General features: G+C 42.0%; 1 protein-coding gene across 4 annotated transcripts; it reads left to right on the top strand.

Moving 5' to 3' along the window:
- Positions 1-28,555: 28,555 nt before the first annotated feature.
- Positions 28,556-70,487, top strand: ADNP2 (ADNP homeobox 2). Of its 4 annotated transcripts, XR_009697405.1 has the most exons (9): positions 28,556-28,611; positions 37,012-37,132; positions 50,961-51,050; positions 54,672-57,826; positions 58,294-58,395; positions 67,996-68,115; positions 68,737-68,997; positions 69,087-69,231; positions 70,334-70,487. XR_009697405.1 is itself a non-coding variant. In XM_061170117.1 (5 exons), exons 2-5 carry the CDS (start codon positions 37,025-37,027, stop codon positions 58,373-58,375), a joined length of 3,435 nt encoding a protein of 1,144 aa, XP_061026100.1. In that variant the 5' UTR covers positions 28,556-28,611; positions 37,012-37,024; the 3' UTR covers positions 58,376-59,401. The 4 variants fall into 4 exon arrangements, 3 of the variants coding, with proteins under 3 accessions (XP_061026100.1, XP_061026099.1, XP_061026101.1); XM_061170117.1 differs by lacking the exons at positions 67,996-68,115; positions 68,737-68,997; positions 69,087-69,231; positions 70,334-70,487 and having other exon boundaries at positions 58,294-59,401; XM_061170116.1 differs by lacking the exons at positions 67,996-68,115; positions 68,737-68,997; positions 69,087-69,231; positions 70,334-70,487 and having other exon boundaries at positions 54,672-59,401.
- Positions 70,488-72,089: the final 1,602 nt, after the last annotated feature.

The following is a 72,089-nucleotide window of genomic DNA, read 5'->3' as shown; positions in this document are numbered from 1 at the left end:
TTTTTAGTTTTTTAAGGAACCTCCATACTGTTCTCCATAGTGGCTGTATCAATTTACATTCCCACCAACAGTGCAAGAGGGTTCCCTTTTCTCCACACCCTCTCCAGCATTTGTTGTTTGTAGATTTTTTGATGATGGCCATTCTGACCGGTGTGAGGTGATACCACATTGTACTTTTGATTTGCATTTCTCTAATGATTAGTGATGTTGAGCATCCTTTCATGTGTTTGTTGGCAATCTGTATATCTTCTTTGGAGAAATGTCTGTTTAGGTCTTCTGCCCATTTTTGCATTGGGTTGTTTGTTTTTTTGATATTGAGGTGCACGAGCTGCTTGTATATTTTGGAGATTAATCCTTTGTCAGTTGTTTCGTTTGCAAATATTTTCTCCCATTCTGAGGGTTGTCTTTTCATCTTAAGGTTTCTTTTGTTGTGCAAAAGCTTTTAAGTTTCATTAGGTCCCATTTGTTTATTTTTGTTTTTATTTCCCTTTCTCTAGGAAGTGGGTCAAAAAGGATCTTGCTGTGATTTATGTCATAGAGTGTTCTGCCTATGATTTCCTCTAAGAGTTTTATAGTGTCTGGCCTTATATTTAGGTCTTTAATCCATTTTGAGTTTATTTTTGTGTATGGTGTTAGGGAGTGTTCTAATTTCATTCTTTTACATGTAGCTGTCCAGTCTTTCCAGCACCGCTTATTGAAGAGGCTGTCTTTTCTCCATTGTATATTCTTACCTCCTTTATCAAAGATAAGGTGACCATATGTGTGTGGATTTATCTCTGTGCTTTCTATCCTATTCCATTGATCTGTATTTCTGTTTTTTGTGCCAGTACCATACTGTCTTGATTACTGTAGCTTTGTAGTATAGTCTGAAGTCAGGGAGCCTGATTCCTCCGGCCCCGTTTTTCTTTCTCAAGACTGCTTTGGCTATTTGGGGTCTTTTGTGTTTTCATACAAATTGTGAAATATTTTGTTCTAGTTCTGTGAAAAATGCCATTGGTAGTTTGATAGGGATTGCATTGAATCTGTATATTGCTTTGGGTAGTATAGTCATTTTCACAATGTTGATTCTTCCAATCCAAGAACATGGTATATCTCTCCATCTGTTTCTATCATCTTTAATTTCTTTCATCAGTGTCTTATAGTTTTCTGCATACTGGTCTTTTGTCTCCTTAGGTAGGTTTATTCCTAGGTATTTTATTCTTTTTGTTGCAGTGGTAAATGGGAGTGTTTCCTTAATTTCTCTTTCAGATTTTTCATTGTTAGTGTATAGGATTGCAAGGGATTTCTGTGCATTAATTTTGTATCCTGCTACTTTACTAAATTCGTTGATTAGCTCTAGTAGTTTTCTGGTAGCATCTTTAGGATTCTCTGTGTATACTATTATGTCATCTGCAAACAGTGACAGTTTTACTTCTTCTTTTCTGATTTGGATTCCTTTTATTTCTTTTTCTTCTCTGATTGCTGTGGCTAAAACTTCCAAAACTATGTTGAATAATAGAGGTAAGAGTGGGCAACCTTGTCTTCTTCCTGATCTTAGTGGAAATGGTTTCAGTTTTTCACCACTGAGAACGATGTTGGCTGTGGGTTTGTCATATATGGCCTTAATTATGTTGAGGTAAGTTCCCTCTATGCCTACTTTATGGAGGGTTTTTTATTATAAATGAGTGTTGAATTTTGTCAAAAGCTTTTCCTGCATCTATTGAGATGATCATATGGTTTTTCTCCTTCAGTTTGTTAATATGGTTTATCACATTGATTGATTTGCATATATTGAAGAATCCTTGCATTCCTGGGATAAACCCCACCAATCATGGTGTATGATCCTTTTAATGTTCTGTTGGATTCTATTTGCTAGTATTTTGTTGAGGATTTTTGCATCTATGTTCATCAGTGATATTGGTCTGTAGTTTTCTTTTTTTGTGACATCTTTGTCCAGGTGATGGTGGCCTTGAAGAATGAGTTTGGGAGTGTTCCTCCCTCTGCTATATTTTGGAAGAGTTTGAGAAGGATAGGTGTTAGCTCTTCTCTAAATGTTTGATAGGATTCACCTGTGAAGCCATCTGGTCCTGGGCTTTTGTTTGTTGGAATATTTTTAATCACAGTTTCAATTTCAGTGCCTGTGATTGGTTTGTTTATATTTTCTATTTCTTCCTGCTTCAGTTTGGGAAGGCTGTGCTTTTCTAAGAATTTGTCCGTTTCTTCCAGGTTGTCTATTTTATTGGCATATTGTTGCTTGTAGTAATCTCTCATTATCCTTTGTATTTCTGCAGTGTCAGTTGTTACTTCTCCTTTTTCATTTCTAATTCTATTGATTTGAGTCTTTTCCCTTTTTTCTTGATGAGTCTGACTAATGGTTTATCAATATTGTTTATCTTCTCAAAGAACCATCTTTTAGTTTTATTAATCTTTGCTGTTGTTTCCTTCATTTCTTTCTCATTTATTTCTGATCTGATCTTTATGATTTCTTTCCTTCTGCTAACTTTGGTGTTTTTTTGTTCTTCTTTCTCTAATTGCTTTAGGTGTAAGTTTAGGTTGTTTATTTGAGATTTTTCTTGTTTCTTGAGGTAGGATTGTATTGCTATAAACTTTCCTCTTAGAACTGCTTTTGTTGCATCCCATAGGTTTTGGGTCATCGTGTTTTTATTGTCATTTCTTTCTAGGTATTTTTTGATTTCCTCTTTGATTTCTTCAATGATCTCTTGGTTATTTAGTAGTGTATTGTTTAGCCTCCATGTGTTTGTATTTTTCATAGTTTTTTTCCTGTAATTGATATCTAGTCTTATAGCGTTGTGGTCAGAAAAGGTACTTGATATGATTTCAATTTTCTTAAATTTACCAAGGCTTAATTTGTCACCCAAGATATGATCTATCCTGGAGAATGTTCCATGAGCACTTGAGAAGAAAGTATATTCTGTTGTTTTTGGATGGAATGTCCTATAAATATCAATGAAGTCCATCTTGTTTAATGTGTCATTTAAAGTTTGTGTTTCCCTATTTGTTTCATTTTGGATGATCTGTCCATTGGTGAAAGTGGGGTGTTAAAGTCCCCTACTATGATTGTGTTACTGTCGATTTCCCCTTTTATGGCTGTTAGCATTTGCCTTATGTATTGAGGTGCTCCTCTGTTGGGTACATAAATATTTACAATTGTTATATCTTCTTCTTGGATTGATCCCTTGATCATTATGTAGTGTCCTTCTTTGTCTCTTGTAATAGTCTTTATTTTAAAGTCCATTTTGTCTGATATGAGAATTGCTACTCCAGCTTTCTTTTGACTTCCATTTGCATAGAATATCTTTTTCCATCCCCTCACTTTCAGTCTGTATGTGTCCCTAGGTCTGAAATGGGTGTCCTGTAGACAGCATATATATGGGTCTTGTTTTTGTATCCATTCAGCCAGTCTGTGTCTTTTGGTTGGAGCATTTAATCCATTTACATTTAAGGTAATTATCGATATGTATGTTCCTATTACCATTTTTTTATTGTTCTGGGCTTGTTATTGTAGGTCTTTTCCTTCTCTTGTGTTTCTTGCCTAGAGAAGTTCCTTTAGCATTTGTTGTAAAGCTGGTTTGGTGGTGCTGAATTCTCTTAACTTTTGCTTGTCTGTAAAGATTTTAATTTCTCCGTCAAACCTGAATGAGATCCTTGCTGGGTAGAGTGATCTTGGTTGTAGGTTTTTCCCTTTCATCACTTTAAATATGTCCTGCCACACCCTTCTGGCTTGCAGAGTTTCTGCTGAAAGATCAGCTGTTAACCTTATGGGGATTCCCTTGTATGTTATTTGTTGCTTTTCCCTTGCTGCTTTTAATATTTTTCTTTGTATTTAATTTTTGATAGTTTGATTAGTATGTATCTTGGCATGTTTCTCCTTGGATTTATCCTGTATGGGTCTCTTTGCACTTCCTGGACTTGATTGACTCTTTCCTTTCCCATAGGAGGGAAATTTTCAACTATAATCTTTTCAAATATTTTCTCAGTCCCTTTCTTTTTCTCTTCTTCCTCTGGGACCCCTATAATTCGAATGTTGGTGCATTTAATGTTGTCGCAGAGGTCTCTGAGACTGTCCTCAATTCTTTTCATTCTTTTTTCTTTATTCTGCTCTGTGGTAGTTATTTCCACTATTTTGTCTTCCAGGTCACTTATCCTTTCTTCTGCCTCAGTTATTCTGCTATTGATTCCTTCTAGAGAATTTGTAATTTCATTTATTGTGTTGTTCATCATTGTTTGTTTGCTCTTTAGTTCTTCTAGGTCCCTGTTAAGTGTTTCTTGTATTTTCTCCATTCTGTTTCCAAGATTTTGGATCACCTTTACTATCATTACTCTGAATTCTTTTTCAGGGAGACTGCCTATTTCCTCTTCATTTGTTTGGTCTGGTGGGTTTTTACCTGCTCCTTCATCTGCTGTGTGTTTCTCTGTCTTCTCATTTTGCTTAACTTACTGTGTTTGGGGTCTCCTTTTCGCAGGCTGCAGATTCATAGTTCCCGTTGTTTTTGGTGTCTGCCCCCAGTGGCTAAGGTTGGTTCAGTGGGTTGTGTAGGCTTCCTGGTGGAGGGGACTGGTGCCTGTGTTCTGGTGGATGAGGCTGGAGCTTGTCTTTCTGGTGGGCAGGACTGCGTCTGTTGATGTGTTTTGGGGTGTCTGTGAACTTATTATGATTTTCGGCACCCTCTTTGCTAATGAGTGGGGTTGTGTTCCTGTCTTGCTAGTTGTTTGGCATGGGGTGTCCAGCACTGTAGCTTGCTGGTCGTCGAGTGGAGTTGGGTCTTAGTGTTGAGATGGAGATCTCTGGGAGAGCTCTTGCTGATTGATATTATGAGGGAATGGGAGGTCTCTGGTGGACCAATGTCCTGAACTCGGCTCTCCCACCTCAGAGTCTCAGGCCTGACAACCGGCCGGAGCACCAAGACCCTGTCAGCCACATGGCTCTCGGCCCTGGTTCTTGCGCTTCCCATCACTCCGCCAGCTTCTGCCTCCTTGCTTCCCTCCCTTTCAGTTTGATCTTTACTTCCCACGCCAGGTGGGGGGCGGAGGGCAGTGCAGAGAATGCCAGCAGGCAGCTGCCCCACCGCGTCCTCGTCTGCACCACACGCCGGGCTTGCCGGGTCCCTGCCAGTCACGGGGCAGTGTCCACAAAGACAGCCTGACCGCCCGACAGACCCACAGACCTGGCGAGGAGGGAGGGGGTGGAGCAGGCGCGGGCCTACATGTCACCCACCCGCAGCGGCGCCAACCTATTTCATTCTTTTTAGTGGCTGAATAGTATTCTGTTTTATATCTATATATATACCACATCTTCTATATCCATTCATCTGTTGATGGACATTTAGGTTGCTTCCATGTCTTGGCTATCGTAAATATTACTCATATCTTCTTGATGAATTGACTGTTTTATCAATATGTAATGCCCTTCTTTCTCTCTTGTAATAATTTTTGACTTAAATCTACTGTCTCACATTAGTATAACCAGCCACCCTGGCTCTTTTGGTAACTATTTGCATGGAATATCTTTTCCCATCATTTCACTTTCAGCCTATTTTTGTCTTTGCATCTAAAGTGAGTCTCCTGTAAGCAGCACATAGTTGGATCATGTTTTAAAATCCATTCTGCCAATATCTGCCTTTTAATTGATGAGTTTAATCTATTTACATTTAAAGTGATTACTTACAATGATGGATTTACTTCTGCCAATTTGCTATTTGTTTTCTATATTTATTATTATTTTTGTTCTTTAATTTCTCTGATACTGCCACCTTTTTTTTTTGACTGATTTTGGTTTTCTTTTTTTTTTCTGTATAATTTTTAGTTCTTTTCTTAATGGTTACTATGGGGATTAGAGTGAAATTCTAAATTTACATGACTCTAGACTGAATAAACACAGACTTAGCTTCAACAGCATATGTTGACTCTGCTCCGATACAGCATCATCTCCCCTTTGTGCTGCTGTCATCACTAATTGCATCTATATATGTTGTGTACCCATTAACATAGATGTAGAATAATTGTTTTATGCATGTGTCTCCTAAATCATATAGGAAACAAGAAGAGGAGTTATAACCCAACAACACAATAATACTAACTTTTATATTTATTTATATATTTACCTTTCCCAGAGATCTTTATTTCTTTGTGTGACTTTGTGTTACCATCTAGGTTCCTTTCATTTCACCCTGAATTTCCTTTAGAATTTCTTGTAGGGCAGGTCTGCTCGTGATGAATTCTCTGAGCTTTTGTTTCTCTGAGAATTTCTTAATTTCTCCTTCTTGAAGGATAATTTTGCTGGACATAAAATTCTTAGTTGACAGGTTTTTTTCCCCCAGTAATTTAAATATATTATCCCATTACCTACTGGCTTCAATGGTTTCTGAAGAGAAATTGACTGTTAGTCTTATTGAAGAGCGCTTGTACAAGTTGCTTCTCTCTTGCTGCTTTCAGGATTTTCTCTTTGTCTTTGTCTTTGTCTTTTGATAGTTTGATTGTAACATGTTTCAGTGATATCTCTTAGAGTTTATCCTGCTTGGAGTTCATTGAACTTGAGTGTGTAGATTCAAATTTGGGAAATTTCTGGCCATTATTTCTTCAAATATTTTCTGCTTCCTTTCTATCCTACTTCTTCTTCTGGGACTCCATAATGTGGATATTGATACACTTGATGTCTTGTAGGTCTTTTTTTCTTTCTGCTCCTCAGACTGGGTAATTTCAGTTGCCCTATACTCAAGTTTGCTAATCCTTTCTTCTGCCTGCTCAAATCTGCTGCTAGATCTCTCTAGTGGATTTTTTTTTTTTTGATGTGGACCATTTTTAAAGTCTTTATTGAATTTGTTACAATATTGTTTCTATTTTATGTTTTTTTTTTGGCCACAAGGCATGTGGGATCTTAGCTCCCCGACCAGGGATCAAACCCACACCCCAGTGCATTGGAAGGCAAAGTCTTAACCACTGGACCACCAGGGAAGTCCCTCTAGTGAATTTTTAATTTCAGCTATTGTACTTTTCAGCTCCAGAATTTCCATTTGGTTTCTTTTTTATAATTTCTATCTCTTTATTGATATTTCCTCCTGTTTATGCATTGTTCCCCTGATTGCCCTTAGTTCCTTGTGCATGGTTTCTTTCTGCTTCCTGAGCACATTTAAGACAGCTAAAGTCTTCATCTAGTAAATCCAGTGTCTTGGTTTCTTCAGAGATGTTTATGGCCAGTTGCTTTTTTCCCCCAGTGAATACACCACACTTTTCTGTTGCTTTGTATGCCATGTAAATTTTTTGTTGAGAACTGGATATTTTGAACATTGCTATGTGGTAATTCTGAAAATCAGCTTCTTCCCCTTCCACAGGGATTGGTGATGTGCTTGTTGAGGGGTTCAGTCATCTGTATAGTGACTTTTCCAAGGATAGATAATATGTAAGGCATATAACAATTCTCAATAAATTTTAAAAGATTGAAATCACACAAAGTATCTCTTCTGACTACAGTAAAATGAAGCTAGATATCAATAACACAGGAACACTGGAAAATTCACAAATATGTGGAAATTAAACAACATACTCCTAAACAACCAATGGACCAAAGAAGAAATAGCTAAGCAAATTAGAAAATAACGTGAGATGAGTGAAAACAAAACCACAACATACCAAAACTTACGGCCTGCAGTTAAAATAGTGCTCACAGGGAAATTTATAGCTACAAATGCCTACATTATTAAAAAAAGAAAGATATCAACAGTCTAACTTTTACACCTTAGGAATGAGGAAAAAGAGAGCAAGCCAAACCCAAAGCCAGCAGAAGGAAGAAAATAATGAAGATTAGAGCAGAGGTAAATGAAATAGAGAATATAAAAATGATAAAGTCAATGAAACCAAAAGTTGGTTCTTTGAAAAAATCAACAAAACTGACAAACGTTTGCTAGATCAACAAAGGAAAAAACAGAGAAGATGCATATAACTAAAATTAGAAATGAAGGGAGGTCATTATTACCTAACTTATAGAAATAAAAAGGATTAGAAGAGAATACTATGAACAACTGTATGCCAACACATTAGATGATCTGGGGGAATTTGACAAATTCTTGGAAACAGACAAATTACCAATACTGACTCAAGAAGAAATAGAATATTTCAACAGACCTATAACAAGTAAAGATTGAATCAATAATCAAAAATCTCCCCCCAAAAGAAAGGCCCAGGGCTTCTCTGGTGGCACAGTAGTTATGAATCTGCCTGCCAATGCAGGGGACATGGGTTTGAGCCCTGGTCTGGGAAGATCCCACATGCCACGGAGCAACAAGCCCATGCGCTACAACTACTGATCCTGTGCTATAGAGCCCGTGAGCCACAACTACTGAGCCCGCGTGCCTAGAGCCCGTGCTCCACAGCAAGAGAAGCCACCGCAATGAGAAGCCCGCGCACCGCAACGAAGAGTAGCCCCCACTTGCCACAACTAGAGAAAGCCCATGTGCAGCAGTGAAGACCCAACACAGCCAAAAATAAATAAATAAATAAATAAATAAATAAATAAATAAATAAATAAATTAGTTAGTTAGTTAAAAAAAAAAACAACCCAGAACCAGATGGCTTCACTGATGAATTGTACCAAACATTTAAATAAGACTTAAACACCAATCATACTTAAACTTTTCCAAAAAACAGGAGAGGGAACACTTCTTAACACATTTTCTGAGGCTACTATTACCTTGATTCCAAAGCCAGATGAATATACCACAAGAAATGAAAACTACAGACCAATATCTCTTATGAATATAGTGTATTACTTTCCTAGGGCTTCCATAACAAAGTACCACAAACTAAGTAGCTTAATACAACACAAATCATTGTCTCAAAGTTTGGGAAACTAGAAATCCAAAGTCAGTGTCAGCAGGGCCATGCTCCCTCCAAAACCTGTAGAGGAATCCTTCCTTGCTCTTCCTAGCCTCTTGTGGTTTGTCAGAAATCTTTGGTGTTCTTTGGTTTGCACTGCATAACTTCAGTCTCTGTCTTCATCTTTACATAGCATTCTCCCTCTGTGTCTCTGTCTTCACATGGTTGTCTTCTTATAAGGACATCAGAAACATTGAATTAGAGGTTCATTCAACTCTAGTGTGACCTCATTTTAACTAATTTCATCTGCAGTGAGCTCAGTTCCAAATAAGGTCACATTCATAGGTATCTGCGATTAGGACTTCAACATACCTTTTTTTTGAGGAGAACAGAATTCAATTCATAACATAAAAATTGAGCAAATTGAGTCCAAAAGCACATTAAAGAATTATACCCCAAGACCAAGTGGGATTTATTCTAGGCGTGAGGGTGGCTCAACATAAGAAAATCAATCAATGTAACCCACCATATTAATAGAATGAAGGAAACCCCCCTCCCATATGATCACCTCAATAGATGCAGAGAAAACACTTGACAAAATTCAACACTCTTTCACTATAAAAATGCTCAGCAAACTAGAAATAGAAACTTCCTTAACATGATAGAGGACATTTATGAAAAATCCACAGCTACTAAAAACCAACATCCTACTCGATGGTAAAAGACTTTCCCCCAAAGATAAGAAACAAAACAAGGATACTCCCTTTCACTACCGCTATTCAACATTGTACTGTATGTCCTAGCCAGAGGAATTATGCAAGAAAAATAAATAAAAGGCATCCAAATTGAAAAGAAAGAAGTAAAACTATCTCGAATTGCAGATGATTCTACATATAGAAAATCCCAAAGAATAATAATAAAAAAAACAGTAGAGCTAATAAATAAATTTAACAAAGTTGCTTGTAGATTAACATACAAAGAGCAGTTGTGTTTCTCTGCATCAATAATGAACAGTCTAAAAGAAAATTAAGAAACAATTCTATTTACAGTAGCATCCCTCCAAGATACCTAGGATCTAATTTACCCAAGGAGGTAAAAGACTTGTTTATTGAAAACTACAAAACATTAATGAAAGAAAGTAAAGAAGACCTAAATAAGTGGGAAAATATGCCATATTCTTGCATTGGAAAACAATATTGTTAAGATGGCAATACTCCAGAAGCAAACTACATATTCAGTGCAACCCCTATAAAAATTCCAATGGCCTTTTTTTTTGCAGAAATGGAAAAGCCACTACTCAAATTCATTAGAATTCAAAAAAATTGCAAGGGTTCCCAAATAACCAACAACAAATAGAAAAAGAAAATCAAATGTGGAAGACTCATACTTTCGGTTTTAAACCTGATCACAAAGCTTCAGTAATCAAAACAGTATTGGTACTAGCATAAGGATAGACACATGTACTTATGGAATAGAAGAATCCAGTAATAAACCTATACATTTATGGCCAATTGACAAGGGTGCTGAGACCCTTCAGTATGAGAAAGAAGAGTCTCTTCAACAAATAGTGCTGCAACAACTGGATGTACACACAGGAAATAATAGAGTTGGATTCCTACCTCACTCCATGTACAAAAATCAACTCAAAATCAACAGCCAAAATATGAAAGCTAAAATTATACAACTTTTTGAAAAAAATATAGGGGTAAATCTCTTTGTCCTTGGATTTGGCAAGGCATTCTTAGGTTTGACACCAAAACATGAACAACATAAGAAATAATAACTGGACTTCATCAAAATTAAAAACTTTTGTATATCAAAGGACATGATCAAACAAGTAAAAATAAAAGTACAGAGTAGATATTTGCAAATCATGTGTTAATAAGTTTAGTATTCATAACATATAAAGAATTCTAACAACTCAACAACAAAGGACAACCCAGTTTAAAAATGGGTAAAGACAGGCTTCCCTGGTGGCGCAGTGGTTAAGAATCCGCCTGCCAATGCAGGGGACATGGGTTCGAGCCCTGGTCCGGGAAGATCCCACATGCCACGGAGCAACTAAGCCTGTGCGCCACAACTACTGAGCCTGCGCTCTAGAGCCCGTGAGCCACAACTACTGAGCCTGAGTGCTACAACTACTGAAGCCCGTGTGCCTAGAGCCCATGCTCCACAACAAGAGAAGCCACTGCAAGGGAAAGCCTGCGCACCACAACGAAGAGTAGCTCCCACTCGCCACAACTAGAGAAAGCCCGCGCACAGCAACGAAGACCCAACACAGCCAAAAATAAATAAATAAAATAAATAAAATTTTAAAAAATGGGTAAAGAATCTTAGTAGACGTTTCTCCAAAGAAGTATATAAATGGCCAACATGTACATGAAAAGAAGTTCAACATCACCGGTCATTAATGAAATGCAAATCAAAACCATAATGAGATACAACTTCACATCCATGAGGATGGTAACAACAACAAAAACAACAACAGCAACAATATCAGCAATGAAAAATAGCAGGCATTGGCAGCATGTGAATAAATTGGAGCTTTCCTAAATTGTTGTAAAATGGTGAAACCACTATAGAAAAAGGGTTTGGCAGTTCCTCAAAAAGTTAAACACAGAATTACCACATGATCCAGCAATTTCACTCCTGTATATATAACCAAAAGATACAAAAACATATATCCTCATAGAAACTTGCACATGAATGTTTATAACAGCATTATTCCTAATAGCCAAACATGGAAATACCTCTAATGTTCATCAGTGGATGAATGGATTAAAAAGTGTGCATGTGTACAGTGGAATATTATTCAGCCATTAAAGGGAATGAATAGATGAATTATAGATTCTATAATTTGGATGAACCCAAGAACATTATTCTAAATGTAAGTAGCCAGTTACAAAAGATCACATATTGTATGATTCCTTTTATATGAAGTGTCCAGAATAGCCAAATCCATAGACAGAAAAGACTAGTGGTTGTCAGGGGCTGGGGGTGGGGGAGGAGGAGTGATTACTTAATGGATACGAATGTGATTCTGGGGGGATGAAAATGTTTTTAAACAAGGAAGAGGTAGTGGCTGCGTGGCACTCTGAATGCACTAAATGCCCCTGAATTGTACACTTTAAAATGATTCAGCGTACGTTATATAAATTTCACCACAGTAAAAGAAAACATTAGTGATCCATGGATCATCCTCTGCCTTCATCTAATCATTTTCACTCAATAATTACAATTTCTCTTAGAGTTTTGACCCTACGTAAACATTGCCATGACATATTGCTATGTGTTGAAGCCTCCCACCCCCGCCATTCTCCCTTCTCCATCTACATAATCTTGTAAAATCAGGTAGTAAATTATTGGGACTCTTTTGCCATCTTCCAATCAGTAATGGACAATCACAACTTATCTTTGATGCTACCATTCTCTAGAAATAAGGCTGATAGCACTTAACTGACACAGATACACGTCTGCAAGCAGAGAGACAGGTCACCCAAGTGCTGGCTGGTTTCAGGCACTGTGCCCAGATACTTAGACACGACATCTCATTCCACCTTCACACAAAACCCTGAGATAAATCTGATCCCCAACTCATAAATGTGGCGGTGGCAGTGGAGTCCCGCCGCGGTCACTGCCCAGAGGGGCGTCCAAGGCAGAGGACTGGACGCCCAGGGTGAGGCTGCCCGTCCCCGGGCTGTTCGTGCATGGCCGCAAAGGGGCCTGGACGGCCCTAGGGGGCGGGAGGAATGGACCCTTTCTCAGGTGAGCAGGTCCCGAGAGCCACCAGCCCACCATCATGACTGCACTCCCTGCGTCTTAAGGACTTTCTGGGGTTGAAGGACAGACGCCTCAGGGGAGGCCAGGTTCCCCTGACTTACGCCCCTCTGTCTGCGCACAGGTCAGGTGAGCGCAAAGACCCCGAGCTTCAGCCCCGGCTCCAGGGCCTGAGAGGGGAGGTGGGACGTGGTCAGTGACGCAGCCACCTGGCCTCTCACCCTGCTTCCAGCTCAGAGAAGGCCAAGCCTGAGACACGGGGCGCCCTGCTTCGAGGAGCCGCCTGCAGCACCCCGGTCCCGGAACCTCCTTGCAGCGCACGGAGGCTTCCCTTTGACCCACTCCGAGGCTCTCCCACGCCCCGCCAGCCTGTGACGGGGGCGGCTGACCCCTGGCCACAGCAGCTCTGATACCCAGCCTCTGCTTGCTCTCATTTCCAGTCTGTCCTGTCACCGCGGACCCCTGCCTCTGACCAGCTGCGGTCCCCACAGAAACCCTTGTGGGAGGTCAGCAAGGGGCCTGGGCTCCACTCTCTTTGATGTGAGCTCCTAAGCATTTACTCCGCTTGGTGCCCAGGTCTTGTTATTGGTTCCCATCTGTGCCGCATCCTTGCTGGAATCAGACCATTCCTTTCCATCCTTTTTTGCTGTCTTTGCGTTGCTGTTTTGCATTGTGCTGACTAAAAGTAGTTTGGTCATAATAACTATAATCACAGAGTAGAACCTGGCATAGGTCCCATGAGCCTGTGGCTGGAGCTGGCCTCCCAGACCAGCGGTTTGTGATTGCCGTGGACCAGCGTCCTCTTGGGCAAACTGTGCTTGGGGTCGGCAGTGACACTGGATGAGATTGTTCTTTCATCTCCAGCTTGTGTCCTGAGAGCCTGGCTTTGGTCCAGAGACAGCGGTTCTCTGTGGTTTCCACCTGCTGGGGCCAGTGGTCAGGGGGAGCTCAAGGCACCATGTTCAAGAGCATCACATTCCTTCCGACTATCGCCAGCTCCTGTGGCTCATCCAGGTCTACACCCCCGCCCACCCCGCTTCCAGGAAAACCCCTGCTTCTTATGTGTTCTCTCATTGTAACCCCAGTTCTTGCGCCTGTCATTCTCAGTGACATCACTTCACCAAGGACAACTTGGGCCTTCCGTAGCCCCTCTGGGGAACATCTGGCTTGAAAAAAAGGTCCATTTGAGAGGTATGTAGAAAAGAAAGGGAACAAGATTTCTCAGGCTCAGATGGCACTGAGAAATCTCAGTGCTGTTTGATTAGTAGAGCCCTCCCAATTAAATTCTGAATAAAAATTATTTCGCTGGAAGTTTATTTGGCCAAAGCTAATGAACAACTTGACAAACTTCAGCACCCACCAACTACTCACCTCCCTAGGAACCCCGGTCCCGAGGTGCCTCCTGCACCCAGGTCTCCCTCCCCAACTCCTATCACTTCCCTTCCGCACCTCCATCCACTCTCCCTGCCTCTTCCCCTGTGGAGACCCCCTACCTTTCCCCAAAACTCTCCTAAAACCCCAAATTGGCAGTTACCTTTCATAAGCCAAATATGCAGGCAGCTGTAGAATGTAAACCATGGACTCAAGCTGAATTAAAAACTATAATTAAGGATTTCCCTGAACCCAGATAAAACCAGCACCTATTCATAGGATTTAAATTCTTTCAGATTCAGGGGCTTCCCTGGTGGTCCAGTGGTCCTGGTCCCAGTGCAGGGGGCCCTGGTTCATCCCTGGTCAGGGCACTAGATCCCACATGCCGCAGCTAAATAAATAAATAAGTAAATATTTTAAAAAGAAATAAATTCTTTTGGATTCATATGAGCCAGGGTTGCCTGACCTATATCAACAGAACCTCAGATTCTCAATCCTGGATGGCAAAAGCTGATTGGACTGACTTGGAGAGGGATCTACAGAATAAACCTGAGGGTCCAAAGAAGGCCAGATAAGTAGGTCAGAGTTTCCTAAAAGCCATACATGAAACGTTTGCTGTAAAAATTTATTGGACGAAATTCATCATGCAAACAAAGAAAGATGAAACTATAGGAGATTTTGAGGACACTCCGGAGTTAAAGAAGGTGCTGATGTAACAGCAGCTCTTTTGTCTCATCTGGTCCATGGAGTTAAACCTGAGATTGGAGGCCTAATTCAAGAACAGAAATTAGAATGGGAAATAGCCCTTCACCTGAACGACAGCACCTGGCTTTAGAACAAAAATGAGGCAGGACCCAGAATAAACCTGGGACCCTGCAGATCAAAGAGCCAGCTGGCCCATTCCCCCAACCAACCATCTCCTGACAGAACATGTGTAGATACTGTACACAGAGGAACACTAGAACAAAGATCATCCCTTCTTGCAAAAGAAAGACCAAGACAAAGACAAAGTCTTGACTCAGATCACTGAGGGTTCTCCAAGGAGGGAACAGTGCCCTTAAACACTCAAGGTGAATTAACTCAGTTAACATCACTGAGGTTATGGTCAACTTCATCCGTTCCTGGTCCATACGGGTGCTACCCTTCCTACATTAAACTCTGCTACCTTTTAGTCAACACATCACAACAGGTGGGAGGTATTTCTGATGACCCCCAGATTTTCCAGATCTCTCAGCCCTTAACTGTAATGTTTGAGCCATTGGCTGAGAAGCATTCCTTCCTGCTCTGTGGTACCACTCCAGCAAATGCAATAGGGAACAACTTATTCTGCTAATGGAATTGTAAGATGAAATGCACACCACAGGGACTACTTCTTGAGTCCCAGAAGACTCCTGTATTCATAATCAAGTTGTGTCTGCCCTGGACATACCTTTGCCTCCCCCATGATATTTATGCAGACCCTAGATAAAGGTCTTGATGCAGTACCTGACAAGGGTAAACATAATTGGACCAGACCTGTAATAGTTCAACTAGATCCTACCAAACCATTCCTAAGCTTCCCCCATATTCCATGAAGCAAGAAGCAAAGGAAGAGATCAAACCTCTGTGGAGGGCCTTACATCCACAGGCTTCTCATATCCTGCGCTAGCCCTCACAACACTCCGTCCTGCAAACAAAGGAACCAAATGAGTGAGGCTACTGCTTTGTTCAAGGCCTCAGGGCCATCAGCAAAATTGTGATTTCTCATTGCCCAGTGGTGCCCAGATACCATCCTACATCCAGTTCTTCTGGAAGCCACTTGGCCACTGTGGTGAACCTCTGCCCCTTTCAGGGTGACCCCCGGATCCTGAATCAAGACTTAAAGGATTTAAAGTTCTCTCATGATTTAGTTCTGGCACAACGTGTACATGATTTCCTACTTTTCTCAGAGAACAAAGCCTGTGAAAAGGACTCCATTCACTTTCTCTCAGCTTTGGAAGAAAAGGGACTTAAAGTTTTGAAAGATAAGTCATCAAATTTTACCAAAACACAGTCCATTATTTAGGGTATGACCTATCTAAAGAGGAAGACTCACTCCTGGTAGACTAAAGACGAGCCACACTTATACCAGACCCCTCACCAGACGACGCTGGGGAGGATTTCTAGGCTTAACTGGATATTGCAGACAATGGGGGCCAAAGTTTTCTAAGACTGTATCATGTCTTTACGAAGTAAGTCCTCAGTGAGGGTCCTTTTCCTCTTGGAGCCAAACATCATCAGGCATTCAGAACCTGAAGAAAGCTCTTCACCAGCCTCCTTCCCTACACATCCTGGCTACAAACTCCCCATTGTCTGTTTGCGGAGAAGCAGTCTGGACAAGCCCTTGGAATTTTAACTCAGCATCCTGGGAACCAGCAAACCCATCACTCACTAGAGACTTGGGCAGAATTGCTGCACTGTAGAGGTCACCAGCTCACTCTGAATGTCTGGTCTGAATGGGCTGCTTCTAAGGAATCCCTGAATTTTGAGGTCCCTTTTGAAATAGTCTTCCAACTAGATGGAATTCTGGACTGCTTTTTTTTTTATAAATTTTTTTTTTTTAAACTTTGGGTTTATTTATTTATTTATTTATTTATTTATGGCTGTGTTGGGTCTTCGTTTCTGTGCGAGGGCTTTCTCTAGTTGCGGCGAGCGGGGGCCACTCTTCATCGCGGTGCGCGGGCCTCTCATTATCGCGGCCTCTCTTGTTGCGGAGCACAGGCTCCAGACGCGCAGGCTCAGTAATTGTGACTCACGGGCCTAGTTGCTCCGTGGCATGTGGGATCCTCCCAGACCAGGGCTCGAACCCGTGTCCCCTGCATTGGCAGGCAGATTCTCAACCACTGCGCCACCAGGGAAGCCCTGGACTGCTTCTTTAGTTGTGAATCATGAACCAAGTTGTGAAATGTGACTCTGGAGTTTAACTGCTGGGTTTTGTTGTTAACAGTAGATGGTAAGGGGCCTTCCAGTGAGATTTAGGAGCAGTTTTCTCAGATGTCTCTTCCAATAGACAAGACCCCTGAGCTGAAGATCATGAACAGACTGTTTAGGATGATGTTGCGGGGAGGTGGCCTCAGCCGCTGATGATAGGACTGGGTATTAGTGGATGAGTCCTTTGCAATGTTTTGCCATGATCTGTGTGCAGGAAGGCAGAGTCTAGTGTTGGAGGTGAAACCCCTAAATGCATCGGCCTTCCCTGTTATCAGATCATAGGGTAACTGATGTATCCCTGGAGGAGTAAACCGTGTGCCCGTAGGGCTATTGGAGTGCTCTTGGTCCAAGGAGCTCAGGGTTTCTGAAAACCGCTAGTTTTAATTTAAGAATGCCATGGGTTCTTTCAACCTTTCCAGAATATTTGGGGGGCAAAAGTAGTGTAGTTGCTGAGTGAGGAGTAACACCTTACAGAGTTCTCTCATAATGGTTCCTGTGGACAAAGAATGCTGCCCAGCATCAAGCCATCAGCCGCTGCAGCTGCCCCCATCGGAGGGCCCTGAGGGGAGTTCAGGAGGGAGAGAAACAGGATGCTGGCCCTAGATAGTTAAGATGCATATCAGTGGAATAATTTCAATGAGCCCAGACTTTTGCATCTTCCCAGACATAGGAAAACACTAAAATCATTAACTTGAGATACGTTTTTTTGTGATTAGCAGTAATCTTTTGATGTTCCATTGCATGTTTTTGTTTGTTTGTTTGTTTCAGCAAAACCTGACTGTGTCTCCTGGTTCCTCCATTTCCTCTTTGGAATAGCTCCTCAGAGCTACTGAGAGGCTGTCTCCTGGGCTGTAGTCCTCAGTAAGGTCTCTGAATAAAACACAGCTCACAGCTTTTAGGTGGTGCTTTTTTTTTTTCCTGTCAACATTCCTATAAAATGTGTGCCTTGGGCTTCCCTGGTGGTGCAGTGGTTGAGAATCCGCCTGCCAATGCAGGGGACACGGGTTCGAGGCCTGGTCTGGGAAGATCCCACATGCCACGGAGCAACTGGGCCCGTGAGCCACAACGACTGAGCCTGCGCGTCTGGAGCCTGTGCTCCGCAATAAGAGAGGCCGCGACAGTGAGAGGCCCGTGCACCGCGATGAAGAGTGGCCCCCCGCTCGCCGCAACTAGAGAAAGCCCTCGCACAGAAACGAAGACCCAACACAACCAAAAATAAATAAATAAATAAATAAATTTATTTAAAAAAAAAAAAATGTGTGCCTTGATGACTTGATATGAAAGTTGGGATACCCCATGTTGGAAACACAAAATCAAACAATTTTTAGCAACTGTAAGGACTGAAGCTTTCTGGGAAGGAAATGCTTCAACCCATTCTGGAAATATGCATACAATAACTAAAACATTCGAAACCCATGGAAGCCATATAAAATCCATCTGAAGGTATTCAGAGGGCCCTTGAGGCTTTGGTTCTTGGCTGTGTCCCATTGGGATGGTTAATTGTATGTGTGAACCTGACTGGCTACAGGGTGACCAGAGTAAACATTATTTCTGGGTGTGTCTGTGAGCATATTAGCATTTGAATGGTAGACTCAGGAAAGTTGGTTTCCCTCTCCAGTGTGGGTGGGCACCATCCAATCCGTGCGGGCCTGAATAGAACGGAAGGAGAAGGAAGGAGGAACTTGCCCCTTTTTCTGCCTGCTGAACGGGGACATCCCTGTTCTCCTGCTCCTGGGATTTACACCAGCAGGGCTCAGACAGAATTACACCACTGGCTTCCCTGGGTCTGTAGCTTGCAGACAGCAGATTGTGGAACTTCTCAGCCTCCATAATTTTGTGAGCCAATTCCTCATAATAAACCTTCTTGTGACTTTTCTTATGTCCCCTTCTCCCAGATAAAGAACCAATTATGACAATCTATTGATCAGATTCTAGGTAATTATAAATTTGAATTTAACAACCTTCATAGAGCAATGGGCCGAACACTTGCCACGTGAAAGAGACCAAAGCATATAACCAGCTGAGGTAAGGCCTTGCGTCCCAGGCAAATTCTCTTTTACTGGATCTCCATGTGCCCCTACTGGGTACTAGTTTTGGGGGACCAGGACATTTGGTGCTGCTTGCCTCAGACCAACTCCTCATGAACTTGAGGAAGAGTATTCTCAGACTTGTCTATACACAGAGGCCCTAAATCTAGAAGTCACCAAGGCTGGAAATTCTGAGACATGAGCTCTGAAATGAGGCCACCTTGATTACTCAGGCACTTTTCCTGGAGGAATCAGACTCACTGAGATGCCAACAACCAGAGCAGTGTTCCCAAAGGTGGGACCGTACAAAGAGAAAGGCTCTAAGAGAGTTACCATTAACTCCGGGGAAGCTATGACCACCCCCCTCCCCCGCCTCCCCACCCCCGGGAACTGCAGACTGGCCGGGCAGAGAGAGGTGACCACAGTGCTCTAGATTTCGGGTTGGCCAGTCATGTACCACTGCTAATACTTGCTGTGCTTGGATCAATGAAACAGGCCAAGCAGAACACACGATATGTCACCTTAAAGAAAAAGCTATTTGTCGCTTTAGGGTTAATCCTCATGGTCTACGGGACTTTTTTCTCTCGGCCTAGGTTGGGCAGTTGGTGTTCCTAGTTCAAAGCAACCTACGGGGACTCCTGATGGCTCTTGTTTTTGTTGTGGTCATGACATTCTATCCAGCCTCACAGGCTTCTGTGCAGCCGCTCCCTCATCAGGTCAGATGATTGCCCTGACGGTACAACAACTAAAAGAAAAAATAAATCTCGTGATATGATTGATGATGGAGACAGCTAGAGGGTCCCCAAGCTGTGAGGATCTGGATCCCTAACCTTCCCTGAACTGATCGGCTTCCCACAGGTGAGAGAGAGACCCAAGTGGGAGGGGGACCGAGAGACTAAATACACAAATGGACAAGGGTCAGGCCATTTATGACAGCCTCTGACTCACTACCTCTGCAGCAGTCAGCCCGGAATAATCAGGACTTGGTCAGTGACTGCCAGCTTCCCTATTATGATTATTATTTTTTGCTTCCACTTCCAACTTAGGACCAGCCAGAGAAACTCAGATGTGCTCCCTAGCCCGGTCTGCTCCACAAACATAAGGGGTCCCAATTCTAGTTAGCCACCTGCAGCTCCCCAGGGCACCTGCCTGAAGCCTTCCCTTTTCACTCCAAAGGTTTCTCACTCATCTGCCTGCCTCTGAGTCTCTACCAAACACAGGTGATGGTGGCTGACATGCTTGCTACAGCAAGACCCAGATAAATAGCCTCTGTTTGCTCTCATTTGGGGGATCTTCATTTATTTCCACTGACAAACTGGACTTATGTAGATTGTGAAACTGTCTGAAAAAGAAGGATGCTAACAACTGAAACTGGAGTGACCTTTCCCAAGCCTGTACTTATTTAGAACACCGCCCCACCCTGCTTTAGAGCCTTCATTGGCTCCCCTGCCCCTGCTCTTCTTAACTATCTTGATTGGCTTCCAGCCTCTCTCCCTTACACTGGTAACCAAACTGACCTTTTATTTTCTGGAATGTGCCTTGCTTTCTTTTCCTTCCTGGCTTTGGGACAGGCAATTTCTTCTACCTGGAATTCTCCCCTGTTTCTCTCTTGAACTGGATACATCCTCACTACCCCTCAGGTCTCTGCACGGACATCACTTTCTCTGGCCAGCTCTCCTCCATGCCTGCCTGTGTTAATTGCTCCTCCTATTGTAACCATAATGCACCATTTTTCCACTGATTATTTGGTTGTGTTCACCATTAAACTGTAAGCTAAATTATAGTGGTCATATACCACACCAAGCCTAATCCCATCAACCCTCACAGTAGTTTTGCAATTCCTTATCTAGATAATCTGAACATATCTGAAACTTTTCCTCTGAAGAAATTATTTCTAGAATTATTTTCTATCAGTATGGGATCTAATGCTTTGCTGATTACATAGTACCACCAACTGACTGTACAGTTTAACTTTTCCATGATCTTATTTGTCATAACTAACCTAGGAAGGCAGTTGTCTACAAAGTGTTTTGTATTTTAACTTTATTATTATATTAAAATCATAGAATCTCAGGGTAGAAGTGACTTCAAGAACAAGCTCCATCTAGTACATTCCGTTGTGTTGGTTCACTCTTTACTCTCTTTCACCCATGTTCATGGCTTTGTAACTGAGCGGGACCCTATGGGGTCTTCCCGGGACAGACCCCTCCCCCATATCCTCTGCTGCAGCTCCTCTCTGAAGTACCTGGATAACAGTATCTGATGCATGCTTCCTGAGTTGTTTTACAGATGCTAAAACCACCACCAAGTGGAAGAAATTAACTATCTTATGACCATGAGCATGTAGCCCCCAGACCTCCTGGAGCCTAAGGATTGATAAGGTGAACCCCTGTGACACCACCTTGGTACCCCATCATCAACCAGTCAGAGAATTGTGCAAGAGCTGATCACATACCCTGCGACCCACCCCCTCTCCCTCACCCGGCCTTTAAAAATGCTTTGCTGAAACCCTTCAGGGAGCTCGGGTTTTTTTTTTTTTTTTTTTTTTCACATAGGTATTTGTTTAACTTTATTAGAAACTATCAACATGTTTTCCAGGATGATTATTCCATTTTGCATTCTTACAAGCAATGTAGGAGAGTTCCAGTTGCTATAGATCTTTTTTTTTTTTCAAACATCTTTATTGGAGTATAATTGCTTTACAATGGTGTGTTAGTTTCTGCTTTATAACAAAGTGAATCAGTTATACATATACATATGTTCCCATATCTCTTCCCTCTTGCATCTCCCTCCTTCCCACCCTCCCTATCCCACCCCTCTAGGTGGTCACAAAGCACCGAGCTGATCTCCCTGTGCTATGCGGCTGCTTCCCACTAGCTATCTGTTTTACATTTGGTAGTGTATATATGTCCATTGAGCACTGGCTGCCCTGGACTCCTTGTATGGTGCCTGCAATAAATGCTGCACTTTCCTTCACCGCAACCCAGTGTCAGTAGATTGGCTTTGCTGTGCGTAGGCCAGCTGACCCAAGTTTGGTTCAGTAACAGCTTCAATTATTATCTGTATTATGGTGACTTTATATTTCTAACCCAGACCTGCATTCTTAGATCCAGACCTGTATTTCCAACTATTTGATTTTAGCATCTAGAGGTCTCAACAGCCATCTTCAACATTGTCAAGACCAAACTTGTGATCCCTTCATTCTCTTTCCAGTGTTTCCACTATCTGTCCTCACTGCCCTCATTCTTGACACTTCACTCACAGCCCTGTCCAAACTGTCAGGTCTGGTTCACTTCACTTTCTAAATCCCTCTTGGAGCTATCTGCTCTTCTTCATCTCCAGGGCTACCCGCCAAATCTCGGTTCCAAATGGCCATCGTCTTCCCCCTGCACATCCCCGGCACTCTCCTCTGATTCCCACACCTGCTCTCCTCCACACTAGAGCCAGCTGTGCTCTCCAAAAGCAAATCTGATCCTGTCATCCCACGCACTGAAAACACTTCATTGGCTTCTCATTGGTCTTATTATTATTATTATTATTTTTTTAATTATTATTTTTGGCTGTGTTGGGTCTTCGTTTCTGTGCGAGGGCTTTCTCCAGTTGTGGCAAGCGGGGGCCACTCTTCATCGCGGTGCGCAGGCCTCTCACTATCGCGGCCTCTCTTGTTGCGGAGCACGGGCTCCAGACGCGCAGGCTCAGTAGTTGTGGCTCACGGGCCTAGTTGCTCCATGGCATGTGGGATCTTCCCAGACCAGGGCTCGAACCCTTGTCCCCTGCATTGGCAGGCAGATTCTCAATCACTGCGCCACCAGGGAAGCCCCATTGGTCTTAAAAAGACCAAAATGGTTTACTGATCTGGCTCCTAGCTTCCCCTGATAATGTTTTTTCTTCCTGTGACCTGACCTGTAATTCAGTCATTCTGGTTTCCTTGGTCAGCCTGTGCCACGCCCGCTCCGGGCACCGGGCTTGGCAGGGCTGTTCCCACTGCCTGGAGTCATCTCCCCTCACCACCTCTCTCTGCCTTGATCCACTCAGGCCTCCTTGTCCTTCTGACCTCAGGTTGCCCCTGCATCAAGATTGCTCAGCTGGCTCAGGTCTCTGGGCTGTAGACACCTGGAGAGCCTACCTTCTTCAGGAGCGTTTACTCAGTTGGTAATTAAACTTTCACTGTGTACTTATTTCTCTAATGACGATCTCCCTCACTGTTCTCTAAGCTCTGTGAAAGCAGGGATGGAGCTGCTTTTGTTTTCTGCTCATCACTGTCTCCTTGGCGTCTAGTAGACACACAAATAAATGTAGAACCAAGGTGAGAAAGGCAAGATCACATGTCAGGGGTTCACAAAGAATATCATCTCCCCTCTCCATAGAAATTTCAGTGGTTTTGGATTAACCGTAGCGATTACTTTTATTGTAGGTGAGCACGTGGGCAGTTGTCTCTGTGTGTTGCCAGATGCAGTTGCAGAGGGTGCCTACGCGGCCTGGAAATCCAGCCCACTCTGCTAGCCGGCCTGGAAATCCAGCCCACTCTGCTAGCCGGCCTGGAAATCCAGCCCACTCTGCTAGCCGGCCTGGAAATCCAGCCCACTCTGCTAGCCGAGCTCTGCCCAGAGGAAGGGACACTCCTTTCTCTTTCTTTCTTTCTTTGTCTGGACGCTGGGTGGGGCCCTCAGGGCAGCACACGCCCAAGGGCTCCCCCTGTGGGCCAACGTGTCGGGCTCTGGGGCCAGTTTAAGATTTTTCTCTGTTCTGTGGTCACCCAGATTGCTCTTTTTATGGTGGACAATTATTTTTGCAAAAGCTGATGCTGATTATAGAAGGAACCAGATGAGAGAGTAGGAAAAGTCCAGCACATCTTTAGACCCAACTGAACCTAAAATCAAAGCACCTGTACTCGTACTGACACCAAGTAGGTTGAGAAGAAGCAGACCTTGTTTGTGCTATGACGTGCCCAGCATACGTCCTCAGGTCTAACTTCTGATTTTGAATGATTTGATGACTGAGTCCCTCTGGGTGATATTGCTCGTTCCTCTGTCATGGAGAGGGACAGTCCTTTCAACATCAAAGCCGTTGATTGTAGTTTTAAATGTCATTTGTTACATATCCACGCATGCTGAAGTGTTTAGCAACATTAGCGACATAGTAGACCGATGTCTGCAATTTCCTTTGAATGCATCCAAAAAACAAAAAAAAGATTGAACAAGAGATGAGTAGTTGATTCACATTAGCCAAAACATGGAAACAACCTAAATGTCCATCAGCAGATGAATGGATAAAGAAGATGTAGTATATATATACAGTGGAATATTACTCAGCTATTAAAAAGGGTGAAATAATGCCATTTGCAGCAACATGGATGGACCTAGAGATTATCATACTAAGTGAAGTAAGTCAGAAAGAGAAAGACAAATACCATATGATATCACTTATATGTGGAATCTGAAATATACCACAAATGAACCTATCTACGAAACAGAAACAGACTCACAGATGTAGAGAACAGACTTGGGGTTGCCAAGGGGGAGGGAGGTGAGGGAGGGAAGGACTGGGAGTTTGGGATTAGCAGATGCAAACTGTTGTATATAGGATGGATAAACAACAAGGTCCTCCTGTAGAGCACAGGAAACTATATTCAATACCCTGTGATAAACCATCATGGAAAAGTATATAAAAAAAGAACGTCTGTACGTGTAGAACTGAGTCACTTTGCTGTACGGCAGAGATTGGCACAGCATTGTAAATCAACTATACTTCAATAAAAAAATAGAAGAATTGAAAGAGATGAATAGTTAGATAGCTGGGTGATAAAGCAAATAGAGTAAAATTGTTAATGATAAGATCCAGGTGATGATGGGCTTCCCTGGTGGCGCAGTGGTTAAGAATCCGCCTGCCAATGCAGGGGACATGGGTTTGAGCCCTGGTCCAGGAAGATCCCACATGCCACGGAGCAACTAAGCCCGTGCACCACAGCTGCTGAGCCCAAACTCTGGAGCCCATTGAGCCACAACTAATGAGCCTGTGTGCCACAACTACTGAAGCCCGCGCACCTAGAGCCCGTGCTCCGCAACAAGAGAAGCCACCGCAATGAGAAGCCCACGCACTGCAACGAAGAGTAACCCCTGCTCACCGCAGCTAGAGAAGGCCCACGCACAGCAATGAAGACCCAATGCAGCCAAAAACTAAATAAATTAAATAAATAAATTAATTAAAAAAAAAAGAATACTGGATACTCTTTAAAAAAATTATAAAAAAAAAAGGATCTAGGTGATGGTGTTCACTGTGCATTTATTTCAACTTTTCAGTATGTTCAAAATTTTGCATAAGATGTTGGGAGAAAACTTAATTCATTCAACATGTATTAAAACCTTATGATATTTATTAAAATATTTATTAATATAAATTTTATTAAAGTAACCTAGGCATCAGGGATACAGTGATGATCAGAAGACATGGCCCCTGTTGGTACAGCACTCCCTGGGAGAGACAGACATGTTAGCAGTTGATGATCAGTGATAGATACACACAGACTGCTCTGGGCGTGTCAAGAAGAACCCACCACATTTTGCCATGTGTATGTGTGCGGTGGTGGTGGTCAGGGAGATCTTCCTGGAAGAGAAGCCACCAGCACTCAGCCTCGAATGGCAATGGGATAGAGATCAGGTCAGGTAGTAGGGAAGGAAGGAATTCCATGAACAAACCCTGTACAGTGTTTGCGGCAGCGAGAGATGGGCTGGACTGGTCAGCTCTGGGGAGCTTGTGTTCCACGCTGGCCAGCTGGGCTTGCTCCTTGGTGGCGGGGGGAGGTGGAATGGCTGAAGGTAAGAAGGGAAACGGCAGGGTCAGATTTGCTTTTTGCTGCGTCTCTACCTAGCTGACTGCAGAGCACCCCTGAGGCGCCAAAGCTGGAGGTCAGGTCGGTGCCTGACTGTGCAGGTGTTCCTGTCAGGAGACGCACATGTGGTAAGAGGGCTGCAGGTGGGGGAACAGATTTGAGGAGCATTAGGATGTAAAATTAGAAAACTGGAGATGGGAAAGATGAAGGGTGGTAAGCGTGCTGCTTACGGTTAGAGGGGCTGTTGAGGAGGGATGATGGGCTCAGCCTTGAACACCTGGAGCACCCAAGTGGAGCTGCCAAGTTGGCAGCCAGAAAACAAAGCTGAAACTTAGGGAAGAGGTGGATACACTTCATTACTGGAATCGAAATAATGAAGTTTGAATCTGCAGTTGAGACTAACATGGGAGAGTATGGAGAGTGATAAATGAAAGTGATGGGGTTTCCAATACCTAGAACAATGCCTGGCACATAGGACGTGGTGATGAATATGAACAAAAGTGGGAAGAATTCTGGGACAAACATTCAAGGATGGGCTGAGAAAGGGAAGCTGGTAAAGGTGTAAGGACTGATCAGAGAGGGTGGAGAAGATTAAAGGTCATGTTTGGGAAGGAAGGGCTTCAGGACAGAGAGGAGGTTACACATAAAAGATGAGGACTAAAATCTGTTCTTGGGTGTAACAGTCGGGAGGTCACTGGTAGCCAAGGGGTATCTGCAGAGCGCAGAGGGTGGGGACGAGAGCGCAGGGTGAGGAGTGGAAGCAGCTGAGGTATCGGGAGAAATGTAACACAACTGCTCCATCCTGGAGCGCCGTGGTCTAGATCAAGGGTGACTGGAAGGCTTTAACTTTTCATCACACCCATAATTACTTGAAGAAAGATATCTAGGGACATCATACCCATTTACTGCTGTGATTTATTATCAAATTAAATCATGATTCATAAATAACTATAAAGAGCAAATTCTCCTTCAATTATGCCTTGTATTCCTGTAGGAAAAAAGCAATTTGTGGCTAAGTAACATCAGCCCAGCATTCAACACAATTTAAAAAAAAATAAATTTTATGTATGTATTTATTTATTTTTGGCTGCGTTGGGTCTTCGTTGCTGCACGCGGGCTTTCTCTAGTTGTGGCGAGCGGGGGCTACTCTTCTTTGCAGTGTGCGGGCTTCTCATCGCGGTGGCTTCTTTTGTTGTGGAGCACGGGCTCTAGGTGCGTGGGCTTCAGTAGTTGCGGCACGTGGGCTCAGTAGTTGTGGCTCGCGGGCTCTAGAGCGCAGGCTCAGTAGTTGTGGTGCACGGGCTCAGCTGCCTCGCGGCATGTGGGATCTTCCCGGACCAGGGCTCAAATCCGGGTCCCCTGCATTGGCAGGCAGATTCTTAACCACTGCGTCACCAGGGAAGCCCTCAACACAATTTTTAAATTAACTCAGCCATTTATTTAGTGCCTGTTATGTTTTTAGTCACTGGGCTAAACTGAACAGAAGTTACCAGTAGAAAGAGAGAAGCTGAAATTATGGGAGAGGGATGGCTGGACAGTGAGGTGCTGGGTAGGGCAAACAAGGCCCAAGGATGAAGGCACTGGCCATGGGCGTGAGCAGACACATCCTCTGATCAGGATGGTTGCGGAGGAAAAAGGCTTGTACGTGGGGCCAGGAGGGGGTTCCAGGGAGACCAGGTCTGATGGTCTTGGTGTTCTGGAAGAAGGAGGAGACATGGTCTTCTGCTGAAAAGGAAGTTGAGGATTATCCCGGCAGCTTCAATGAAGTGAGAAAGGTCTGGAATAGTTATTGAGGAGCGATAAATTAAAGTAGCTGTTTGCACACACACCAGGCCTCTCGTTAAACTCCAAGTTCTCTGAGGGCGATGTGGCCCTTTTCTTCCCCCTTGGGCCCTTGACTCAATGGAGGAAGACCCAAAAGCATTTTGAAAGCTCCTACTCCATGATTTCATTCATTTTGAAAAATAATTATTGCTTCACAATTTTTTAAAGAGTTGGGTAGAAGTGAACTTCTAGGCCGTTTAAGCGATTTAACAAATGTATGCAATTAACTTTTTTCCTACACAACATGTAGTAGCTCTAACTTAAAAATCAGAATTCTCAAAAAAAGGTGTGACATTAATTTTCTTAGAAAATAATTACTAAGTCAGGAGACCCTATCCAGTCAGTTCACCAAGATGTGTCAATCAAGGGCATACTTGTCAAAGTTCTGATAGTCCAAGTTCTATCCTCCAATGGCAGGGCAGGCTTCTCCTCACAGCTGGTTTCCCATTGGCTCTGAGATGTGGGCGGGGCCACCCATTCCTGCTGCTGCCACTAGCTCCACCCCACCCCATGCAAATGAAATCAAAGCTCTGGTGAACCCACGTGATTGGTCACGTGGTACGACACACTCGCCCCACCCCCTCAAATGACATCATCACCCTCTCAAACTCTCACGAGAGTTTGCACAGATGCTGGTGAGAGCCTGGCAGGCCAGTCCACTGTGGCAGGAGGGGGGTCAGGGGAGGGAGCTTCAATACAGACCCCCATTCCCACTGCTGAGTCTCCAGTCCAGCTTAAGGCAGGGGCCCCTAGGGGCCTGTGGGGCAGTGTCCAGGGGTCCCATGCACACTCTTCCCCCATTGGCTGGCTGCACCGGCATGCAAATGAGGGCGCGCGTCACTTCCGGAGGCCAATCGAGCGCCATTTTCTCTTTCTGGCCGAGCTGGGAGGAGGGGACGGGGTCGCACGGGGTGGGCGCGCGCCGAGCCGGGGTCCCGCCGCGCGGGGCTGAGGCGGGCGGGCGCGGGGCCCCAGCGGGCGCGGCGAGAGCGGCGGGGGACGCGGCGGCGCTGCGGTCGCCCAGCGGTAGGTAACCCCAGCCCGCGCCGACGCCCCTGGCCCGGCCCGGCCCGCGAAGTCCCGGCGGCGGCCCCGCCCCATCCCGCCCACACCCCGCGGCCCGGGGCCGCCTCACGAATCCTCCGACGTTCTCCCGGCGCGGGGCTCGCCGCCAGAAGGACGCCCGTCGTTCCTCCGCGTCACGTGGGGGCCGGGGGTGGGGAGGGGGCGGGGATGGGGGTTCGGGGGGCGGGGCGGGGGGACGGGACCGGGGTGAGAGGGGTACGCGGGGACTGGGCGGCGGCAGGGGAGGGCCGGGCGTGCGGAGGGCGGCGGGACGGGGACCCGGGGAACCGCCCGGAGCGAGTGCGGACGCGGGCGGAGCGGACGCGCGCTCACCCGGCCTGCCCTGTGGCGGGTGTCTCTCAGGAGGAGAGAGCAGCCGTTAGCAAAGCCCAGTTCCTTCACCGCTGAGCGTTTGGTGTGAATATTGACCACATGCAGTTGTTGACATGAACGTTTTAACTTTTCATATGCCGTCGCTTACTGCGTTGACGTACAGTCTGTGTGCAGAATTTCTCCTCTCACTTGGCTTTGGAACGTCCAAACCTGTAGCCACCAGTTCACCCTGTACACAGTTGCAAAATAATAAGTAATTAAATATTTAAAGTATTTTCTTTGAATTTGAATGGGAGGCTTGCCTGAATGCTCTTAAAACTCGTTCTAATTGAATGGAATGGGTAATGGCAGCCTCTTGAGACCTGAAGGACTCTTCTGTGTGGTGATTTACAATGCAGATGGCAAGTGCCGGCAGCCACCGGCGGGTACCCGGGTCTCGCCAGATAGGTGGGGCGGGGAGTCAAGGTTGTGGGGAGCGTCTTGGGGAGAGGACCGCGTGAAAAGTGCGGCTTGTGGGAAGTGCGTGTTCATCTTTGGAAGGCAAGTAATGCGTGCGTGACTTATTTAGAGCTGAACGAACTTTGATATTCCGGTTGGAGATGCAGCTGTGCTGAGCCAGTGGTCTTTAGGCGTGGAAGTGACAGACCTGTGTGCAGGAAGGGAACTGGTGCCGGTCTGGAGGATGGACCGGAGAGGGGGCGGAGATGCTCACTCGTCCGTCTGAGCAGTGGTGAGGTCGTGAGAGCTGGATTTAGGGTTAGGAATTGAAGGTCGGTGACGGGAGGTGAAGGTGGAATTGTTACAAGATTTTTAGCTGCAGAGATCTGGGACACCTTTTTAACTTGAACCCAGGTTTGCGGTATGCTTTTGGTGAATTTGTGGTTGAAGTCCCTTTGAGGGGTCACGCCCCAGCTTTCTGCCGTGGCCGCCACTCTGGATGTCACACACCTGTTAGGGCAGTATGTTACAAGTGGGGAGACTGACTGAAAGGTGATGACTTGCTGAAGGCCACAAGTCTGAGACGGGGTCTTCCTGTGTTTGAACCCAGACCTTTGACTCTTGCTTTCATGCATTGTACAAATACTATGTGTTTTTAAAAAGTTATTTATTTATTTATTTATTTATTTATTTATTTATTTATTTATTTATTTATTTATGGCTGCGTTGGGTCTTCGTTGCTGCGCGCGGGCTTTTCTCTAGTTGCGGCGAGCCAGGGCTTCTCTTCCTTGCGGTGCGTGGGCTTCTCCCCGCAGTGGCTTCTCTTGTTGCGGAACACGGGCTCTAGGTGTGCGGGCTTCAGTAGTTGTGGCTCCCGGGCTTCAGTAGTTGTGGCTCCCGGGCTTCAGTAGTTGTGGCGCACAGGCTTAGTTGCTCCGCGGCATGTGGGATCTTACCGGACCAGGGCTCAAACCCGTGTCCCCTGCATTGGCAGGCGGATTCTTATCCACCGCGCCCCCAGGGAAATCCCTGAATATTATGTGTTTTTAAAGTTACTTAAAAACAAAGAACAACGAACCTGTATTACAGTAGTTGGGACATTTCATTTAGATTTTTTGGAGTTAGATAATGGCAAACTCACAGTCTTATGTTCTAAGTGCTTTTCTTGTATTAAACTGTTCTTCCTCGAAAGTACTTCTCAGAGTAGGTTGTGCAGTCCCTGTCTCACAGAAGGAACTGAGGCCCCAGGAGTAAGTGACTTGTCAGAGATCACCCAGCTAGTCAACTGTGGAGCTGATTTGAACTCAGGCAGTGCAGCTCCAGAATCTTTTGCTTGTGAGATGACTGTGTGGGGTTGCTTCTGAAGTGAAATCTTTTTAGAACTTAGATTTCACAGGAACTCAAAAGAAAGTTCTGTGGCTTTAAAAAGTATTATTTATTACCTGAATGATTTTCTTTTTTGTAGTGTATTTTTTCAGTAATGGAATATTCTTAAATAATCATGATACTAAAAAGCAACAGAAGAAACCCTTTAAGTGCCTCTTTGGGAAGTAATATTTTCTTGTGCACATCAGCGCAATTTTTGGTAGTTCCGTGTCTACCACACACTGTGAAATTAAAGGTAATTTACTGTGAACAGAGGTTGATTAGTGCAGCTGCATTAGCCTGCTGTTTCCTAATGGTGAAGATACAGATTTAACTGAGTACTAAGAATACATAGAGAACAGCATCAATAAAGGATCTATAGATATGGAAGCATTGAACAACTTCTTTCCTAGTTAATTAATCCACTAGGTCCTCTCTATGGAATCTTGCATCTCTTAGAATGGAGGAGTAATGGTAAAAGTCAGCTTCTGTTCCCCAAAGTGATTGGCAACAGTAGACCAAGGATTTTGAAAGAATTGTTTTAAGGTTATGAAACTTCTGTGATTTACCTATGTTTTATTTTTTATTATCTTTACTTGGTTTCCCTAAAACAGCAAACTGCTGAAAAGGGGAAACTTTTTTTTTTTTAATTAAGAGTGGATCTGTGTACTTGTTTTGGGAGGGGGCGGGCAACCATAATAGCAATGATGAGGGAATGGGGGCACTTAACAGTTGATAATAAAAAGCTCCTATTCTCCAAATTCAAGAAGACAGACTTCCTTGGCCCTCCTCCCAAGCCTTGAACAAGTAACTGCAGAGCCCTTTAGACCTTGCCCAATCCCTGGAAGCCTCTTTTCAGTGCCTTCCTCCTGAGGGTCGGCCCGTCGGTAGCAGCCTTGGGACCCGTCCTGTGAACACTGGCCGATCCCTAAGCTGCTTCTGAGACTGCACCAGTCCCGGTGCCCCTTGCTTCTCAAAACTGTGATAAGATCAGCACGTGCTCTGTGAGGCCACATTTCTTTGCAAGCCATACATTTAGCTTTTTTGTTTTGGATATATGTGGATGGTGGTCTTAACCTTGGACAATCCTATTTACCAGCTTTGGGGAAAGAAGAGCCCCAAGGGCTAGAGAGGATAGTGGGACTTTAAGGAGGAAATAACGGCAAGTCTGATAGAGTGAGTGGAAAGCATAAAGAAGGATTTTTGTTGAGGCTTGCTCTGGCCAAGGAAGCCAGTCTGGGCTTGAAAGTGACCTTGTGCTTAATATTTAGGAATATTAGGTTCTTGACAGCTCCTCTGTTAAATTATGCTTTTGAAGGCTAGAACCCAATTCAGTGAATTTTATTGTTAATAATTTTATTATTTTTAACTTTACTTCCTATGATTTTTATATCTCCCAGTTTTAAAATGCTAAATGATCCTTCAAGCTCACTTTCTACTGAGCCTGAGATATACTTTGCACATAGATAACTTGTCTGAAAAACGTGTCCATTCCAAATCAGCTTCTCAAATACTTCATGTTTCTTTCTTACCCACGGAGAGGTCCTCCCACTGTCAACCCTCCCTGCCCCGCTCATCTCTCGTTTTATTCCAGTCCGCCTTTTTGGTTTTACTTACCTTTTGCCCAGTATATTCAGACTTTTACTACCTTACCTCAGTCATTTTCTGATGCTGATCTATTCACTTGGAATGTCTTGGACTCCAACTCACCAACCCTCCATAGCCTTTCCATTTTGAACCTCAGTGATAGGCCCAGATGTGCAAAGAAAACATGATTCCTGCCCTGAAGAAGTTCAGTCCAATAGGGGAAATAGGTATAGAAGTAGATAATTACAACGTAGTGAGGTGAGTGCAGTGAAATAAGTATAAACTGGCCACTCTGGGAATTCCTCGGAGGGGCACCAAGCTTATCCTTGAGGGAGGAGGGGTTATAAGAGGGTATAGAAGTGGAATTGCGGACTTACAGAAATTGTTATTTAAAACCTTGGGAGATACTGCCAGTTGTCCTCTAAACATGTAGAAATTACAGTTTTCCTACTTATCCTCACTACCAGTGGATGTTATCAATCTTTAAGTTACTGTTTTGATAATAAAAAATTGGCATTCATTTTTTTACCTGGCATTTCTTTAACTCGAGTTTAACTGATTTTGTTTTATAGCTTGCACATTAAAACCTTTTTTGAAATAGTTTCAGATTTATAGAAAGTTGCAAGTACAGTACAAAGAACTTCTTCCCCTGAATCATTTGAAACTAAGTTGACAAAAATGATGCCACATTACCCCCAATATTTTCTGTTTCCTACAATAAGAACATTCTCGTATATCCAGAACACAACCATCAAAATCAGGAGATCAATTTATTACCATCTAATCCTCAGACTCCACTGAAGTTTTGCCAGTTGTTCCAATAACATCATTTATAGTAAAGAATCTAGTTAGCATTGCACATTGTATTTAGTTATCTTTAGTCTCTCTCAATCTGGAACAGTTCTTAGTTTTTCCTTCCATGATCTTTTTCTAAGTGTATAATTAGTTGATTTTTAGTAAATTTATCGAGTTGTGCAACCAACAACACAATCTAATATTAGAACATTTCCAGCACTCTCCCCAAAAACCTATCCATGTGCAGTTACTACCCGTTCCCACCCGCAGCTGACTGCTAATCTACCTTCTATCTCTGTAGATTTGTCTCTTTTGAACATTTCATGTAAATGGAATCAGACAGTATGAGGACTTTTGCGTCTGGCTTCTTTCACTTAGCATCATGTTTTTGAGATTCATGTTGTAGCGTGCATCAGTACCTAGTTACCTTTATTGCCAGATAGTATTTTGTGGTATGGGTATGCCATATTTTGTTCATCCATTCACCATTTGGTGGACACTTGGATTGTTTCCACATTTTGGCTATTATGAATAGTGCTGCCTCGTATCATCTGGACACTTTTGAAGATTGCAGGTTAGGTATTTTGTACAGTGTCTCTTAACTGAATGTCTGCCAGACTTCTGTGAATTACACTTTCCCCTTTGGTTATTAACAAGTATTTTGTGGGGAGATGCTTGGAAACCATGTAAAATATCCCATTCCTCACTATACTTTCAATTTATTAAATTGTTTGTGTTACCATGGACTTAAGTTTATATTCTAGTGGGTTATATTTTGGTTACTATTTCTGAATACCAAACCACCCCAAAACTTTGTAGAATGAAACATTTTATTAAAAAAACTCAGTAATTCTTTGGGTCAGGAGTTCAGGTGGGAGCAGGGAAGATGGCTTGTTTATATTCCACAATGCCTGGGGCCTCATCTGGGAAGACTCAAAGGCTTGGGGTGACTGGACAGCTGCAGGCTCTAGAGCATCTTCACTCTTGTGTCTGCTGGTTGATGTGGAAACTCTCCATGTGGGCTAGTTGAACTTCTTACAATAAGGAGTCTAGATTCCAAGAGTAATGGTACCCAGAGGGCAGGCAAAAGCATGTGGCATTTTTATGGTCTACCTTTGGAATTCACATGGCATTACTTCTGCCGTACTTTATTGGTTGAGGTTGCCACAAAGTTCTGCCCAGGTTCAAAGGGTGGGAGCATAGATGCCCCTACTTTTTGGGAGGAGTGTCAAGGACATATTTTAAGGAAAGCATGTGGGATGGGAAATACTGTTACACTATCTTTGGAAAATTCAGTGCCACAGGTTAATCTGTTATTGTCATTACTTATTTGGTACCCACATTGTCCCATATTTGGCTTGTGGGAACTTTTTCAAGCTGACTTCTTTTGAGTCCTTTTGACATGTCTCACCATTCTTTGAGCAACTTCGTTATTTTCTGGCATAAGACATTCTAGGCTCATCTTGTCTTTTATGTGTTCCAGCCCTAGAATCAGCCGTTTTTTCCAAGGAGCCCTGTTTCCTTTTAATGGAAAGTGGTATTTAGAAAGTAAGATTTTGAGGGACTTCCCAGGTGGCACAGTGGTTAAGAATCTGCCTGCCAATGCAGGGGACACGGGTTCGAGCCCTGGTCTGGGAAGATCCCACATGCTGTGGAGCAACTAAGCCCATGAGCCACAACTACTGAGCCTGCGCGTCTAGAGCCCGTGAGCCACAACAGCTGAGCCCATGCCCTGCAACAAGAGAAGCCGCCGCAATGAGAAGCCTGCGTACCGCAATGAAGACTAGCCCCCCTCTCTCTGCAACTAGAGAAAGCCTGCGCGCAGCAACAAAGACCCCACGCAGCCAAAAATAAGTAAATAAATAAATAAAATTAAAAAAAAAAAGAAAAGTAAGATTTGGGCCCAAGGAGTGCTCACTGCTACTGGAGTGTGTAACTGCTTCCAGGCGCTCGCAGTGGACAGAGCTATACAATGTACACAGACACATTAACAAATGTATTTATTTTTTAATCTATGTATGCGTTAAAAATAATGAGGTCACAGCTATATCTCTTATCATGGTCAAGTACCACAGGATTTATTTTAATTTTATGCTTTTTCAGGTATTTTAAAAACAGCTTTATGGAGATGTAATTTACATACCATACACTTCACCTTTAAAAAAAAAAATTTATTTATTTATTTATTTGGCTCTGCCGGGTCTTAGTTGCGGCACGTGGGATCTTCATTGAGGCACGCGGGATCTTTAGTTGCGGCATGCAGGATCTAGTTCCCTGACCAGGGATCGAACCCGGGCTCCCGGCATTGGGAGCGTGGAGTCTTAACCGCTGGACCACCAGGGAAGTCCCCAGTTCACCTATTTAAAGTGTGCTTACTAAGTGGCTTTTAGTAGGTTCGCAGAGCGGTGCATGCATCACCACAGTGGATTTTAGAATACTGTCATCATTCCAGAAGGAAGCCCTGTTGCCCTGAGCCATCACCTTCCAGTCCGCCTCAGCCTTAAGCAGCCAGTATTCTCCTCTCTGTCTCTATAGATTTGTCTGCTCTGGGTACTTCATGTACACTGAATCATATAATATGTGGTCCTTGGTGTCTGGCTCCTTTCACTTAGCATGATGTTCCCTCACACAGGATCTTCGTTGAGGCATGTGGGATCTTTCGTTGAGGCACGAGGGCTTCTCTCTAGTTGAGGCTCATGGGCTCAGTAGTTGTGGCACGTGGGCTCTCTAGTTGTGGTGCGGGCTCCAGAGCGCGGAGGCTCAGTAGTGGCGGTGCGTGGGCCTAGCTGCCCCGCAGCACGTGGGATCTTATGCTTCCAATGCAGGGGACCCGCGTCCCCTGCATTGGAAGGTGGATTCTTAACCACTGGACCACCAGGGAAGTCCCAGTTCTTATGTGCTTAATGGCCATTTGTATATTGTCTTTATAGAAGTATCCATATCCTTTGCCCTTTCTGTTTATTTATTTATTTATTTATGGCTGCATTGGGTCTTCATTGCTGTGCGTGGGCTTTCTCTTGTTGTGGCGATCAGGGACTACTCTTTGTTGTGGTGCGCGGGCTTCTCATTGTGGTGGCTTCTCTTGTTGCGGAGCACGGGCTCTAGGCGCACGGGCTTCAGTAGTTGTGGAGAGTGGGCTTCAGTAGTTGTGGAGAGTGGGCTTCAGTGGTTGTGGCTCTCGGGGGCGCAGGCTCAGTAGTTGTGGCCCACGGGCTTAGTTGCTCTGCGGCTTGTGGGATCTTCCCAGACCGGGGATCGAACCCGTGTCCCCTGCATTGGCAGGCAGATTGTTAACCACTGCGCCACCAGGGAAGTCCCCTTTGCCCATTTTAAAGTTGGGTTATTTATTTGCCTTTTAATTATTGTTATAAGAGTTCTTTATGTATTCTGGATATAAGTTTCTTATCTGAAATAAGATTTACAAATATTTTCTCCCATTTTGTGGATTCTCTTTTCGCTTTTTTGATGGTTTCCTTCAAAGCAGATAGGTCTTTAAATTTGATGAAATCCAGCTTATCTATTTTTTCTTTTGTTGCTAGTGCTTTTTGGTGTCATATCTAAGAATCCATTGCCATATCCAAGGTCATGGAGATTTATGCCTATGTTTTCTAATGAGAGTTTTAAAATTTCACCTTGTGCATGGAGGTGTATGATCCATTTTGAGTTAATTTTTGTGTATGGTATAAGGGAAGAGTCCAACTTCATTCTTTTGTATGTGGAAATCTAATTGTCCCAGAATAAAAATTACTCTGCTTTACCAGCCCTGTTTTAAAAAATTTTATGTGTGTGTGTGTGTGTATGTGTATATGCACTTATTACAGTTTTGTTTTCTTCCCTTTTAAGGAAAATTTCAAAAATGTTTCAAATTCCCGTGGAGAATCTTGACAACATCAGGAAGGTACGGAAAAAGGTGAAAAGCATTCTTGTGGATATTGGGCTTGACAGCTGCAAGGAGTTGCTGAAGGTAAGAAGACATAAGTAACAGATTCAGAGAAGACAGTAATATTGGAGATACTGGGGGTGGTGAGATTTGAACTGGGAGGTTTTGGAGAATGGGTAAGATGCCTCAAGATGGAAATTGCCGACTCTTGAAGTATGAGGCATGAGAATAGCATTCGTTTTTATTCATGTCTTTGACTTAAAGTGGACTACTTTAGGCTCTTCCAGTTTTTAACGTTACTTTTAGGAGGGACTGTTTATAGTCATTAGTTGCAGCATATTTTTGTTTTTTATCTTTGAGGGGAATGTCTTGAATTATATAAATTATTTTAGCAGAAGAAAACTAACTCAATTTTCCAATATTGTTAGAGTGATCGTCAAATGGGGATGCATACTTGCATGATAGGGTTGTTTGTTTTCTTTTGTTTTTTTCTGATTTGTGAATTTAATACATGCAGTCTTACAAAAGTTTAAAAATTAAGGTCACAGTCACACACTTTATTGATAAATTATGTTCTCGTATAATTTTATCTTTTCTTATAACTTGAGAATGTATGGCCGGCATAAAGAAATAAAAATTGTTAAATAAAGCTTGCTTTGTAGCTTTATAGCCACTTATAATTCTATGCATGTTTAATTCATAGCTATTGAAATAGGGACCGTGTCTGCTTTGAATTTTTCAGACTTGTGAAGAATTCAATTCAAGGTGTTATTGGCCTGGGAAGAGTTCAGTTTCTTAATTTTCAAAACTCAGACTTTGAACCAGATTGACTTTTATTTATAAAAAGGTGTTCAGGTGTTGTGATGCTGAAAGACCAATACTTACCAGGATTCTCATTAATGGTCAGAATTGATTTTTGCTCTAAAGTAAAATTTCTGAAAGAAAGACCTCAAATAGTTATCTTCACACATTACCACCCCAGAGAGATCTTCCCCCTAAAATGCTGCCCTTTTCACTTTATCTTACCTGCTCTGTTTTTCTTCAGAGCTCCTGCAATACCTGATGTTATTTGTTTATCTGTATCCCTCACTTGAATGTAAAAAGGCATGGACCACATTGTTTTGTTATCCACTCTATTACCTGTACATGCTTAACATATATATATATTTTTTAACAAATATCTTTCAAATGAATGAATGAAAGTAAAACCCAAGTAGAGAAGTGCTTTTAATAACAGACTGTGCCTGAAAGTTTATTTGGAAATAAAAGGTTGGGGGAGATACTGAATTGGAAACTCTTAGACACTGTTGTTCAAGAACAGTCTTAAAGGGAGAGCACTGCCAGTGTTCTTGCAGTTCTGTCTGTAAGTCATATTTTATGCATGAGGAAGAAAGCAGGATAATTTTTTGGAGACAGGTTTGAGAAGGTAGATAGTGGACACATAGTCCATTAATAATAGATAAGTATGTGAGTTTAAGTAATATTTGCAGAGAATATAAAAATAACAAGCTAAGAGCACAATATGTATAGACTGAGGAAATTTCAAATGATAATGTATGAGAAAATTTTTGGAATGGTGCCTGGCACGTGGTAGATGCTCAAAAAATGTACCCTGAAGGTACAGCAGTGCCTTCAGTAACAGACTGAAACTCTTTTTGGAATATTAGGGGGATAAAGGCATGGCTTTCATTTTAGTCCTGGCTAGTAGCTAATGGTGTGACCTTGGGCAAGTCTCTTACTCTTTGGGCCTCAGTGTCCTCATTCTAAGGAATGTAGAGAATTAGTCAGGATACTTACCCTTGAAGGGGGTTGACGGTCTAGCAGGAGCTGAGACAAACTTGAAACAATCAGTGAGAAACAGAAAGGTCACTTCTAGCTGAGGAGGCTAGAACAGCCTTTATGGAGGAGATGAGATTTGAACTGTTTTTTGTTTGTTTTTATTTGTGTATTTATTTATTTATTTTTGGCCGTGCCGCACGGCATGAGGGATATTAATTCCCCAGCCAGGGATAGAACCCGTGCCCCCTGCCATAGAAGCACGGAGTCTTAACCACTGGACCGCCAGGGAAGTCCCCGTGTTTTTAAAGATAGGGTAGGATTCTCCAGTGGAATTAGAAAGAGTATTTCAGGAACATGGAATTTAGAATCACAACCCAGTTGATTAACCCCCATCAAACTAGGCTAAGTGAATTCAGTTTTTTAAAAAACTGTTCTATTTGGAAATAATAATTCAAACTTACAGAATAGTTACAAGAATAAAAATAGTACAGGGAACACTCATTACCCTTTACCCAGACTTACCAGTTGTTAACATTTTCTCCCATTTGCTTTAATATTTGCACACTCTTGCTTGTGCTGTGTGTGTGTAGTATTTTTCCCTGAGCCACTTAAGTAGGTTGCTTATCTCATGACCCTTATTACCTAAATACTTAAAGTGTGTGTTTTCTAAGAATAAGATTAGTCTCTTATATTGCCACCGGATGGTTATGAACTTAGGTAAATTTATCATTGATAGGACATTTTTGTCTGATCATTTATAGCATTTTTCCCCCTGTCAGTGGTGGACCCAATCTAGGGTCAGGTATTGCCTTTGGTTGTCATCTCTCTTTAGTCTCCTTTAATGTGAATTTACTTTTTAAATGGAATTTTGTTACAGAATTAGTTTTATTTTTAGGTAAAATGCCAGTAACAACTAAAATTTTTCATCCTGGAGTCCTTTGTTTTTGACATGGCGTAAAACTGGACATTCCTCACTTACTTGCTTCCTCAGTCAGCCTAAGAATTGTTTACTCATCTGAATTTGTTCAGGACTGTTTACTTTTTCTTTCCAAGACTATAGTGACACAGAAACGTACATACTTCACAAGAGAAATGTAAGAGATTTGAATGGCATACCAGAATTGTTAGTTAATTAACTATTGGGTTAAATTTTACTAATTCTTTTGGGGGAAAATTTTTGTTTTATTAATTTGTAGTTGGTCCTATATTTTGCAAAATTTTTGAAAATTCAAGCAATGTAGAAGTTCATTATAGAAAAATTAGAAAATATACACAGAAACTTAGAGGAAAAAAATGACTCACTTGTAAACCGTTACCCCAGAATCTCCATGGTAAACACTGTTATATCTTTCCAGATTTTTAGAAACAGGACATGATCTAACTATATAAAATACTGTACTAGTAGCTTTGTTCTTACTTTTCACTGAATCTCATATGAAGAACTTCTTTCCATGTCAAATGCATTTATTCTTAATCCATTGTATTATTTAGAGTCTCTTGGTCTCAAGCAACGAAAACCAATACTGACCAAGTTAAGCAAGAGGGAATTTATCTGCAGTCTGGGCGCTTACAGAGAGTCAGCCCTGGGAACACCTGCCCATGTGGTCCTTTCCGTTTCCTTAGCTAGCATTTCAGATTTCATAGTGAGAAATCACTCTGCCTTCTCTGATTTCCAAGGTGTATACGACTCCACTTATCCTAAGAGTTAGGCCCTCAAATCGTAGGCTGTACAGTTCTTGTCAAAAGCCTGGCTGAGAAAAGTGAATCTAAGGGGAAATAGGCTCTTCCAAGAACCTTATCTCCTTTTCTAAAAATAGATCTAAACCCAGCTACTCCTTAGAGTATCTTGAGGAGTTTTTTAAAAAGTTAACATTTGGGGGCTTCCCTGGTGGCCCAGTGGTTAAGAATCCGCCCGCCAAGGCAGGGGACATGGGTTCGAGCCCTGGTCCAAGAAGATCCCACATGCCACGGAGCAACTAAGCCCGTGCGCCACAACTCCTGAGCCTGCGCTCTAGAGCCCGTGAGCCACAACTACTGAGCCCTCGTGCCACAACTACTGAAGCCCGCGTGCCTAGAGCCCATGCTCCGCAACAAGAGAAGCCACCGCAACGAGAAGCCTGCGCACCGCAACGCAGAGTAACCCCTGCTCACTGCAACTAGAGAAAGCCCACGTGCAGCAATGAAGACCCAATGCAGCCAAAAATAAATAAATAAAATAAATAAAAATTTAAAAAATATAATAAAATAAATTAGATCAAGATATTAAAAAAAAAAGTTAACATTTGATCAGTTAAATTAAAGGCTAGCTACATAATTTGGAGGGCACTGTGCAAAATGAAAATGCGGGGCCATGGACAGGCCCCACAGGCGCGCTGTCCCCACCCACAGCAGATGGGTGACTCCCAAGAGATTGCAACTTCTGTGCCAGGATGCTTCTGTTACCTGGATCCAGGGTGGGCTCAGGGCCCCAAGTTATCTGCCAGACACCTTGGTGCAGCCAGTCCAGGGCTGGGCCGGTTACCACCTTCCTCCTCCTCTCCCCAAGTCTGTGCCTGGCTCTCACCAGGGCGACTGGGGAATGTGGACCTCTTGACAACTTGGTTATTGCCCCAGGTGGTGGACAAGAGTCTAGGAGTGGTTGCAGGGTGAGGGGAGTTTGGAGGGGTGTGGAGACCGAGAGCAGGGAAAGAATCTGTCCCAGGACAGTGGAGGTAGGACCACGCGTGAGCTGACGCTTCAGGCCCCTGACACATGCTCCATGGTCCTAGCAGACTTCACTTTGTAAAACAAATTCAAAGATGAAATTATTAGCACTTTCAAAATGCTGACAACAGGGATCAGACCCCAGCACTGGCCTGTCTGAGCACAGGGCTCTGTGCAACTGCATCGGTTGTTTCAAAAACTTTCCCAGTTCTTTGTTTTCTTAATTTAGTTAAAAAAAAATTAGTTATTTAACCTCATGTTGAAAATATTATTTCAGTATGTAATCAGTATAAAATAAGTAATGAAATATTTTAACCTCTTTTTTCTCTTAAATCTTCCAAGTGTATTTAGAATTTTTTTATTATATTATGGTAAGATATATATAACATAAAATTTGCCATTTTAGCCTTGTCTTTGGGCCGCGCTGCATGGCTTGTGGGATGTTAGTTCCCTGACCAGGGATTGAACCTGGGCCCCGGCAGTGAAAGCTCCTAGTCCTAACCACTGGACCACCAAGGAATTCCGCATTTTAGCTATTTTTAAGTGTACAGTTCAGTAGCATTAATTATATTCACACTGTTTTGCAACTAGATTTTCATCATGTCAAACAGAAACTCAGTAACCTTTAAGTAGTAACTCCCCATGCCCCACCCCAGCCTCTGATAACCTCTAATCTACTTTATGTCTCTATAGATTTGCCTATTAAAAATATTTCATGTGAGTGGAATCATGCAGTATTGGTCCTTTTGTGACTGGCTTATTTCACTAGCTTAATGTTTTCAAAGTTCATCTATGTGTGGCATGTGTCAAAATCTTAACTCCTTTTTATGGCTAAGTAATATTCCATTATGTAAACATATACCACATTTTATCAGTTCATCTGTTGATAGACACTTAGGTTGATTCCAACTTTTGGCAGTTGTGAATAATGCTGCGGTGAACTTTGGCTCACAGGTATCTGTTTGAGTCCCTGTTTTCAGTTTTAGGGTATATACCTCAGAGAATTGCTGGGTCATGAATAATTGTTTAGCTTTTTGAGGAACCACCTAACTGTTTCCACAGTGGCTGCACCTTTTTCAGTTCCCACCAGTCATGCATGAGGGGTCCAGTTTACCCACAACCTTGCTAACATTTGTTCTCTCTTCAGTCTCTTCCTCTTTCTCTCCCTCCCTTGCCATTGTGGCCACTAATGATGTTGAGCATCTTTTCATGTGCTTATTGTACTTTTGTGTATCTTTGGAGATTAGTATTCAACTCTTTTGCCCATTTTTAAATTGGATTGTTTGTCTTTTTGTTGTTGAGTTGTAGTTTTTTATGTATTCTGGATATTAAACCGTTATTAGATATGTTTTGTAGATATTTTCTCCCATTCTTTTTACTTTCTTGATAATATCTTTTGATGCACAAAAGTTTTAAATTTTGATGAGGTCCAATTTATTTTTGTGTTTGCAATGCTTTCTATGTAGTATCTAAGAATCCATTGCCAAATTCAAGTCAAGAAGATTTTCTCCTATGTTTTTTTCTAAGAGTTTTATGGTTGTAGTTCTTTTTGTTTAGGTGTTGATCCGTTTTGAATTAATTTTGTATATGGTGTGATATAGGGGTCTAACTTTATTCTTTTGCATGTGGAAATCCAGTTGTCCCAGTGCCATTTATTTGACTAATTTTTCCCACATTGAATGGACTTGGCAGCCTTGTAGAAAATGATTTGGCCATAGATGCATGGATTTATTTCTGAACTCTCAATTCTAGTCCATTAATCTATATGTCTGTCCTTATGTTAGTATTACACTGTTTTGATTACCGTAGTTTTGTGATGAAATTGGGAAGTGTGAGCTCTCCAACTTTGTTCTTTTTTTTTTTTTTTTTTAACATCTTTATTGGAGTATAATTGCTTTACAATGGTGTGTTAGTTCCTGCTGTATAACAAAGTAAATCAGCTATACATATACGGATATCCCCATTTCTCCTCCCTTTTGCGTCTCCCTCCCACCCTCCCTATCACACCCCTCTAGGTGGTCACAAAGCACCGAGCTGATCTCCCTGTGCTATGCGGCTGCTTCCCACTAGCTATCTGTTTTACATTTGGTAGTGTATATATGTCCATGCCACTCTCTCCCTTTGTCCCAGCTTACCCTTCTCCCTCCCGTGTCCTCAAGTCCATTCTCTACATCTGCGTCTTTATTCCCGTCCTGCCACTAGGTTCTTCAGAATCTTTTTTTTTTTTTTTAAGATTCCATATATATGTGTTAGTGTACGGTATTTGTTTTTCTCTTTCTGACTTCCTTCACTCTGTATGACAGACTCTAGGTCCATCCACTTCACTACAAATAACTCAATTTCGTTTCTTTTTATGGCAGAGTAATATTCCATTGTATATATATGCCACATCTTCTTTATCCATTCATCTGTCGATGGACACTTAGGTTGCTTCCGTGTCCTGGCTGTTGTAAATAGTACTGCAATGAACATTGTGGTACATGACTCTTTTTGAATTATGGTTTTCTCAGGGTATATGCCCAGTAGTGGGATTGCTGGGTCATATGGTAGTTCTATTTTTAGTTTTTTAAGGAACCTTCATACTGTTCTCCATAGTGGCTATATCAATTTACATTCCCACCAACACTGCAAGAGGGTTCCCTTTTCTCCACACCCTCTCCAGCGTTTATTGTTTGTAGATTTTTTGATGATGGCCATTCTGACCCGTGTGAGATGATATCTCATTGTAGTTTTGATTTGCATTTCTCTAATGATTAGTGATGTTGAGCATCCTTTCATGTGTTTGTTGGCAATCTGTATATCTTCTTTGGAGAAGATACATCTTCCGCCCATGTTGGGATTGGGTTGTTTGTTTTTTTGATATTGATGTGCATGAGCTGCTTGTATATTTTGGAGATTAATCTTTTGTCAGTTGCTTCGTGGGCAAATATTTTCTCCCATTCTGAGGGTTGTCTTTTCGTCTTGTTTCATTTAAGGATTGACATTTCCATTTCTGCAAAGGTTTCCTTTGCTGTGCAAAAGCTTTTAAGTTTCATTAGGTCCCATTTGTTTATTTTTGTTTTTATTTCCCTTTCTCTAGGAGGTGGGTCAAAAAGGACCTTGCTGTGATTTATGTCATAGAGTGTTCTGTCTATGTTTTCCTCTAAGAGTTTTATAGTGTCTGGCCTTATATTTAGGTCTTTAATCCATTTTGAGTTTATTTTTGTGTATGGTGTTAGGGAGTGTTCTAATTTCATTCTTTTATATGTAGCTGTCCAGTTTTTCCAGCACCACTTATTGAAGAGGCTGTCTTTTCTCCATTGTGTATTCTTGCCTCCTTTATCAAAGATAAGGTGACCATGTGTGCGTGGGTTTATCTCTGGGCTTTCTATCCTGTTCCATTGATCTGTAGTTCTGTTTTTGTGCCAGTACCATACTGTCTTGATTACTGTAGCTTTGTAGTATAGTCTGAAGTCAGGGAGCCTGATTCTTCCAGCCCTACTTTTCTTTCTCAAGATTGCTTTGGCTATTTGGGGTCTTCTGTGTTTCCATACCAATTGTGAAATTTTTTGTTCTAGTTCTGTGAAAAATGCCATTGGTAGTTTGATAGGGATTGCACTGAATCTGTATATTGCTTTGGGTAGTATAGTCATTTTCACAATGTTGATTCTTCCAATCCAAGAACATGGTATATCTCTCCATCTGTTTGTATCATCTTTAATTTCTTTTATCTGTGTCTTACAGTTTTCTGCATACTGGTCTTTTGTCTCCTTAGGTAGGTTTATTCCTAGGTATTTTATTCTTTTTGTTGCAGTGGTAAATGGGAGTGTTTCCTTAATTTCTCTTTCAGATTTTTCATTGTTAGTGTATAGGATTGCAAGAGATTTCTGTGCATTAATTTTGTATCCTGCTACTTTACCAAATTCATTGGTTAGCTCTAGTAGTTTTCTGGTAGCATCTTTAGGATTCTCTATGTATACTATCATGTCATCTGCCAACAGTGACAGTTTTACTTCTTCTTTTCCTATTTGGATTCCTTTTATTTCTTTTTCTTCTCTGATTGCTGTGGCTAAAACTTCCAAAATTATGTTGTTGTTTTTTTTCTTTCCCCCAATATTTTATAGGCCGTTAGGGGCCCTTTTCAATTCCATATGAATTTAAGGATTGACATTTCCATTTCTGCAAGAGACTGTTGGAATTTTGATTGGGATTATATTGTAGATCATGTTGGATAGTATTGACATCTTAGCAATATTCCTACCCTTCAGCAAAGGATGTCTTTCTATTAATTTAGGTCTTTAATGTCTTTCAATAATGTTTTGTAGATTTCAGTGTACAAGACTTCCACCTCCTTGGTTAAATTTATACCTACGCATTTTATTATTTTAGATGGTATTGTAAATGAAATTGTTATCTTAATTTCCTTTTCAGATTTTTCTTTATAGGTGTATAGAAACACAACTAACTTCTGTATGTTGATTTTGTACCCTGCAGTTTTACTGAATTTATCATTACCTCTGGTAGCTTACTGTGGATTCTTAGGTGTTTTCTATATATATAGAATCATATCATCTGTGAATAGAAATAGTTTGACTGCTTCCCTTTAAATGTGGATACCTTTTATTTGTTTTTTTTGCCTAATAGCTCTGGCTGGGACTCCAGTAGAATATTGAATAGTAGTGGTGAAAGCAGGCATCCTTGTCTTGTTCCCATTCTTAGGGGGAAAGCTTTCAGTGTTTCACCATTGAATATTATGGCTTTCATCAATGCCCTTTATCCTGTTGAGAAAGTTCTATTCTAGTTTTCTGGGTGTTTTTTTTAATCATGAAAGGGTGTTGGATTTTGTCAGATGCTTTCTCTGTCAGTTGAGCTGATTGTGTGGGTTTTTTTCCTTCGTTCTATTAACTTTGGTATATTACACTGATAGATTTCCTTATGCTGAGTCCCCCTTGCATTCCTGGTATAAATCCCACTTGGTCATAGTGTATAATCTTTAATATACTGTAGGGTCTTGTTTGCTAGTATTCTGTTAAGAGTTTTCATTTTCATTCATAAGGAATATTTGTCTGTAATTTTCTTTTCTTGTGATGTCTTTATTTGGCTCTGGCATTAGGGTAATGCTGGCCACATAAAATAAGTTAGGAAGTGTTACCTCCTGTTCTGTTTTGGGGAGAAGAGTTTGACAGGAACTGGTGTTAATTCTTCTTTAAATGTTTGGTAGAATTCATCAGTGAAACCATCTCATCCTGGAGTTTGCCTTGCTTTGGTGTTTTTCATTAGTGTTTCAATCTCTACTTGTTACAGGTCTGTTGAAATTTTCTATTTCTTTAATCAGTTTGGGTAATTAGTGTGTTTCTAAGTTTGTTTCATTTAGTTTATCTATTTTGTTTGTATATAGTTGTTGCTAGTATTCTCCTCTAATCCTTTTATTTCCGTAAGGTCAGTGTAAGTCCCCATTTTCATTTCTGATTTTACTTATTTTTATTTTCTCTCTCTTTTCTGTCAGTCTAGCTAAACATGTATTATTTATTTATTTATTATTTACTTGCTTACTTACTTTTGGCTGCATTGGGTCTTCATTGCTGCACGTGGGCTTTCTCTAGTTGCAGTGAGCGGAGGGGGGGCTACTCTTCGTTGCAGTGCGGTGGCTTCTTGTTGTGGAGCATGGGCTCTACAGTGCAGGCTCAGTAGTTGTGGCGCACGGGCTTAGTTGCTCTGCGGCATGTGGGATCTTCTCGGGCCGGGGCTCGAACCTGTGTCTCCTGCATTGGCAGGCGGATTCTTAACCACTGGGCCACCAGGGAAGTCCCAACATTTGTAAATTTTGTTGATCTTTTCAAAGAAACAACTTTTGGTTTCTTTGATTCTCTCTTTTATTTATCTTTGCTGAGTTCCCAGGTCATTATAATTTTGATATGCAGCCAGGAAGCTGTTCAGTTGTGAACACCAGGAAGCTGAGAATTAAATCACATGAGTTTTCCCTGAATTACATTTTAATGCTGTAAAATAGTCATGTGAAACTTTCTTCCGCACTTGCCCTTAGTATGTTTTCGATTACCTTCATTATTTTACTCAGGTTTCCCCGTGTAAAACCCTAAAAGAAGTTTTTTTTCAGAACTTGTGCTAGGAGAGTATGTGGCATATCTTGAGTGTGCTGGACCCACATCAGGGATCGGTCCTGACCATCCTTTTCGTTGCTTGGTCAGCCTCGTTAGGCAGGCCCATCCCTTGAATCTCGTTAAAATGTAGAGGAAACTAGTACTGGGTTGCTTGATTAAAAAAAAACAAACAAGAACACAAATGTAATCAGTGGGAAAGTGGAAGAGACATTGGATGTTCTTTCTGTGTATGGTGTGTGTGTTGCTCAGAGGAGAGATTTCTGATGTATGATGTGGACCCTTGAGGAATCATGAAGTTATTAGGGAGTTACTACAATTTCTCTGGTGGCTGCAAATTCAAATGAAGCATTGTCTGAGAATTGAAAGTAATCTCTCCCATTAAATTACTGCTATATATCAAATGTTCATAGATACTGAGGTGATTAATATTATCCAAATTTATTTAAAAGTCCAAATTTATTTAAAAGTATTACTCTTCCTGTCAGCTTTTGTCATCCTCTGTTTTCTCAATTAACAGCTATCCGAGATACAAATACTGTCACATGGAGGCCAGAAACCTTTAAAGAAGTGGTAGGGGAAAAGGGGGTTAAAAAAAGAAGGTCCCTAGGTTAGAGTTTCAAAGTATCTCTCAGATTTATTGAGGGAGGATGAGATAGAAGGAAGTAATGTTGATTGTCTAGTAGAAATTTGGATCCATGGTCATTTTCGCCTTTTTGTCGCCTAGTGGGTTATTACCTTGTAAGCCTTTTTTTGCTACCAGTCTTCTGTTGCATCTTGTCTGCTCTGAGGCTCTTCCTGGAGGTACCATTCTCCCCCCGTAGAAGCCCCAAGGGTCTGCCTTTGGTGCAAAGGCTTGACTACTCTTGCTCTTGCTTCTCCCTCCACTGCACCACGTTCCCTTCTGTGCTGTTCTGCTCGGAGCTGCCATTTCTGAGGCAGCTCGTGCACTTAACTTCTGTGCGTCAAGTTACAGATTAGATGAGAACATTTCAACCAATGTTTACAAATTTGGGGTTGCTGCATCTAAATTAGGGAAGCTTAAACAAAAAGGGTGCACTGAACCCACCCCATGTCAATCTTCTGAGACCTATATATGTATAAACAGATTTTTAAAAATGTGTTAACCTGTGTTTCTACATCTTATGTACAAAAATATATTGAAATATTCTTAATCCATTTATTTCCTAATAATTGTGTTTTTTTTCTTACTAGCTCTTTTTTTCCTGCATCTGACAATGGAAAGCACTCTTTCCTTTAAACCCTTCTCATCGCCTGTGATAGAACATTACTGCTTCCCTCTTCCTTTTCCAGTGTTTTCTTATGAAAAATTTAAGCCTACAGAGATACTGAAAGGGTTGTACTGTGAAAACCCATGTACCTACCACGTAAAGTCTACAAAATTAACATGAATATATATCTACACTCATCATTTTATCTCATTTTTTGATGCATTTCAAAGAAAGTTGCAGGCATTGATAAATTTGCTGTTTTTGTATTTGAAGTGAGACTTTCGTAGACAGCATATAATTGGATCATGGTTTTTAACCCAATCTGACATTCTCTACCTCTTATTTGAGTGTTTAGACCAGAGGTAGGCAAACTGTGGCCCATGGGCCAAATCTGGCTTGCTGCCCATTTTGTAAATAAACTTTCTTGGAATACAGCCATGCTTATTAGTGTTTACATATTGTCTATGGCTGCTTTTGTGCACGATGGTGGGATTGAGTAGTTGTATCAAACAGAGACTGCATGGCTGTCAAAGCCTTAAATATTTATCATCTGACTCTTTACAGAAACAGTTTACCAACCCCTGTTATTTAATGTGATTGTTGACATGATTGGGTTTAAATCTCCCATCTCGCTGTTTGATTTTACCTATCTCATCTGTTCTTTGTTCTTTTTATTCTTTTTCTGCTTTCGTTTGGATGAATATTTTTATGATTCCATATTATCTCCATTTCTGACTTATTAGCTATACTTTGTGGGTACCTTCCTCATATAATACTGCTTCACATATAGTATAGAACCTTACAGCAGCATGCTTTCATTTCCCCTTCCAGCCTTTGTGCTATTGTTGTCATATATTTTACCTCTATATATGTTACAAACCTCACAATAAAAGCAGTGTTTTATCCAATTTAAATCCTTGTAATAATTTGCACTTTTCTCTAGTTCTGAATTGACTTGGTAGCAATGTATTAGCCTAGGTATAGTCCAAGGCAGATGTGATATTAATTATCATTCTCTGGCTTAACTAATTCTTTATTTTATATTAAAATAATCTTTAATTATTAAAAAAAACCCAGTAATATATACTGTGAAAGTTAGAAAGTACAGGTTATCATTTCTTTAGAAAATAAAAATATTAAATGCCACGTACCTACCATTTAGAGATTTAGCTTTCTCTTTATGTGTGTAAACATATAAATATAAATGTGTGTAGTATTTACCACAGTGAGCTGATATCGGTCACTCTTTTTTATTGCTTGCTTTTTTCAGTTACCTTCATCTTTCTGTGTCATTAAATGTTCATCCTATCTAATACCCAGTCCATATTCAGATTTCTCCAGTTCCCCCCAAATATTTTTCACACTCTGTCTCTTTGAAGCGGAATTCAGTCTGGACCCTGCTGCATCTGGCTTTAGGGTCTCAGAGTCACGTCCCTTTCCGTCTTGCCGTCCCTGTGGTGGTGTTAGCCACACACTTGAGCCCCTGCGTCATTCCCCACCCTGACACTCTTCTCCGTGGTGCTCGCGCTGATGGAAGACAGTGTCTGCTCATGCAGTTTCTCTCTTTCAAAACTTACTTGTGGAAATCTCATCTGTTTATTTCTTATAAAACTGTAACTTTAAAAAAAAAAAATTTATATATATATTTGAATTTACGGAAGACTAAAGACATGGAAAAAAATCCAGCACCCTAACAAGTACAGCCAGGAAGGAAATCAACTCTGTAATAGGACGTTTTAATGAACTACAAACAAGAAAGGATGGGAAAGGAAGAAAAAAATGTGCATTGAATTTAAGACACTGTAGAAACTCGGAAGACATATTCATTTACTATTCAAGTGTAAACTCAGTAAGTACTTGGCATAAATTAAAAGGCCGCTGCTGAGGTACTAAAACTGTAATATTAACTTGGATTATTTCAACATTTTCCCCAGGTCTCCAACTTGATGGGAACTCTGTCACAACTTGCCATGGGCTGCATTTTCATTTCACTCTTCCCAAGTAGATTTCTTAGGTGCCAAGTAATCCCATCAGGTTCTAATTAAATATTTCTTTATGTTCTGAAATTATGTAATAATCTCTCTTTTTCTCCCTTTTTAAAAGGACCTTAAAGGCTTTGATCCAGGAGAGAAGTACTTTTATAACACATCATGGGGAGATATTTCTCTCTGGGAACCTTCTGGAAAGAAAGTGGTATGTATTTTTATTTTTGATTTTCATGTTTCCTCAGAACTTGAGGGTAAGTGTCAATTTAGTTCTGAGGAACATCATATGTTTTGGGGTTGCAGATGAATGAATGGGAGGAGGAGGAGGTGTAGTGTAAATATTCAGGGAAGTAGAAAGAAAAATAAAGTTAAACGTTTTGTAATATAGGATTATTGATGCTTTGAGAGTTTTCCGCTTATCAAGTTGGTAAAGTGATGTAGTGAAACCATTATTTGTCCTTGATTATTATATGTCTCTGATGTAAGAAGGGCTTCTGATTTATATAACTATTCTCAGTAAAAAGAAATGTCATGACTTTATATGTAATGAAGGTACATCCTGGTTTCAAAAATTAAAATAAGAATATGGAGTTTGAATCGAGGAACACAGTTTATAATAATTTGAAGCCTCACACTTAAACAGATTCGAGCTAAAATATGTGACATACTGCTGAATTCTCCTTCTTAAAGTGTTTTCTTCTGGAAAACCCTTCCTTCCCCCCAGCCACTGGGCTAGCACCTTCGTCAGCGCCAAACCAGCGCGTCCCAGATACGACTTCACTGTCCCCCTCGCCGCTCCCCCAGCCCGTTAGGCCAGGTCGTGTTGGCCTTGGGAATTCTGGCTTTAAAAACAGATTCCTGTAGCCAGTGAGTCATTTTTCTGTCAGAATTTTATGTAAAAACATTTCCGTTGTCACCTTGTCCTCCTGAGTCCTGCTTTCTGCCTCTGTTTTGTGTCTCTTATCCTCCTTAACCCGACACTCCCCTCTCTACCCGCAGACACAGGATTCCTTGAAACTGCTTTGATTCGGTTATTCTGCTCAGAGCAGCTCATGGCTATTCAAATATGCCTTGTTTTGAAGACCTTGGCTTTGTGAATATTTTCTTGGGCCTCCCTGAGTTTTCTTATCCGAGTTCTTAAAAGATTCTGTAACATAACGTGCAGTATAATGTATAATTATATGCTTTTCATCAGGAAACATTTTTTGAATTCCTGTTACAAAGTAGGTAAAACTTTGAGTGCTTGAGACAAAGAGGTGAAAGTTAGGGTTCTTTTCCTCAGGGAGTTTATGTTTTTGTTCGGGTGAATAGGGCCTGGCATAAAAAGTTAAATAACAATATGAAAGAGTGGAGATTGAATTTGTTAAGTAGATACCATATCGAGAAAAAAAACCAATAAACCACTGTTGCCTGGCACGGAGGAGGCTGTGTTGTCTGCTCGTTTTAGTACCTTACCCCTCTCTGTGCCGTAGGTAGCTTCTTGCTTTAATTTGTCTCTGGATAATAGGATATGTGAACAGAGACAGTTTCGGGCACCGTAGCAGAAAAATGTGACCCTGCTGGATTATGTGGCTCGTGCTGCAGAGAAATGAGATGTGTTGGACTTTTGGGTTTGGGACGGAGACGCTCAGGGTTATGTCAGGTGATGGAGCCCAGCTGTTGTGGGACCTGAGGACGAGGCCTTAGGCTGACGGGGAGACAGGGACTGTCACGGGCACAGGGTTTCCACCAGCAACCAGAACACCTGGCTCCACTTCTTCTCTGCTTCTCTCCTTGGTTATTTTTTCTAAATCTGTTACAGTGAACCAAAGGCTCACTATCCTAGAACTTTCACATACACGTTTTTCTCTGAACATTTTGTCAGGGATTTTGTGCTTACGGACTTACTGTTTATTTTCCATTTTAATAGGTTTGTAGTGGTATCTTCTCTGGTGTTAATTTGCATTTCCCTAGTGACTAATGATGTTGAGCATCTTTTCGTGTGTTTGGCATCTGGATACCCTCTTTACTTTAAAGTATTTGATGCTTAAAATGTTTTGCCAGTTTTCTAAAAATTGGGTTATATGTTTTCTTATTGAGACTTGAACATGTCCACAAAAGTGATTCTGGACACAAGTCCTTTATTAGATATGTGGTTTGCAAATATTGTCTCCTAGCCTGTGGCTTTTGTTTTTATCTTTTAAACAGTGTCTTTCAAAGAGCAGATTTCTTACTTTGATGAAGTCCTGTTTATCATTGTTTTCTATTATGGATCATACGTATGGTGTCATATTTAAGAAATCTTTTCTTAACCCAAAGATCTGTTCAATACTAACAGATAGTAACAAGTTGTTAGTAAGTGCTATTGACTCTTTAATCGGGTGTAATTTTCATCAAGTATCTGGTTTTTCAGTACAGCATTTTGTGGAGTATAAGATGCACCATTTTAAAATGAACCACTAATGAAACTAAAGTAATACTTCACACTTAAGCTGTGTTGCAGCATTGAACTGTCAGTTGTAAGGTGTTTTCAGATTTCAGAGATATTAAAATATGGGGGGAAGAGTGTGTCAGAATCAGTGAAAAATGTTTTTTTTTACTTTGTGATCTGTGGTTGGCTGTTGCCCTAGGTTTATTATAGATCCTCCTGGAAGTGCCAGAACCTGGGATTTCTAATTGCTGGGAAGGCAGTAGTAACGTGTTGTTGACTGTGTTTGGGTGATTTCTCTGACCAGTGACCCAAGAGGAGAACTGCATGACTAGGAAAGAAGGTGACAAAACCCGCAGGAGGGGAGTATGTGTATGTGTGTATGAGAGAGAGCGGTCACGAGAGCACAGATCTGGGAAGGAGGGGGGTGGCCTGCGGCCACTGCAATAGCTGGAAAAAGGGTTGCAGGACGGGAAGGCCTCTGCCCCAGCGTTTAACCTGTCCGCACCTTAACCCTCCTCCTTTGTGAAACTAGGGCCCGTGGTGCCCTGGGGTCCGGAGGCTGTCGTACTGCTCCAGGCTGTCAGACCAGCAAGGCTTCCCGGATGCTGGAGCAGACTGTGCTCCTCAGTTGGCCAGCTGCTGTACCGATGTCTGTTCTTGTGCCCGAAGCTTGTGGAATTTCCCATATTTGCCTTACAGAGAAATACCGTACTGTCAGAGTTGTAGTCTGCGGCCTGAACTTACCTCAGGATTCTTCACAGTGAGTTAGGCACAGACCCTCTTTCTTCAGTGCTTGTCGCATGGTTTACTGGCTACTTGCTTGTGCCATGCGCTGTCCATGTGTCTCCTGCCTTCTCCAGGAATCTGGGAAGTGGAAGACAATGATGATGGGGTTAATAATTTGCAAGTTTGGTTATATTAGATAAATTCCAGAAGTTTTAGAATTTGGAGTAAAAACAACATTGGAACTAAGAGAAGTGGGATGAGAAGGGGAGAAAATAACTTTTTCGTGCAGAAAATTGAGTTTATTTTAATTATTGCAGTTAGGACTGCATCAATTCAAAGTATAGGACTAAGTAACGAGATTTGTGGTTTAATGGCTGGCTTGGAAACAGGGTTCAGCTAGCTGTGATTTTGGGGCCAAACTGTGTTTGTATGGCCTACATGCTGAGAATAGTTGTTACATTTTTAAATGTTTGAGAAGGAAAGAAAATGAAAAGAATACTGTTTTGTGACATGTGAAAATTTGAATTAGGGTCGCTAGTGTTATTTACACGTTATCCATGGGTACTTTTCCCTTACAACGCAGCACTAGATCTAGCCAGTTAGAAGAAAAAGAATCATATACTTGTCAACTGTAGAAGGTGTAGCATCTGATAGTTTTATTAAACTATGCTTGACTTTCTTTTCTTTTAACAGAGATATCGAACAAAACCATACTGTTGTAGCCTCTGTAAATACTCCACAAAAGTGCTTACTTCATTCAAAAATCATTTACATCGTTACCATGAAGATGAAATTGACCAAGAGCTGGTGATCCCTTGTCCAAACTGTGTGTTTTCCTCTCAACCCAGAGTTGTGGGAAGGCACTTCAGAATGTTTCATGCACCTGCTCGGAAAGTCCAGAACTACACAGTGAATATTTTAGGTGAAACTAAATCATCTAGGAGCGATGTGATAAGCTTTACATGTTTAAAATGTAACTTTTCAAACACTCTGTACTACAGCATGAAGAAGCATGTGCTGGTAGCCCATTTTCACTACTTAATTAATTCCTACTTTGGCCTGAGAACCGAGGAGATGGGTGAGCAACCGAGAGCTGACGACACCCTTTCTACACAGAAGATGCCCCCATCCGACAGGTATTACTGTAAAAAGTGCAATGCCAACGCCAGCAGCCAGGATGCTTTAATGTACCATATTTTGACGTCGGATATACACAGGGATTTGGAGAATAAGCTTAGGTCTGTGATCTCAGAACATATTAAGAAGACTGGACTTCCGAAGCAAATGCATATTGCTCCAAAACCAGCTGCACGTGCGGCTGTACCACCCAACAGCAGTGCTCCGGGCCTCCCAGCCACACCTCCTTGCTTCCACCTCGCCTTGCCGCAGAACAGTCAGAGCCAAACTGTGGTACAGCCCGTTCAGGGTGCACCCCCTCCGGTGACTGTGGCCTCGGGCGCTTCTGGAAGCCTCACCCACTCTCCGCCTGCCGTTGCCCAGTCTCATGTGACTCTGGTCTCCAGTACTCTGCCAGTGGGCCAGAGCAACCTCACTCTGCCGCCCTCAACACCTCAGCCTGTCTTTCTCTCTCATGGAGTTCCACTTAATCAGGCCGCAAACCCTCCTGTGTTGCCCTTGAGTCAGCCAGTGGGACCTGTAAATAAGTCTGTCGGAACCGGAGTCCGCCCCATAAACCAGACCATCCGCCCGGGGGTTTTGCCCCTCAACCAGCCTGTTGGGCCCATAAGCAGACCAGTTGGGCCTGGAGTTCTTTCGGTAAATAGACCTGTTGGGTCCGGTGTCCTTCCTGTCAATCCCTCTGTCACCCCTGGAGTTCTTCAGGCGGTCTCGCCAGGGGTGATTTCTGTGAGTCGGACAGTCTCGTCAGGGGTCCTTCCTGCGGGACAGATGACCCCTGCTGGGGTTATCCCTTCAGGACAGACGGCAACTTCTGGGGTTCTCCCCGCTGGCCAGGTGGTTCAGTCAGGGGTTCTCCCCATTGGCCAGACGGCCCCATCGGGGGTGCTCCCCCCTGGGCTGACGGTCCCGCCGCGGGTGCTCCCTCCTGGCCAGACGGTCCCACTGAGGGTTCTCCCTGCAGGCCAGGTAGTCCCACCTGGGCTCCTTCCTCCCAGCCAGACGGTCTCGTCAGGTGTTCTCCCTGTGAACCAGGGTATTAACTCTGGTGTTCTTCAGCTCAGTCAGCCTGTCGTGTCAGGGGTCCTTCCTGTGGGCCAGCCAGTGAGGCCGGGGGTCCTGCAGCTTAATCAGTCTGTGAGTACCAACATCCTGCCTGCACATCAGCCCATTAGACCCGGGGCTTCGCCAAACACTGCTTTCCTAACGTCAGGCTCTATTCTCAGACAACTAATCCCCACAGGGAAACAAGTGAATGGGATTCCCACATACACACTTGCCCCAGTATCTGTCACTTTGCCTGTGCCCCCTGGAAGTGTCACCACTGTTGCCCCTCCCCAGATGCCCATCCAGCTCCTGCAGTCGGGCACGGCTGCACAGATGGCCAGCTCCATGGCCAGCCTGCCCTCCCCACCAGTGGTGGTAAATGCCACTCAGAATATGTTCGTTCAGCCTTCTTCGTCTGTGGCAGAGGCAAATCAGGTGCTCAAACAGGCAAAGCAGTGGAAAACCTGTCCAGTTTGCAACGAGCTCTTCCCTTCCAATGTCTACCAGGTCCACATGGAAGTGGCACATAAGCACAGCGAATCCAAATCCGCTGAAACGCTGGAGCCGGAAAAGCTGGCGGCGTGTGCACCGTTTCTAAAGTGGATGAGAGAGAAAACAGTTCGGTGTTTGTCCTGTAAGTGCTTAGTCTCAGAGGAGGAGCTTATCCGCCACTTACTGGTGCACGGCCTGGGGTGCTTGTTCTGCCCGTGCACTTTCCATGACATTAAAGGCCTCTCAGAGCATAGTAGGGCTATGCACCTAGGGAAGAGGAGGCTGCCCGTGGACTACAGTGACAAAGGATTTCAGCTGGATGTCGATGCCAATGGCAGCCTGCTGTTTCCCCACCTTGACTTCATCACCATCTTGCCCAGGGAGGAGCTGGGTGAGCGGGAGGTCTACTTGGCCGTCCTGGCTGGGATACACTCCAAGTCACTGGTGCCCGTGTACATCAAAGTGAGGCCGCAGACCGAGGGTGCGCCCGGGAGGCCTGGCAACCAGGCGCTGACCTGCCCCTTTTGCTTCGGCACCTTTGTGACAGCTGAGGCGTACGAGCTGCATCTGAAGGAGCGGCACCACATCACGCCAACAGTCCACACGATTTTGAAATCCCCGGCTTTCAAGTGCATCCACTGCTGTGGGGTTTACACGGGCAACATGACTCTGGCGGCCATTGCCATACATCTCCTGCGCTGTCGGAGTGCTCCAAAGGACAGCAGCTCAGGCCTGCAGGTCCAGCCTAATTTTATTGAGAACAGTGAAGTGCTTTTAGTCAATGGTGAGGTGATACACGACTCCAGTTTTTCTGTGAAGAGAAAGATGCCTGATGGCCAGCTTGGGGCTGAAGACCAGAGGGATGGCGAGGAGCGGCCTCTCATCATAAATGCTGACACAGACCCGTCCCCAGAGAAGGTGACGAGTGTTGTGCCTTTTAAAAGACAGAGGAATGAAAGCAGGACGGAGGGACCCCTCGTTAATGATGATGCTCTCCAGATTTTAGCATTAAATCCTAAAAAATATGAAGACCGTTCTTATGAAGAAAAAAAGCAGTTTCTTAGAGATTATTTCCACAAGAGACCATATCCCAGTAAAAAGGAAATAGAACTGTTATCCTCACTCTTATGGGTGTGGAAGATTGACGTGGCTTCATTTTTTGGAAAAAGAAGGTATATTTGCATGAAAGCAATAAAAAATCACAAGCCTTCTGTACTTTTAGGCTTTGATATGTCTGAACTTAAAAATGTTAAACACAGATTGAACTTTGACTATCAACCACAAAACTTGTAAAAAAAAAAATTAGGAAATCTAAAGTACTAGATAATTAGTAGTCTTTTTCAATTGAGATTTTAAAAAATGTTATTTTCTTCACTGTATGTTGAACTAATCAATTTCAGTGGTCTATGCTGCTCTTTAGATTTATTTCAGGTGCTCAGAAAGACTTCTCTATGAAGAAGTGAATAGTTCTTTCAAATTTATTGTTTCCTGCAGCTTGATTTTGTAACAGTTGTTTTTCATTTTTTCCTCTGTCATGTAAATTAAATCTTTTGATATTTCATGCACGCCTTGTTTTCCCAGTAGTGTCAGTATCGTATGCTAAAAACTGAAATCTATATATGTTTGTTTTTCATTTAAGGAAATTTCAGCTTGTTTCAGAATACTTGATTAACTGCGAATTAAAACTGCTCTCCCTCAGCTTCACAAGTAGCAGCAGATGATACAGTAAATGTTTAGAGAAGTGAGTAGAAGCCCCTGTGACATGTCTGGTTCCTTAAGGATGCACTGCATTAACTTATGCTGATTTCTTCTTGTAAGGTATTTGCTTATTAGATTATACTTTTGATTTACGTTTTTTCAGGTTTGTCCTAACAGCTGTTTTTGATTGTAACTCAGAAAACCAAATGTTTTCATTTGTTAAAAATATACTGAACCTGAAGTCTGGTATTAAAGCTCATAAGTCAAGAGTTATTTTACAAATAAAGTAATTCTGTAGGTACAAAAATACTTCTCAGTGTAGACTTTTCCCCTCTTTTTGATACGCTGATAAGTCTTTTCTCCATTCAAAGATAAGACAATAAATCTTTAGTGCCTTTAGAACAAACACTGAAAACACACACACAAGCTCTCCTCCTAACCTAACTGTTCATAAACCAGTGAAAGGGAAGGACTGCGTTACTCAGGATAACATGTTGGCCCCTGGGTGTGGCGACTGACTGAAATTTAAACACAGGTTTTCAGGGGACAAGGCGAAATGAGTAGACCGGAGCTAGTCTCCTGGTTGGTATATTAAATCTCTGACAGTTTCCTAGAGGTAAATGTATTCATTTTGGGGAAATGGGCTTTCCCATAGCCTAGTTGTCCAGGCTAATGGGATGGGGTATTGCTAAGGAGCTCAAGTGTATTACTCTCCTTTGGACAGCTAAGCCTCGGTTTTTTCACACAATATAAAATAACTTAAAGCACCAGAAGCAGTAATGGAGACCATCCAGTTTAGACCTTAAGTCGTAGTGCTGGTGGTAACAGCAGAGGCACCTGTGCAACATACTCAGAAGATAAGACAGTCTCTGGGAAATAAGATAATGTTACCGTACGGATTTTAAAAATATAATAGCTGCATGTCATTGCTGTAATGTACATTTTTGAGGCAGTCGTGAAACTGGTGTGTGATTGTTGGTGTGCTCTGTTGTAAATTCAAAGAGCTTGTTCAAGTTTTTTTTTTTACCTATTGTTTTCAGAGTGTCTATTTTGAATTAAAACTTGTTACACCACTGCAAGTAGAACTGTTTAATTCTTTTAACTGTTAAAACATCACGGTGACTCAGGAACAATCTAAACGTGGAAGTAGATACCATATTTATTTTCTAAAAAACATTACTTGTCATTGTGAAAATAAGCACAACCCGAAAGGGCTAACTAATTACAGGGTCACAAAATAGATGTGGCTAGAGACCCTTGCCGTGTCTGGCGGTGGCTGGGAGTCGGCCTTTCTCCATCCAGGCTGTGCTCTGTGCCGAACGGCCCAGCTTGCCGTCTGCATGGTTTGACCCTCCCTTCTTCAGTTGTGCACGTTAGGGGTTCTGTTGCCCTTGGGGCCTGATCATTCTTTGTTCGGGTGACTGTCCTGTCCACTGCAGGATCGGGGCAGCATCCTTGGTCTCTACCCTCCAAGTCAGTAGCACCTCCACCCGCCCCCCGGGCTGGCAGATGTGTCCCTGCCAGGTGTCCCTGTGGGGCAGCATCAGCCTCTGAGGAGAACCACTGTGATGAAGGAATTCTGATTTCCAGCTGTATTTCAGCTTTTGATGTGGAGTCTTTTTATACTATGCTAGTTACTGGTTATTAAATAATTTTTTAGGCTGATGGATCAAAATTTGATATAAGCTGAGCTTCAAAAAGCACGTGGGAGTTCTTGCAAATGTAAAAAATGAGTAAATTTATTACTGTTTTTGGCTCTGCCGTGCGGCATGCGGGATCTTAGTTCCCTGACCAGGGATCGAACCCGTGCCCCCTGCAGTGGAAGCGTGGAGTCTTAACCACTGGACTGCCATGGAAGTCCCTAAATGTATAATTTAAAAATGAAAAACTAAACTATAGATTAATAGTGGTGGAGGTTTTTTAAACTATCCATTAAAAGATTAGAAATTGAGAAGGAAAGGAGACAATCCTTTTTATTACCACGGTTACGAGTAACTGTATACTTAAAAATTTTTTTTAATCTATGTAGCATGAGCTCTAAAAATATTTCATATTTGGAGACACTGCTTGGGAAAGATCCTCTGTGTTCTCCTTGCTGCAAGTAATGAATCCTCCCTTCTCCTACCCTCTTCCCCCCAAATTACATATTTGAAGTCGATTCAGTGAAAGACAAATTGGAATGTAGGATACTGTTTTAGCTTCTGAATCCTGTTAACACACCCTTGTTTTGGATGTGTGATTTTTTAATAACTAGGGACCACATCACTTCACTTGTTCCAGTGACTAATAAATGAGAGACAGTAATTCAGAAGTGCTCCAGAAAGCTTTTCATCCACCAAATGACAGGATAAGCACCTTCACCACCCACACCTTTGCTTAATTCTTCTTTTGGTCACTGCTCTCCCACGCATCCCTCAGCACGCTGCTTCCAGAATGAAACTGCCAGCAAATCTCAGTCTGTCGGATTGCCTGAGCAACTCAGCTGAGGAACAAGTCGGCTTTGATCTCACCTTGTCCTAAGGCCCATGAATGTTTTCTCTAGAAAGCTGCAGGCGAATGAGGTAGGAAGGGCCGAGTGTGGACCCTACAGCTCTCGAGGACAGTAGGCCTCGGGGTCTGACCGTGCAAGAAGCTGCGGGACTCCGACACAGCTGCGGGAGTACCTGCCTTCAGTTTCTGTGACGTGGGCCACAGGGCTGGCATGAGGGCAGGCAGACAGCAGAGATGGCCGTGTCGAGGACAGTGCTGGGTACAAGGGCAGTGTTGGTACCACAGTAGCTTGAAGACTACATGGTATAGGTGGTGTCCGCCCACTTTTCCCCCTTCACCCTCATCAATGAGATCAAACAAAACATAGCCAATCAGTGAAGAAGCCAGGCCGGTCCTGAAAAGCCAACAGGGGCCAGAAGACCCTCATCCACATACCACCAGCTAACCACAAAAACTAGGCTTCTGTATCACCACACTGGACTGTATTCCCGGGCCAAGGAGCTCTTCCAGGAATTCCTGGTCCAGGTGGTTATCAGGAAAGGGCTGTTGCTCATATGAGACTTGTCAGTTGGCCTCCCTGGTGTTGTGGACACATCATCCTCTCCCTCAAGCTCAGGCCAGTTCAGTCTCCCTTGCAGAAGCCATGTGGTTCTGGTTCTTCATTCAGTTTTGAAATAAGACCTCTGGAAATCCTGTGCTGTGCTGTAGTTGGGCAGCAGCTGGGCCAGGCCTGCAGTAGACGGTTGCTCTTCTGCCCCCGAGTTCCCAGGGGTGTGTGGCCAGGGAGGGCAGTCGCCCACCTCCTGTTACCCTTTTCCAACAGCTCTTCACATACGATGATTATGTGCAGCTCTCTAAGAGTTCACTAAAGAAAGCAACAACCCTGACCAGTTAAGAAAAGAAAAAACAGCCCCAAAACACTAACCTAGTTTTTACATTGTTTTTAAAAACATTGTTTTTAAAAAAAGGTCTGTTTAAACAGACCTTCCTAGTAGATAATAAACATTTATCAACAGTTTACTATTGCTAGGAAATGGGCTGAGTATTTTAACGACAATGATAATGATCTACTTAGTGCTTACTCAGCTGTGCACAGCTGACATGCATTTTAACTCTCAACAATCCTACAAGGTAAATGGTAGTATTCTCCTTGTGCCTAAAAGGAAACTGAGGCATGGAGAGGTTAAGTAAGTTGCCCAAGGCAGGGAGCTAGTTAGGTGAAAAGAGCTAGGGCGAGACCTGGGGGCCGAGCGTCATGCTCTTGGCTGGTATGATACATTCCTCTGTTCACATATTTCCCCATTTAAGCCTCATAATACTCTTACGATGTAGGTTTTATTTTACCTGCATTTTAAAGATGAAGAAATGGGATCCAAGGTAGAGTGACCAGCTGTCCTAGTTTACTCAGGACTGAGGGATTTCTCTGAACTTTCAGTGCCAAAACTGGGAGCATCCAGGCAGGTGGGGATAAGTTGGTCACCTTACTCAGAGAACAGTTCACCCCCCCATGGTGACATGTCCCTTAACTGATGCAGTACTGTCTGTAATAAATCTGTCTGCTCTCTCTAGACGCACACGTAGCCCTTTAGGTGTCGAGATATACAGGGCATCCTGACCCTAGATGGTTACAGCACCAACAGTAGCAGTGCCCTCTGTGTGCCAGGTATTGTTCTAAATGCTTTGCGTAATGAACTCAATGACATGATGTGTTGTGAATGAAAAGTGAAAGGAGGGAAGTCCTGGTTAGAACAACAGTAAAAGAAGTACACAGAGATTTGCTATTTAGATATCTTATAATGTCTCCCCATGTTACTAAATAGAGTCCCTGCTGAACTATCAACTAAGGAATAAAAATTCCAACTATGAGGTACTGCCAGAAAACTTTTCTTTAGTTTTTTTTTTTTTTTAATTAATTTATTTATCTATTTGGCTGGGCTGGATCTTAGTTGTGGCATGCGGGATCTTCGTAGTGGCATTCGGGATCTTCAGTTGCGGCATGCGAACTCAGTTGCAGCATGTGGGATCTAGTTCCCTGACCAGGGATTGAACTCGGCTCCCCTGCATTGGGAGCTTGGAGTCTTAGCCACTGGACCACTAGGGAAGTCCCACTTTTCTTTAGTCTTAAACACTTAAACTTAATTTCATTCTCTTACTGATAGTTATAATTTTAATGTTCTCAAACCAATTCCTTTTTCATAGGTGCTGAGAGTAAATATCTAAACATGCATTCCTTAACATAAAGCTTCACCTTGTAGCACACCTGCTGGTTTATACTTCTGGAATCTATTTTTTCTGTTATGCAGTTATTAAATCTCAGCTTTAGAATTTTTCTAGTTTTTGATAACCTGTCCTAATTACTACTTAGTTTTTAAAATTTAAAAGTTTAAAAATCATTTTAGCAATAAAGATGTTCTAGAGGGAAACTCTTCATAGTAAGTGAATGTGCCCTAAGAACATACTACTTGTAGCAGTGCCGAGCAGTTACTTTCTTTCAGATTCTAAACCCAGGATTTTCTTAATTTGTGATCCATGAACCATCTGAGTAAAAAGTGTAAACGTTGATGAAAGTTAAAGTCTAGATTATAGTATCAGATTTTTCATAATATACAGATAAGATGACAATTTACTGGCACTATCAACCTCAAAGGCCTATGTTAATGACACATGAAAACAGCCTAAATTTTATGCTTATTTGGGATCAGATATCTAGGAGGGTTACCTTGTAAAGTAGATTAAAATCCAAATCAAAATCTGTTGTATCTGACAGGGATCTCTTAAGGCCACCATGTTGGCAGGTGGAAAACAAATACACCATTCACTCAGATGACCTAGCTCACTTTTTTTTTTTTCTTAAGTCTTTTTTGAATTTGTTACAACATTGCTTCTGTATTATGTTTTGGTTTTTTGGTCAGGAGACATGTGGGATCTTAGCTCCCTGACCAGGGTTCAAACCCGCACCCCCTGCATTGGAAGGCAAAGTCTTAACTACTGGACTGCCAGGGAAGTCCCCTAGCTCATGTTTTGAGAGGGAAAATGTATATAACGCTGCTAAATAGTAGCTAACATTTGTTTTTCACAGCCTGTTAAAGAAAGTGCTTCCCAAACCACTTTTCTTTATCCCACTCATAAAATCATGAGCAGTGTTTGTTTACTTTTAAACAAACAAAAAATTACATAAATTCCTTTTCAGAAGGAAATCTTTAACAATTAAAATTTAGAATTTTATCAATATTTAAATCATAAATCAAACTTCAGCCACATAGGTATGTTTGCTATGAACAAACTAAGATCACGTGGTCATACTATCAAATGCAAATTCAGAATTAGTTGTCATAAATGAATATATTTTTTCAGAAATTAGTTGCTTACAGTTTACAATCCACGATATGGAAAGTTTAATATATTAATTTACCATTTGCCTAAACATAATCTAGAGAAAATTGAATAATAGCAACGAATAATGAATGGTTCAGTAGTTTTTCTTAAAACAATGTTTCTATATAGATCTATCTTGAGCGTTAGTTGAGTTGTAAAATCAGTAAAAACAACAGTTTTGCTAGAGTTTATAGATAAGTTGACTCATTTTGCCTCCCCAATCCTCTGTGGAGCAGCTTTCAGAATTGTTAGACTGAAGACCCGGAAAATCCTACATTGTCTATGAAATAGTGATACTGACACACATACGCACACACAAACGCACACACAAGTTAATATGATATCAAACTTAGACTACAGCTCACAGATTCTAGAAGGAGTTTCCATGCAGACTTAGATTTAAGGTCTTCTCATTACAAGGAAAGCACCTTTGGTCCTAAAAAGGACAGATTTATCCTCAGTTTGCTGTTGTCTTGTGGAAGATGACTTAAGAAAACACTGGGAAAGTCATGAGATCATTTTAAAGAAATTATGCATTTTGCAGGGAAGGTAATTTTTGGTTATTTTTAAAATTTAATTTTGTCTAGATTTTATATGTGCTTTCAAATAACTAACTGGAGTGGCTACGTACATCAATAAGACAACTTACACAAAAGAAGGAGGGCAGCTGATGCAGGAATTTCTGAAGCTCACTGGGGAAGCCTAAGTTTAGCCCTGCCAGTGGCTTGCTTCCCCACTCCAGTCACATGACTCCAGGCATGTTAGCAGAGGCCTTTTCACTACGTTCAGCTCTAAGGTGAGTGCCCTTCTAGTAACATATCAGAAGATCAATAACCTCGCACCAGAACTCACATTGTTATCACAGTGGTTCTTGGTGCCCTGTTTGCTTGTTGCCATATATTTCACTGCTGACCTTGTTTTTATTCACAGGTGGTGGTAGTGACCATCTTGGTCCAATAAGTAACTAATTTAGAAGTAAGCAGGATACACATATATCAACACCCAGTATGTAGAATTTTCTAACCATATCCTAGCTATTGGCATTGCCAATTTTTTGGCCTCTACATAACATTCTGTGTTAGATGATTTGATGACTAAAGGTGAAGCTGGGATACTAAAAATAGATGTATTGTTACTGACAACATGGAATCAACTCAGAATTTTAAAAACGAAAATGGAAAATCTTGGTAAATTCATTATGAGATCTATTCAGTAATCAAAGTAGATTGACATTACTCTGATTACAGATTCTTATCTATCTGAGTCCCACTTAGAAATGAATCTTTAAATATATGTTTAGAACTGCACACTTTTTTTTTTTTTTGGCTGTGCCGCGCGGCTTGCGGGATCTTAGTTCCCCGACCAGGGATTGAACCTGTGCCCTCCGCAGTGAAAGTGTGGAGTCCTAACCACTGTACCGCCAGGGAATTCCCAGAACTGCACACTGTTGTCCCAATGAAACATATGTTATTTCCAGGATCAAAATACCCATAATGTCTGAGGGTTGCAGTGTAATTAAATGATATCCTCAATCTAATTTCTCAACACTTAAGAAGCTCAGGGTGTGAACTACTTAACCTTACTCTGCCATCTGAGAAGCTATGCCGGTCTGGCTGTACTATGCCTGTTTTTCCATTCACAAAATGGCAGGTGGGGAGAGGTGATTCCTTCTGTGTTTCATAAGAAATGGCCTCAGTATAATCATATGTTTTATTTTCAATGCACTAGAAATAGAGAATGGGTCTTTGCCAATTCCTGGACAGTTAATTAGTAAGCTGCTTCCTTGCAATGACTTGTGTAAGAATAGATTAGTTGGCATCAATGCATTCCTGTCCTACAGGGTTGCCAAAGTGGCTACAAAAAAAAACACTAGACACCCAATATCTTGTAATAACCTATAATGGAATATAATCTGCAAAAAAGCCTGGTCACTGTGCTGTACGCCTAAAACTAACACAATGTTGTGAATCAACTATACTTCAATTAAAAAAAGGACTAGACAGATTCAAAGAGTTTAGAACACAGTATACTCTTGAGGGTAAACATAAGAGTCTTTTGCCTTCTAATATAAAGTCCACCTCAATCTAGATCATTTGGTTGTAACTCAAACTATGTAGACTAGCATAAAAGTCTAAGAGATTGTCTTTCATTACATTTCTCCACGCACCCCGCATGGTCAGGACCTTCTGCCCATGCGGATAAGCGATGTGAAGGAAGACAGTGCCAGAATGATTAATTTTCTTTGATTTAAAGTTTAATATTCATTTATTTAAAAAATTAAGCTGCTACCTACATTTGGTAATGTTATATTCTTCCAGTAGTGGTTTCTCACTGCTAAGACACTATTTGTGTGCATAGTCTAAGATTATCAGCAACATTATTTTATAAGTATTTCACTATTGGGATAATATTGCAGACTTTTCTTCCTAAAGCAGTAAAGTACCTTTGGACCAGGTTTTCCTGGGTATGTGCTATATATATCTGTCTGCCTATCATAGTTTATATCGATTGAGATGATATGTCCAGTAGTAGAAAGATGCTAATAAAAATGCAAAGGGCAACTTGAGTCCCAGTAAAACAAGGTGAAGTGCTTTGACTGTTGAGTTCATCTGAAGCTGTCAGAATATGTTACACACATCAAGTGTGTCTGCCTCACTCCAGGGGCTTTAGGAAAGTGGGAGGTGCACTTTCATGTACAAGATGTGCAGAGTCCCTACAAACCTAAAATCTAAAAGAAAAGGGTGAGGCTGGAACAAGTTACTCTGATGACATAATTTTGGATAAATGTGGTCTTCATTACTGTATAACGTATTATAGGTTTCTAAAATTTGTCAAAATCAGCCTTTCATGTTGGACCTTCTGAGTTCAGTGGTTCAGTCCCTCATCACTGCAGGCTCCTGGAGTTTGTACAAGCGTGGGTGACTTGGGTCTGTGTTTACATTGCTTCAGCCCCTTCCCCCTGATTCGTTCTCATATTTTCACCTGAGCCCACCTGTGAGTTGGCGTTAAATTGCCACAGACTGAAGCGTGAACTGTCCTAGAGATTTAAATCCTAACATTGATTCCTTGCCAGGTGCTAGTTACAAAATCATAACCTGAAATGAAAAGATGGTGAATAGATCAAATAGCTTTTTTTTTCTGTTGCAAATTCGGTTGGCATCTGAATATTTGGATAGATTAGTTAAAAATCCAAATATCTTGGTAATTTAAATATATGACTATATCTTAGTGTTTAAATCACAGCAATGTTTGAGATATAATCCAACATACCCGCAAACTCATCAACTCTCCTTAGAAGTCTTCAAGACTCCTGTCTGAATCTTTGTTCTGTAATAAAGAAACATTAGTTTAGGATTAACTGAATTTGTGCATTTAATTTATGAATAAAATTTTTTTTTAAAGTTTTTAACGACTGTGCAAAGAATAATGTTGGCTATTAACTTGGTAATTTGAATTGCAAAACTATTTTTACATGGAATGCTTATGTTTTTAAGTTGATAGCGTTGCTTAATAGAAGTAACTATTAATTCAATTTGATTAACTTCTTGTTTCCATTATCACCATTTGTAAAACCTGACAGGAATTTTACAAATGAGCAGGGGCTGAGGTGCTTTCTGACTTGTATTAATTTTAAAGGATACGTATTCAAAACCTCTTGATCACGTGCAATGGTGCCATGCTAAGTATGCGATGCAGCCACTGAAGATGGCGACCAGTGTGGTTGTAGACGGGCACATGTAGCCACGAGGTACCTCACTCATCCATTCGTCATTCCCAGCTACTTCAGTGGTGATGCCAGAGGGAGGAGACTTGCCTCAGGTGTGACCTGAGCCCGAATCCAGCACCTGTGCCCTGTCGACTAAGAAACGTGCCTTCCTGAGCTGCTTCCTTAACAAAGGTTCATACTCCTTGTGCCTTATAAGTTGTTTGATGGTAAATGAGGCTTTCTTTAAAGGCAAGTTTTGAGAGTTCCAATAAGAAATAGGTGTGATTTTTTTTTGATGTTTCAATAGAAAATGGTTCTGAGAGTATGTATTTTGCATTTGCTTAGTACCTGCAGTCTGCTCACCTGAGTCTCTTGACAATCCTGTGGAAGAGATAAGTTAGGCTTTGCTTCTTGCCGACGAGCAAACTGGCCCAGAGAGGTAAATGACTTTTCTTAGGCCGTATGATACAGTGGTTGGCAGAGCCAGATCTAAATTGGAGTTACTGACTTATTGTCTAGCATACAGTACCTCCCCATGAAGATAAGTCTTTAAAAAATAATGTTTTAATGTGTGATAACAGATGACCTCCGTGAGAGAGAAATGGGGAAGCTGCTCAATCAACCCAAGTGCAGCCGAGGTTGCTCACTGGTGGAGGGGAGGGAGAAGAGGCCAGCAACACCTAGAAGCACTTGCAGCAGCACCTGAAAGTGGCCCTTGGAACAGGAATCCAACAGGCCTGCTGCTTTAAACTGATGTGATTCCCACAAATGGAAGGAAACGGCAAACTGATGCAACTTGTATTTGACTTTCAGATTCTCCAACAGTGTTTTTCAACCTGGGAAGGGCCGAACACCCTACAAAGGTTAAGGAGGGTGAGAAAGAAACGCTTTCAAAGCTGGACAGCCCTAAAGCCCAAGCGAATCGCAAGCTGCTAACAGCAGTGCACGTGACTGCGGGATCTCCACCCACGACCCTGACGTCAGCAAACCTTCCCGTGGTCTTCAGCAAGGACGGATTCTGCTCTGTGGACAGCCCAGAACTTACTTGAAGGAAGGGTTCTGCTGTTTGAAGAGGTCAGAATAAGTGTTGTCTGAGAGGATGTGAGTGATTCCGTGGCCCCGGAGCCTGCCTGCTCTGACACCTCGGCCTTACCTCATTTCAGGTTCAGAGAAAATTCGAGTCTCTGGCTCCACCAAAACCCTACGACACTAGCTCCACCCCTTCAGCAGAGGCACAGCGCAGTGGCGAGGAGGAACACCTCCAGGGTGGCTGGAGCACCTTCTCCTGACACTGGCTGCCCTTCCAAGGTGGGTGATGGTATCTCACTAATCGCTGTGCCAGCTGGGCTTGTGCAAGGACAGTGTAAAAGGCTTTGTTCTCTAAAACCTGTAGAGTATAAGTGGCACATGAGTCCTGTCTTTGCTGCAAGGGTCTGGGGTTCATTCCGTGCTTTTCCTTTGGGTACTGAATTCTGCATTCGGTTAGGAAGCGTCACATTCAAGTTATTCCTTGTCCCCAGACCTCACTGCCCTCACCCTTCTGCCTGGAACACTCCAAACCATGCTTGAAGCAGCTACCCCTTTTGTTCCTCAAACTAAGACCAGCATGATCCTTAGATTCATTGTCGAGAAATTAGTGTAATCTGGGAACGTGTCATGTGACCTTTAAGGCCCATTCATGCACGGACCCCAAAATGATTCATTGCTCCACGTATTCTTGGTTATCAGACCACAGGTCAACAGGGCAGTGTGTGTGCAAAAGGATGTTTGTACACAGGCACCTGAAAAGAGAGGGAAGGAGCCTGGATGAACAAATCAGCTAAGAATCCAAAGCGTTATTTCTAGACTGCTTATGACCAGAAATTTGTACTCATTTCCTTTTTTCCCCCCAATTTAAAAAATTGTTAGAATACACGTAATATAAAATTTACCATCTTAACCATTCTTAAGTGTACAGTTTGGTGGCATTTAAATACATTCACATTGTTGTGCAACCATCACCACCATCCATCCAGGGAACATTTTTATCTTCCCAAATTGAAACGCTGTCTCTATTCAACACTAACTCCCATATTTCCCCTCCCCCAGCCCCTGGAACCCAGCATTCTACTTTCTCTGTGTATGATTTTGCCAACTCTAGTGATCTCCTTTAAATGGAATCGTTCAGGATTTGTCCTTTTGTGACTGGCTCATTTCACTCAGCGTAATGCCTCCAGTTTCATCCATGTGGTAGTGTGTGTCAGCGTGTCCTTCCTCTTGAAGGCTGGATAATATTTGGTCATATGTATTTCCATTTTTTGTTTATCTGTTCATCCTTTGATGGACACTGGGGTTACTTCCACGGTTTACCTACTGTGAACAAAGCTGCTGTGAACATGGGTGCCAAGATGCCATGCTTGTTTGCTTTCAGTTAACGCTCAGCATGTCTGGGCTCCCATGAGGCTCAGCTGTGACCTCTACGTGTCCGGGAAGATGGGCTGCGAAGCCCTTGCTGCACCTGGTGCGAGACGAGATGTGACTCCCTTCTTTGTGTTTTTCTGTATTTTACAAATTTTCTAAAATTAAAGTGCGTTTATTCTTTAAAAGTACAAGGAGTGTATCATCTAACAGTGCTACCAGTTGGGAAAGGTGATTAAATCCAGTTGACCCACACATAGTGAGATCACTGTATTCGTCTTTCTCTGACTTACCTCACTTAGCACGATGCCTTCAAGGTCCATCCATGTTGTCGCAAATGGCAAGAGTTTATTCTTTTTTATGGCTGAGTAGTATTCCATTGTATGTATGTATGTGTGTGTATTTATGTAAATATATATTAATGAAAATTATATGTATATAATTACACTAGGCCTGTCAATATTTTCTTTATATATTTAGGAGCTCCTATGTTGGGTGCATAAATATTTACAAATGTTATATCCTCTTGTGGATTGACCCCTTTATCACTATGTAATGCCCTTTTTGTCTCTTATTACAGACTTTGTTTTAAAGTCTCTTTTGTCCGATATAAGTATAGCAGCCACAGCTTTCTTTTGGTTTCCATTTGCATGGAACATCTTTTTCCATCCCTTCACTTTCAGTCTGTGTGTAATGGAGACAGCATATAGATGGGTCTGGTTTTTTTAATCCATCAGCCACTCTGTCTTTTGGTTGGAAAATTTAATCCATTTAAATTTAAAGTTATTATTGATAGGTATGTACTTATTCCCATTTTGTTAACTGGTTTCTGAGTGTTCTGTAGTTCCTCTGTTTCTTTCTTCTTCTCTTGCTCTCTCCCTTGTGGTTTGATTACTTTCTTTAGTGCTGTTCTTAGAGTCCTTTCTCATTATCTTTTGTGTGTCTGCTATAGGTTTTTGTTTTGTGGTCACCATGAGGCTCACATATAACAATCTATATTTATGACAGTCTACTTTAAGTTGATAACAACCTAACTTTGAACACATTCTAAAGCTCTACATTTTAATTGCCCCCCCAACATTTTATGTTGTTGAAGTCACATTTTACATCTTTCATCTTGTATATCCCTTGATATTATTGTAGTTATCGTTACTTTTACTACTTTTGTCTTTTAACATTTATATTAGCTTTGTAAGTGATTAATGCACCACCTTTACCTTTATCAGTGAGAATTATACTTTCATATGTTTTCTTCTTAGTAATTAGAGCTTAAAGTCATCCTTTTAACATTTCTTGTAAGGCCGGTTTAGTGTTGATGAACTCCATTAGCTTTTGCTTGTCTGGAAAACTCTTTATCTCTCTTTCAATTCTGAGTGATAACCTTGCCAGGTAGAGTATTCTTGGTTAGAAATTTTTTTCTTTCAGCCCTTTGAATATATTGTGCTTCTCCTTACTGGCCTGCAAAGTTTCTGCTGAAAATACTGCTGATAGTATTATGGGGGGTCTCTTGTATGTAATAAGTTGTTTTTCTCTTGCTGCTTTTTTGGGAAGTATAGTAGATTTACACTATTACATTAGTTTCAGGTGTACAGCATAGTGAATACATATTTTTATAGATTATACTCCATTAAAAATTATTACAAAATAATGACTATACTTCCCTGTGCTGTACAATATATCCTTGTTGCTTATCTGTTTTACACATAGTATTCAGTAGTTTCTATAACTTAATCCCTTCCCCTAACATGCCCCTCCCCACTCCCCTCTCC

The sequence above is a fragment of the Eubalaena glacialis genome, chromosome 15, assembly GCF_028564815.1.
Source record: "Eubalaena glacialis isolate mEubGla1 chromosome 15, mEubGla1.1.hap2.+ XY, whole genome shotgun sequence".
NCBI classification, from domain to species: Eukaryota; Metazoa; Chordata; class Mammalia; order Artiodactyla; family Balaenidae; genus Eubalaena; species Eubalaena glacialis.
Note: the sequence above shows the minus strand (reverse complement) of the source record. Positions and strands in the feature narration are given on the sequence as shown.

What these genes read in the sequence shown, in the direction of transcription:
- ADNP2 (XM_061170116.1), top strand. Translation starts at nt 37,025, where the DNA reads ATGTTTCAAATTCCCGTGGAGAATCTTGACAACATCAGGAAGGTACGG. An exon ending in GCTGCAAGGAGTTGCTGAAG is followed by an intron (nt 37,133 to 50,960) that starts GTAAGAAGACAT and finishes CCTTTTTAAAAG; the next exon opens with GACCTTAAAGGCTTTGATCC. An exon ending in AACCTTCTGGAAAGAAAGTG is followed by an intron (nt 51,051 to 54,671) that starts GTATGTATTTTT and finishes TTCTTTTAACAG; the next exon opens with AGATATCGAACAAAACCATA.